The sequence below is a fragment of the Vitis riparia genome, chromosome 18, assembly GCF_004353265.1.
Source record: "Vitis riparia cultivar Riparia Gloire de Montpellier isolate 1030 chromosome 18, EGFV_Vit.rip_1.0, whole genome shotgun sequence".
Lineage (NCBI taxonomy): Eukaryota > Viridiplantae > Streptophyta > Magnoliopsida > Vitales > Vitaceae > Vitis > Vitis riparia.
Genome location: NC_048448.1, coordinates 31,216,688 through 31,288,776, shown reverse-complemented (window position 1 = coordinate 31,288,776; position 72,089 = coordinate 31,216,688). Strand labels below are relative to the sequence as shown.

Here is a 72,089-nt window from a genome sequence, read left to right as displayed (position 1 = left end):
TGGAGCAACCTAGATATAAAGTTAGGATGGTAGCAAAAGGTTTCACTCAAAGGGAAGAGATGGATTTTAATGAAATATTTTCACCTGTTGTAAAACAAACTTCAATAAGGGTCTTGTTTTCTTTGATGGTTGTTCAAGACTTAGAATTAGAGAAAATGGATGTTAAAACAACTTTTTTACATGGGGATTTGGAGGAGACAATTTACATGAGGCAACCTGAGGGTTTTGAGAGTAAAGATCAAAATCAGGTATGTCTTATCAAGAAATCAGTATACGGGTTAAAATAATCTCCTAGGCAATGGAATAAAAAGTTTGATGCTTTTATAACTAGGATTGACTTTGTCAAGAGTAAATATGACAATTGTGTGTATGTAAGAGAAAAATTCGCTGGCATTTAGATTTACCTTTTGTTGTATGCTAATGATATTCTAATAGCTGGAAAAGACAAAATGGAAATTGCAAGGCTTAAGTCTGAGCTAGGTGGTGAGTTTGGAATGAAAGATATGGGGGCTGCAAATAAGATCTTAGCAATTGAAATTTTGAAAAATAGAAAGGAAAGAAACTTGGTGTTGTCTTAGAAGAAATGTTTACAGAAAGTGTTGTTTAGATTTGGCTTAAACAACTTAAAAGCAGTAGCTACTCCATCGGGTGCTCATTTTAATCTCTCAAAGGCTTAAGCTCCATCAAGTAAAGAAGAAAAAGAGTTAATGACAAGGGTACCTTATGCTAATATCATTGGGAGCATAATGTATGCAATGATCTGTACAAGACCAGATCTTGCATATGTTGTTAGTATTGTTAGCAGGTATATGGCAAATCTTGGTAAGGATCATTGGCATGCATTGAAGTGGATAATGAGGTACATATTTGGTTTTTTGGACATAGGATTAGTGTATGGCAATGTTCATGAAAGCAAGGAAGCAGTATCTGGTTATGTAGATACTGATTTTGCAGGGTGCATTGACTAAAAAAGGTCTTTATCTGGTTATATATTCACAATTTATGGTGGAGTTGTTAGCTGGAAAGCTTGTTTGCAAAATATGGTTGCTTTGTCTACAACTCAAGTTGAATACATCTCAATTGCAGAGGTTTCAAGGAAGCATTGTGGTTGAAGGGTTTAACTGATGAGTTAGGTATAGACAACTTGAATTTGACTATATATTGTGATAGCTAAAGTGCTATTCATCTCATGAAGAATCCAACTTTTCATGAGAGGTCAAAACATATAGATGTCAAATATCACTTCATTAGGGAGGTAATTGAATAGGGTACAATTAAGGTTGAGAAAATTCCCACTGAAGATAATGCAACGGATGTCTTGACAAAAGTTTTACCAATTACCAAGTTAAGCATTGCTTGAACTTAGTAGGAGCTAGGAGTTGCTAAGCCTTTTTTTTTTTTTTTTGGGTTACTGATGCATACACGGTGGGTTGTAGAGCAAATATGAACCAAGGTGGAGATTGTGATGATTGGTTTAAGATATGTATTGAGTGACACACAAGCCAAAGCTAGTTGTTTCTTTAGAAGTTGTTATATTAGTTAGTTTATATGTTGCATATATAAAGGGGAATAAAGGAGACTATTGTAACAGAATAGGACTAGACTTCAAGAAAGGTTTTAGGGTGTGTTTGAGAGAAAACAGAGAAGATTTTCTTGGTGAGGTTTTTTTAGGAAATCAAACATGAATAAAGAGAGAAGAGATTTGTGAGAAGCTTGTACTCAAAGTTCATCAACAAGATTAACTCTGCATATTTTGGCACAACATAATTCTTGTGAACTACCTTAAGAGAAGGTTTAGTGTGTATTGTATGACTAAATTTCCCTCAAAGAATTTTTGCTTTGTGTAGTTAAGCTTGTTGAATTTGACAAAACAAATAGTTAATGAATTCTAAAGCATTTCTGACTTGCATACTTGATTAAATTTGTATATATTAATTGAAACCATAATTGGTTGAAGTTTTAAGGAGTTTTGGGAAGTTCACGTATTTCATGCTCTGCATTTTTCCTTAATTTTTATCATTTAGAAATTAGATGTTAAAGAAAATGGTCATTGGGTTCCAACAAATGGTAAGTGGGTAACAGTAAACATAGACCATCTATATGATGATTAAGAACCCATGCTTTGATGTGGATACTCATATATTTGATTTTTTTTTTCTTAAGGTAGATTATTACACTTGCACTAGTACATAGGAATGAAAGTAAATGACAAAATTTGGATAGTGGATACTCATATATTTGATGTTTTTTCTTAAAGTAGATTATTATACTTGAATTGGTAGATATGAAAGTAAATGATAAAATTTGGATAGTGGATAGTTATATATTTGACCCTCTCTTCTTGATCTTGATTCTTATACTTCAATTGGTAGATATGGGAGTAAATGATAAAATTTGGATGGTGAAAATATTTCATTGCATAAATGAAAAAAAAAAAAAAACAAATGATTAAATAGGTAAAATGAATATAGATGAGTATATGACTAAATTTGATTGTTGCTTAGTTCCCTATATACTTGACTATCTTTTCTTAATTTAGATTCTTATACTTTTAATTGGTAGATATGAGAGAAAATGACAAAATTTGGATGGTGGATATGTTTTACCACATAAATGGATATAAAACAAATGATTAAATCTAGAAAATCAATATACATGAGTATATCACTAGATTTGATTATTACTTAATTCCTTGCAAATTGATAATGATGTTATAAAACCCATCAAGAATTGATATTAGATTTTCTCTCATATTAGATTTGTGAACCCTAATCATTTTTTGAAGGTTGCAACGAGAGGACACATGATTTTGCCAAGCCATTGTCTTGAGGTACAAGGTTTTTTTGATAGTTTATATTTGTTATTATTTGCTAGGTTGAAATTTTTGTTCAACATTTTCAAATTAAGTTTAATGCACTTGGATTTTTAGTCAATATTTTAATGTTCTTTACTGATGCATTGATATTAAACAAGTCCTTTTAAATTCTCAAGTAACAAAGTTTTAAAAAGCCTTTAAGTTTTAAGAATGAGATTCATGCCTAAATAGGCATGGGGTCACAAGAAAGGGCATCAAGAGTACTACAATCACTGAATCAAATTCAATTGAAATCTTGCAATTTTTATTTTATTTTAATTTTTTTTTCTGAATTCAAATCCAAAAGTATGATTCCTACACATTTACATCAAGCTTGATTCCAATTAGAAATTAGAAATTAGAAATTTAAATATGTGGTTTATATGAGTGTCACAATTTATTGTTTAAGATGTATATTGAAAACCATAAATTCGAAATCCAAGTTTGATTGATATGATAGTGTGGATTTCTTATTTATGATCCATATTAAAGTTATAGATTGTAACCAATATATGTATTGATCGAAACCTTTTCTAAAGTAGGTTTAATCGAACTTCAAAACTAACCATGCATTCCTTTATGTGCATTTTATATAAGTTTTTCTTCCTTCAAAAGTAAATGAGTATGATTTTTTGGACTTCTACCATCATCAAATGGTTAAAAGAATGGTATTCTATTTCCCACAATTTTATTGATTCAATTTTGTTCCCTAGGCCTTTGTTTCTATATCAAAGCATTTGTTTGCCATATTGCTGCTTCTAAGAATTTTCATATAGCTCAATGAATAACCATATGGTAATTATTTTTCTTTGTTTCACTATGCTAGTATATTTTGCTAGGCTTTTGCCTTACTCTTTCTTTATTTATTTATGATTTTTTTAAGACACATGAAACTTAAATGGAGGATTAAGAAAAATAAAATGTTCATTGTATTTTTCTTCGTCATTTATTTATTACATAGTCCTATCATGACATAACTTGTAATTTTATTTATGGATTCCCTAAATTATCTTAATAGTAAAGTCATAGATATCATTGGCTAAAAAATTGAACCTAATTATTTTATATGATGAATTATTGTGTACAAACATTTATCTCAAATAATTTGTTTTTTACTGTCGGGGCATTAGAAGGAACCCCAAGGAAAGAGTTGTACATCTCTTGAAACTGAGGTGCCTAACAAAAAGGGATTTTCTAGGTCAAATCAATGATTTAGCATAAAACAAGGATGATTATCATTCTTTCTCATGGTCTTATATGTCACTTTTATATCATTTATATGTTTATTTTATATACACTAGATCTCTTTAAAAGGGTTTTGTGTTTTTGAACTCCAAAAAATAAATAAATTATATCTTGCATTTTGATCGAAAAATATTAGGTTGTTTAGAATATACCTTTCATAGTTATGTTGAATCCTTGAGTTCTAATATGCTAGAGAGTGGTGGACAAGGATCTCCTCTAGTGGTCTCTCTCAAGATTATGTCTTGAAGTAAGCATTCACTTCATTGGTTCTCTCTCTCTCTCTTTTTCTCTCTCTCTCTCTACACACACTCATGGGAGTCAAGATTGTTGTCTCCATGGTTTATGAGCTTCCAAAAGCCTTTGGTCCTTTTCAAAGAGAACCAAACAATCATATATATATATATATATATATATGTACACACACATACAACAAATTAATCTCCATCATCATTATCTATAGGAATATAGATCTAAATCATATAGAAATGATCAATTGGAAAGATATTAATGGCATATCTGTGGACCTGCAGTTTTTATGTGCGCCCCTACTCGATCGGCGAGACTCGCTTTTATTTGGTGAAAAATTTGGTTTTGGATAAGTTGGAGTCGCCACTTATTTTATTTTTATTTTAAAGGGAAAATAAAACAAGAAAGAAAACCCTAAAAAAAGTGACTTCATAGTTTTTAAAAAGTGTGTCTTTGAAAAACCCGAGTCAGGTTCGGGGATTAGGTTACCTATTAGGAAGGTACCTTTAAAAGGTAGCACCCCTCTAAGCTTTAAAGAGATCTCTACTGACTAAGTTGAGGGAAATATGATAGTTAATTTAGTTGAATATGGATACCTAGGTAGACAAGGTAATTTCAAAAAAAAAAAAAAACATGTCAAACAAGAAAGCCAATCATAATCACAAAAAAGATTTAGGGTGTGTACCTGGGCTGCTTCTTAAGCGCTATCACAAGACATCAATGGTTAGTTTGGAAATATAGAACACAACATATGTTTTATCCTATCAAATTAAACATACATCTAAGCACCTAAAGATCACATCAAGCATAAATGAAATTCACAACAACATGCATGTTCATAAAATTTCAAAAAAATTGATAGAAAGCGTACCTGGAAAGCATGCATAATTTATGATTCCTCCAAAAATGCTAGAGTTATTAGGACAAGTATGAATTATATAACATATTCATTATGTCTAATACACAGTACCAAAGCCAAAATTGAGCCAAAGTAAGTCAAATGACTCCAAAAATAAATAACCAATTCAAGCAATGTACAAGATCATAAGCATGCAATTAGAAAAGGGAGCATAAAAAAAACAATTTCTAAAAAATGGCCTGGAGTGGAATTTAATCACAAAAAAATTCAGGAAGCAACTCCTACACATCTAGAACAAGATACCAAAATCCAAACACTCATTCGAATGACAAATTGCAGCCAAGACACCTAAAAGTTCCAGAAGATCTAGATTAGGTAAAAAAATAGCAACATGCATAAACCTTTTTAAAAATATTAAGACATCACATAAATTCATATAAAAAATCACATACATCTTTCAAAATGTCTATATTACATAAAAAATGAATCTGAGGTACGATAGTATTCAAAAATATTTTTTAAAACACTCCAATTAATCAGATGTCCAGATTCCATCATGCACAGTAGGTACGATTTTGAAAAATCATATCTCCCTCAAGAATGCATATTTTTTTTTTATATATATTTTATGTGTCTAATATCAATTTCAAGAAGCCTAAAATTAAGAAAAAAATTTGAATCAAATTTAAAAAGTCATCTGTTATTTTATTTTTATAGAAAGACCTCAGGTATCAAGAATTGGGTGAAAGCAGAGCCCCCCTAAAGACTCATTTATATTTTCTGTTTCAGAATTGTTTTCTAACTCAAACGAAACTTTAAATTCAAGTTCAAGGAGTGAGGAAAGTCATACAAGCTTTGGAATTTTTCAAAAATACTCTAAAGTTGATGTACCGAATTTTAACACTAAAGAATCCGTGGGCATGAAAACTGGTAGCAAGGAAAAAAAAGTTTTTTGAAAATTTTTGCACCACTAGAATTGTCCTCCCAAAATGGCTATGCTGCTCCCAAAACTCCTGTGGAGTGCGTGATAATATTCCCCCTCCACGTTCTACTAGTGGTTTCAATAAAAAAAAAAAAGATGCATAGTTAAATCAAACTTCAATGATCTAATTGTATACATGGAAGTCTAAAAAAAAATCATTTCTCTCAAAGTCACAACCCTTCAATTCCTCACAAAGTTGTGTCATAGTCCGAAAGCTTTTGGAAACACATTACCAATATCCCAAAATTCTGAATTCTGTTTTCTCCGATAACTTCAAGAACGCTTCCTCAAAATCACCAGCTTGTCCCTCAATAGCGTTCATCCCCCACAAAAAAAAAAAAAAAAAAACTGCTAAATCGTTTTCTGAAAATACCCAAAAAGCCTCACCAAAATCTGGTCTTGTATTGACCTTCCTTTTCCAAAAAAATGGTGTCTCTCTCTCGATCCTCTATTCCCTTAAAACGACAGCCTAATGATGAAAAAAAAAAAATCAGCAGCAGCCTAGTGATCAAACAAATCAGCAGCAACCCAATGATAAAAAAAATCAGCAGCAACCCGATGATCCTTTCTCAATGGTGTTCCCATCTTCTATTCTTTCCTCTCTCTTTCTTAATCTCAAAATGGAAGCCTAGTGATGAAAAAAATCAATAGCAGCCTAGTGATCCTGAAAAATCAGCAACAGCCCGGTGATCCCTTCTCAATGGTGCTCCCATCTTTTCTTCTTTCCTCTCTCTTTCTTAATCTCAAACGACAACCTAGTGATGAAAAAATCAGCAGCAGCCCGGTGATCCTAAAAAATTAGCAGTAACCCGGTGATCCTGAAAAATCAGCAGCAGTTCGGTGATCCATTCTCAATGGTACTCCCTTTTTCTCTTCTTTCTTTTTTCTTTCTTAATCTCAACGACAACCTAGTGATGAAAAAATCAGCAGTAGCTCGGTGATCCCTTTTCAATGGTACCCTCATCTTCTCTTCTTTCCTCTCTCTTTCTTAATCTAAAAAAGGCAGCCTAGTGATGAAAAAAATCAGCAGTAGCCCTGTGATCCTGAAAAATCAGCAACAGCCCGGTGATCCTGAAAAATTAGCAGCAGCCCGGTGATCCTAAAAAATCAACAGCAACCAGGTGATCCCTTCTCAATGGTGCTCTTCTTTTCTCTTCTTTCATTTCTCTTTCTTAATCTCAAAACGACAACCTAGTGATGAAAAAAATCAGCAATAGCCCTGTGATCCCTTCTCAATGGTGCTCCTCTCTTCTCTTCTTTTGTCTCTCTTTCTTAATCTCAAAATGGCAGCCTAGTGATGAAAAAAATCAGCAGCAGCCCGGTGATCAAACAAATCAACAGCAACCCGATGATAAAAAAAAGTAGCAACAACCCAGTGATCCCTTCTCAATGGTGCTCTCCTCTTCTCTTCTTTCCTTTCTCTTTCTTAATCTCAAAATGACAGCCTAGTGATGAAAAAAATCAACAGCAGCCCGATGATCCCTTCTCAATGGTGCTCCCATCTTCTATTCTTTCGTCTCTCTTTCTTAATCTCAAAATGGCAGCCTAGTGCTGAAAAAAATTAGTAACAACCCGGTGATCCTAAAAAATCAGCAGCAACCCGGTGATCCCTTTTCAATGGTGCTCCACCCTTTTTTTTTCCTCTCTCTTTCTTAATATGTTCTCTATCACTTTCTTTCCTTTTCTGCACCCCGGTGATGTAAAAAAATGGCAGAAAAGATTTCCTTCTCCTCCTCCCATCACCCTCCAATTTACCTTTTTTCCTTTTTGCCTTCCATTTTTTCCATTTTTTTTTATATTTAAATCTCTTATCAATCCCCCCATTCAACTCATCTCTCTAGCCACGGTAATGGAAGGAACAACAACCACCTCTACTTATTTCCTTTCTTTCTTTTTAATTTTTTTTTTTTTGCAATCACTTATTCTTGAACTCAGACTTCATCCCGTCCACATACACAATAAACCTCTCATTTTTACATTCCATGCAACTTTGTAACTTACCATTTCAAGTGGGCCCTCTTTCCTCTTTTTTATTTTTTTTCAAACACAATAAATATCTCATTTTCACATTCCATGCAGCTTTGTAACTTACCATTTCAAGTGGGCCCTCTTTCCTCTTTTTATTTTTTTTAAACATGGACTAAATATCTCTCCAATCACAACTCCAATTTTCCTTTCCTAAAGAAGCCAAACTCTCCACTGATAAATCTCCTTGCAAAATTCCAAAGCTAATAGGTTAAAAATAAAATAAAAAACGTGTATTAGAAAATGAGTAAAATTTATTGGATTGACAAATATATATATATATATATATATATATATATATATATATATATATATATCAATTATTAGATCAACTAAAAGTATTTGATGAAATTATTACATTGAAGTAAATAAAAATATTTTACGAAATTATTTGATTGAATAAAAGTGTTTTATGAAATGATAAAAAAAAAATACACAAAGTAATATACAAAATGGATAAATAGATAATAATAAAAAGAAAAGTCATACGAACCATGCAAAAACATGAGCCATGAAGCCATGCAACCATGCATTCATGCAAAAAAATCTAAATGGGCCTAGGGTGCCTAAATGGGCCTACCCTAAATGGGCCTAGGACACCTAAATGAGCTTAAGGTGGTGGTAAGAGTATATAAGTGAGCCTAAGTCTAAATTAAGGCCGCCAAGAGTCACAACGGGGTTAGATAGATCCCTCAACCAAAGTCCCCAAGGTGACTTCGAAAATATAGACTACACGAGTAGTAATGGGCCACCAGGGAATTGCTGTAAAATATGGAACAAATACCTAATAGGACATGTGCTAGGAGGACAAAATGGAGGGTCTACAATATCCTTGAGCATCCATACATCCATACATCCACAATCCAAGAAGGTGCATCATATTCTTTTTCTTCACCATTATCTACAATTAAGTACCAAGGATGAGATATGAATCTAAACTTTCTCAATCTTCAAATCCAAGAAGAGGATTCACTCATTTCAAATCCAACTCTTACTTCTCCAAAAGAGTACACAAGCACAAAAAATTCTTGAGCGCTATATGATGAAACTCCTCGTTGTCGACATAGGAGTATAGTCACCAATGGAATAAAAGATGCTAACATGCATCTAATATGAAATGTTCTACATTACTCGTAATTTTTGTTTGTAAATAAATTAATCTTTAAATTATCTATGTTCTCAATTTTGTAAGTTTGAAGAACCTTGCAATATTTCAATAGTTTATATCATGTGTAGATGAATTATTTGGTGTTACATGTTTCTAGTAACTATATATATCAGTGAGCCATGAGAAGAAAGGATAGTTTTTGTGATTGTTGATAAACTGATATTGCTAGTGTTCTTTTGGGGAGTTGATTACTTTCTCCTCTGATTAAGCATGTGAATTGGTCACATAAAGAAATTTACTAATTAATGGTGCTAAATGGTTTTGTCCTTGTTGAACTGCATCCCAACACTGTATTTCCCCTTGTCTTTCATTTTCTTTCTATTGAATTCTATACCAGGCCTAGATCTATTTTGAAGTTTTGACATGGGTCACTAACTAAGAGGAAACATATGAATTCACGCTAAGCATATGTGATCATATGAAAAATTATGGTGATGGGAATAATATTTGAGTTTCCATAAGTTTGACAAAGATTATATATGTTTGTTTCTAGAACTTTCCATATTAGTGTAAGGTTTTCCATAGAAGTGTAACACTTTGGAGCAATTTAGCTAGTAATAAAAAAATTCTACATACAATTGAAGTTGTAAGAATGTTATAGAAATTATTTTAGGGGTCATGTGTTCATAGGTGAGCGAATTGGTGATGATTGACTAAGATTGATTCACGAGATGTTCATTTAATACAAAAAGATCTTAGTAGAAATGAAGTACATTTGAACTTGTCATAATCTCATTTACACCCTTGTGGGCTTTAGGGTAATGGGCTTAGACCCATATTGAATTGCCCATGGGTTGGATGACCCATTTAAACCACCCATCTGAGGATTCATCCTTTGCAGGAGAATGAATGTCTGGATGTTTAGCTCCACTGGAGAAGTAGATGTGAACAAGAACTAACAGAGGAGATGATGAATTAGAATTAGCCTCAATTAATCCCTGGTAGCATCATCCCCACTCATCCTTAAAGCTGTGCTTATATCATAGCACCTTGCCAAAAGAGCAGCTATCGTATTCCCTGCAGAAGACCAGATAATTTCCGGTGGGGATAGCAGAGGAGAATAAACTTGAATCAGGAAAAAGAACTGATGTAGATATATCTTCCAGTGTGGGGTGGGGGTAAACTTCAGCATAGACCATCAGCAGACCAACTGTAGGGAAAATGAAAAATGCCGAACGATTGGCTGTGCAAGAGAAATGAATGGATGAACAAAAATAAGTGGAAACAATTCAAACCTTATCTGATAAACAGGCCTAACACAGCTTTTGAAAAATTTTCCCATCATGGCATTTCATAACTTGACAGACTTGTCACTTGCCACCCATTGCCTATAAGGAGAAAAGCAAACAGAGTTTACAAGCTGTAAGAAAAGCAGCAAATTGAAGGCTGAACTTAGGTTTGGAAGAAAGAAATTAATTTGCATCAATAGGGAACATAAAAATCCCACTAAAAAGCAAGTATTCAATTACTACTTTAGGTGCTAAAACATGTGCCTCTAATTGGCCAAGCATTTTGAATTCCAATAGGCATGCTGCAAAACAATATATAGAACTATCTTGCTTTGTGAAAATCATCAAGTGTGTATGGTGCTAAAACTAAGCTTGAACTCTAATAATTTCCAACTCACAAGAAGCCAGGAGTTGGAATCATCATATCCAGTGATAGACATGATTTTTCAGACTGGCTGCATTTCTATTTCATAGTCATGCCTTCTTTATGTTGCTTGGAGTCATTGATAGGTAAGAATTCTCTGTCACAATATGCAACCATATGAATAATCTTTGAAAAATAAAGAACATACTTCAACAGACTTATAGACCTTAGAAGGGTTTTTGGAGAGACTTGATGAGAGAGACATTAAACATAAAGATAGAATTGCATTATAAATAGATATATATGGAGAGATGGTAATAGAGATGCTTATAATGAATTCTAGCAGATTGAAAAGGAAGACAGCAAGCCATTTCCTAGTCGAATTGTCTACAAAAAGAAGTCCAGTAAGATAAATACCAAGTGGTCAAGGCAATAGGAAAAAATTGCCATAATTTATATGAGAAATTTAAAGTTGGTATTGAGCAGTGAAAAAGAATTATGTGTTGAAAATGTGCTTACTTTATTAAATGCAAAGATGGTCAGTATTGAATGGTGTCTCCTTCTAAGTTCTGCAAAAACCCTTGCGGTTTATTTCAACATATGGGATGTGGGAAATCATGGGCCAATCTTCTCCTTTCTCCTTTATGCACCTTTGACTTAGGAGTGGACAATCTCTGATATATAGCTGTGAAACTGTGTCAGAAAGTCCTTCTCTTGGCAAAAATGACTGCAGCTTAGGACACCCTGAAATCCATAGATGCTGAAGGGAGGTGAGTGTGTGGAGAGCCAGGGAGGTAAGGGATTCAAGATTCTTGAATCTTTCAATGGAAAGATAGGTGAGAGTTGAAGGAAGAAGAAACGGATCCGGATCATTAGAAAAGGAGACCACTTCAGAAATATGCCAGCAATGGAGAATGATTTGAGAGAGGTGAGTCTGCTAAGGCCCCACTTAGATAGGGAAGTCTGGATATTCCCACAGTCAGCTATCTCAAGAGACGTAAGAGAAGTCAGGTTTCGCATTTGATGCGGCAGGGACTTGAGATTCATGCATCTTTTGATCTGAAGTCTTCTGAGGTTGTAGAGGCAGTCTGGTAAGCTTTTTAAGTTTGAATTCACATTGACGTCCAAACATTCAAGTGAATTATCATCGTGAAACATCTTCTCTATCATCAACTCCAGTTTGCTGCAACTCCAAATCTGAAGTAGCTTAAGGGTGGGCGGGAAGCAACCTCTCGGGAATGACTTGAGAGATGAACATCTCCAGATTTGCAAGACTTGAAGGCCACTAGTATTGTGCTGGGGCTGGAATCATGTTTCATCACTCCATCTGGTAGAGACTCGAGGTTTTCGCAGTAACATATATGCAGTTCCTTAAGAGTAGTTGGTAACTCTCCTTCTGGAAAACATCTGAGAGATGGACAGAAGCTGATCTCTAAATATTCTAGGAGACACAAGCTGCTATTCTTGTTACAATTCCTCATCATCCCATCAGGAAGAGACTTTAGGTCTTCACAATCTCTGATGATAAGCCGCCTAAGCATTGAGAGGAAATCTATTTTTGGAAATGATACCAGCTTTGGACAAGCCCAGATGCTTAACTCTTCAAGAGATGTTAGGTTCTGCAATCCATTAGGAAGCTTCTCCAGGTTATCACACTTCCCTATTTCCAGATACTGAAGACTGTGAGGCAGCCCTTGTTCTTCATCATCTTCCAAGGATACAAGTTGTGGACAATCCATAATCTCCAATAAGTTTTTTGATCCATCCGACAAATATGTCAGTTCACCACATTCTGAAATTCTCAGGACTTCAAGTGCTGGTAAGAAGGCCATGAGCCCTTGATGTAATCTGTTGAACCCTGAAATTCCATAAATTGTAAAGCGGGTGAGTGAGATGGGGTCAATCCCACTTCTCACCACCAAGTCATTACATTCTTGTAGATCTAATTTACGAAGAGATGGAAGACTTGGAAGTGGAATTCCCAACTGTGGGCATTTCCAAATATTAAGCTTTATTATGGAAGGTAGAGGAGTGGGTAATTTCTTGATCAATTGAGGACAATTCCGAATTGTAAGTTGTTGAACATGAGGATATGACTCTAATGAAGAACTGTGCTCCCAATTCACCCACTTTGGCATATTCACAAAAGATAAAGACTCCAAGGATGGGAAAGCTATGATGGAAAGAGAAGGCCCCCCAAGGAACTCAACACCCACTTTTTTCACTTCTTCCATTCCTTCAATCCGTAAGTTTTTGAGCAATGGTAATTGTCCAAGGCATGGTAGCGATGTGCATTTTCTACAATTAATGAGTGTTACATCCAACATTTTACAAAATGAGGAATCCCCTATCCAACATGGTAATTTTAGTCCACCATATTCCATAATGCTAAGTTTTTTTAGATTCAAATGGGGTTGTAGAGAGTTAAGGACATCCATTTCATGCATTTTGTTTCGCGAATCATCAAGCTTGGCACTCCATTTCACTGTCAACCATTCAAGTTTGTGTTTGAGATGTAGATTGGCATTCTTTGCATCTTGAATATTCATCACATTTTCCACGTTTGAAATGCAAAGTTCTCCTTGAAGATGTGGCATATTCCTCAACTCCTTTATTTCCAAATTGTTGTTTTTTCCCACCATAAAATTAGACAATACTTGCAAACTTTTGAGTTTACCAACTTGCGTAGGCATTTCTTCTAATCGACCTGTATCACTAACATCAAGATGTCGAAGGTTAATTAGGTTCCAATGGTAATCGGCAACCTAGTAAGATTCTTGCACCCTGATAATAATAATGTTTGTAAGAAATAGAGGTCACAAACTGACTCAGGTAACGATTTGATTTTTGTGTTAGACAAGTTGAGATACCTTAAATGCTTCAAGTCACCAATTGAATTGGGTATCTCACTTATTGAATAACCACTTAAAGCCAACACCCTCAGGGTTACTAGTTTTGGCACCAATTCATGAAGCATCTTATTGCTTAAATAATGGGGCAAAAACGGTGATGAACAAACTGTAATGCTATAAAGGTGCGCAAATGTCCAACCTTATGAAAGAATTCAAACTTGTTGAAGACATCAAAGTAGCAACGAATGAATGATGAATAGCGAATCTTTTTAGAAATAGAGCATTGTAGGTCAATCCCCAACCTATCCTCTAAATGAAAGCATATTTCTTCGGCTACAAATTGAGCTAGATCATGAATGAAGTCATGCATCACGAATTGTGATATATTTCTATTTGATGGTTGAAAAAATGACATTGACAACATTTCACAAAAATAATCATGACCTAAATCTTCCATTTCTTGCTTATTGTCTTGAGAACATTGAATCAAACCTTCAGCCATCCATAAGAGAATCAACTCTTTTTCCATAAATTCGTAGTTCTTTGGGAATATTGCACAATAAGCAAAACACCTCTTCAAATGTGAAGGGAGATGATTGTAGCTCAATCTCAACGCAGGGATAATACTGCCACACTTCTCACCTTGTAAATTCCATACTTTACTGTTCAATATATTTTCCCATTCTTCCTCTTCTAGTTTAGTTCGTAAAAGCCCACCAAGTGCTTTTGCTGCCACGGCAAGCCCGCACACTTTTCTACAATTTTCTTGCCAATCAATACTAAACTTGGATGGAGGTTAATACTCCTATTCTCAAAAGCATGTTTCTCAAACACCAGCCAACAATCTTCATAAGATAAATGCTTTAACTCATACAAATTCTTTCTCCTCCCATCATAGTTGCAACCCCTTTGCAGCGAGTTGTAACTATGATTTTGCTCCCTTTTCCTCCAGTCCAAAAGGGAGATCTCAAGCAGTTCCAATCACCATAATCCTCATTCCACAAATCATCTAAAACTATTAAAAACCTTTTTCCTCTCAATGTTTCACTCAAAGCCCTTTGAATTTGATTAAAATCCTGCAGGTTACTGCTGTGGGAAGTGACAGTCTCGAGAATTGTCTTTGTTATTCTCACCATATCGTACTGATTTGATACACAAACCCAAGCTTTGAGACTAAATTTTTTTGCTGTTTCCTCATCGTTGTACACCATCAGGGCAAGTGTGGTCTTCCCAACTCCACCCATGCCAACAATGGAGATCACTGAAACATTGGTTTCAGTGGGTTCTTCTTCCCTGAGAATCATTTCAGTGATCATCCTTTTATCTCCATCCCTGCCAAAAACCCAAGGCTCGTACGCCATTGATGTTGTGGTAGAGCTTTGCCAAGCAGAAGTGGTTGCTGCAGCTGCCATTTTTTCCAAACCAAGCTCAGATTTCGAGCTGAGATCTCTTCTAACCGGCAAGTGATTTCCCTGGCCTTGGACCTCACGTTCGCACGCCGCCTGATTTCGGTTAGACTACAAATAGAGATGAGCTTGCGTACCTGGCTTGTGCTGGCTTGATCAGACTCCGCCGCCTTCAGCTGTTGTCCCAAAGCATCGTAGGCGAACTCGTCCAGGACGTCCTCCATATCATAAGACAAATCCCTCAGATCGCTCAGCCATTCTTTCACAGACTGGTCTGCGATCTGCTTCTCCTCGACGTCGTTGAGCTCTCTCCGAATATTCGACAATTCTTTCTCCCATGTCTTGAGGTCAGTATGAACCCACATTTTTTTGGCAAACCTCCACAAATCTGACGAGGCCAACTTCTCAAACAGCAGGCCGATGGCAGCAGAAAGAAAAGCCTCTCCAACAACCTCCATTTTTTCTTCACTGGAAAAAGCTGAAGCAAATCAAAGGGATACTTTTCTTTAATTATTTCGCAAATGGGTCATGTTGAATAATTTCTGGCAAATTTGTCTACTTCCTCCGCCAAGTGGGATTTCATCTCCAGCTACTTGCAAGAGGCGAATCTTGAATTTATGAGGAACTTTGTCCACTTTTGCCAAGTTGGTTTCAATCTTGAATTATTTAGCAATTGGGTTCCTTAGCCAAATGGAACATAGCGTATGTCAATTTCTCAAACATGTCATCATCGGTCTGAAATATTTCATTTGCACACGGCAAGTCTTAGATAGGTACACAAGATAAATAAATAAATAAGTGATAAATCCCTTAATTTTGAAAATTAAAAATAGATATTATATTGATTACATTAAATGATTAATTGTGATGATTAATAAAAAGGATACGGTTATCTCTAAAAAAAAAATCAAGATAATATTAAAATAAAATTTTAGAGGTTTGAAAGTTGAACATTGAAGAAAATTTCTAGAGCTTTTCAAAAGATTCAAACGAGTTGAAGAAGATTTATTGAAGAAAATTTGATAATTTATCAAAGAGTTGAAAAAGATTTAAAGTTTAGGAAAAAAGATAAAATATTTGACTTTTTTATTTAATTAAAAATAATATATTGATATCAATCAATATAATATTTTTGAATATTATATTCAATGGATATGAAATTCTAAAACAGTAGCCATAACATACGTTATATTATATTTAATTTGTAAAATAAAAAATAAAATAGAATACATAATACTATATTTTTTTTAAATACAAATTATATTATATTCCAATATTTGTTATTAAAAAATATGAAATTTCTCTTGATTAAAATATTTAAAATTTATAAAGAAATTTTTTTATATTATGCTATTCAATATATAGAAAGAATTTTTTATATTAAATAATAAATATATTAGTAATATTTTACAATATATTTTCTAAGTGACAAGATAATTGTCTTATTTCATTATCATTTAAATATGAGATTTAATAGATTATCCTCTCTTATCTTATTTTATATTATACCGAACAATTAAAAACAGTCCTAGGTTTGTCTTTGAGATAAAATAAGTAGAGCAAGTGTGGTGTGGGAGAGAAGAACGAGAATGATGTTTTAAGTAGTTTTAAAAGTGTGCGTAAATGTTCTTTAATAAATTTTTAAGGAACGAATTATTTTAAAAAATCTTTCTATCAAAGACTTGGTAACATTTTTTTTGAGGTATTAAACATCTATTAGTAATGGGTATTGCCCATGTATTATTACTCTTTTTGTAGATTTTGAAAATCAGTCTTAATTTTTTTCTAATATTTTAAAAATCTTCCATGGTATCAATGAAAAAGCCTAGAGGGAAATAAGCTAACAAAAATAAATTATAAGCTTTGATTTAATAATATTTTCCCCAATATTTTAGCAATTTTATTTTCCTTTTATATAGAGAATGATAAATATAAGCATCTAGCAATTTTTTAAAAAAAAAATTGGACTTTTTTTTTTTGGCTCTATTTTGGCATCCACTAAAACTTAATTTCCAAAATTAAAATGAAAGGTAATTTAACCTTCATCAGAATTTAATGTGTTGGACTGTTGGTAATATTTTCCTAGGTAAATTTGAGCAAATCAATGAAATTTGCTTGTCAAGACATATAATTTAAGTAATATTTTCTTAATTTACACAAAGGTTAGAATTTTCAAATTCGAGATTGGATCTTTGTTAAACTCCTCGTGAAAAGGATCCCTATAATATCAAAGTAATGCTGGGTTCTAATTGAATAAAAAAATTAAAATATTAAACTTTTTTACTAAATGATTGATACAACAGGTATAATTAAAATAAACTTATTTTAATTTTTTTTATTCAATAAAAAATAACTTTGATATCAATAAAATGACAAAAATAAACTTATTATTAATAAATTTAATTTAATTATATTGATTAATATATCTATTTATAACCAAGTCTATTCGGTCAAAAAAATAAACATAACCTTACATAATTAAAATTTTTACAAAAAATAAAATGCTTTACACTGACATAAAGCTTGACCAATGGAAGATGAAGTAAGGTCACGAAAAGACATTACAATCCAGATGCCAATGGGTTCAACCAAATATGAAACATGAGCGAGGTGGTTGGTTCGACTCGTAATACATGCTTGACGAAAAGTCCTTCTAAAGATAGGTGATTGTCATTTTTCTCAAAAATCAATGTTTTCCCGATAATTCTATCAATTTTGATCTCCTTCTATTATAACTTGATCTTATTTGTAATTCGATTTTTTATTCCTTTATATTTTGATCTTATTTTTATTTCTACCAGAATATTTTCCGGTATAAAAAGCCAAAAACCAACCAGCCTGTCTTGATTGATATTGATGGAAACATAGATAATTTATTTGAGACGATGATCAAATGTCAAGTAAAATAACCATCAATAATGTTTATGATTGATTTTGGGCCGGCACATCCCACTCTTTCATCCCTAGCAGATCCGAACGGTCAAGCAGTACCCTGCATCCACCCTTCTGATTAACATCGGTTCGATTCCACTCCACCAAGTAGGGTTGGCCGATTGCCATACAAACTGAAAGCTGCAAGAAACACAAGGTATAGACTAATAAAGACTGGGCAAAAGAGATCTCAAGAGAAAAGGTACCAATACCATGTCATATGTGTTATGAAAACCCCACAAGAAACGGTCAGTCGCCGGTGTAACTGGCTCACACAGAGGTCAGAAGTGGGAGGTCGATTTCCGCACCCCCATGGTTTGAAGAAGCAAAAAAGAACTTCCAGGTTTAGGGATTCAACGTGGAGATCTGTGTCTCTGGTAGCTTCCCGGCCTCTATTTCAAGAAGCAACTAAACCACAAATACTATGATTTCATAGATAGTTTTTTATTCTCTTCAGTAAAAGAAACAAAGCAAGAAAAGAAAGAAAGTAAGAAAAAACCTTGCAGTTATGGTGGATCCATCAACATAGCAGAAAAAACCTTGCAGAACTGAGCTGCCCCTTTGGCTTTACTTTCAAGAACTTAATGTTCTTAGCAAATTCGTCCAAGCACCATCATGAATAAGCCTAGTTTTGAAGAAAACCGTAGGCCTGTTTGAGCTTTAGATGGTGCTTGGATGAACTTGTGAAGATCATCAAAATTCTTCTGCATCAACCACAACCACAACCTCAACCTCCCCTCTCTTCTCCTCAGTTCAAGAAGATGCCCCTTGAATGAGGATGGGTGGTGACTGGTGGAGGGTAGGCACCATTTAATAAGTGCTTAAAAGCCACTTTAGTGCTGGCAGGCTGCAATTTTTTCTCTTTTTCTTTGGCTTTTTCTTTATTCCAAGGTCCTTATCCTTTTATCAACTGCTGTGGGATTCCCCTAGCTTTAAATTGGTACGACGTCATTACAGGTTGTAAATCAGACAGGCGGGTGTGGGCTTTCAGGGTGGCCGTCCATTTATATTTATATATATCTTGAAAGTCTACAACGTGATGCTGTACTTCTGAAACTCTACCACGTGACGCTGTACTGCTGAAACTCTAACACGTCCATTTATATTTATATTTATATAGTGATTTGGTCCACGTGCAAGGCACGTGAACGCTAGCGAATAGTGTGTTTTCTTTTACATTTATATTGATTTTAATTATTTGATAAAAATTATAAGAAAATAATCTTTGAATATATTTTGTTTTATAACAATTATATTTACCTATTTTTACATTATAGTTATGGTTCAAATTTAAATTAAGACAAAAGTATTTTTTAAGTTTTGTATGATTTTATTTTTTAAAAAAGGTTTGACTTTTATTTGATTTCCAAAAATGGTTTTCTATTATTTAAAAAGGAAAATAATTTGTTTGTTTTCTACTTGCAAAAAAATCAAATCAATATAATAGTTGCAATCCCCTATTACTATTCCTTAAAGTCACACCCATCTCCATCTTTTGCATTTACCAAATTTACGAGAATTTTGTTCTTATGCTTTCGTATCCACTTATTCTTGATAGTTGATATGGGATAAATTTTTGTGTTTTGAAGGAGTAAGACTTTTCTTTTTTAGTGTTTACCTTATGAAGAAGTATTTCTCTTATTTGATTCTTTTTTTCCTTTTTTTTTTGAAAACTTTCTTAGATTTGTTGTTAATATGAAAGAGATTTTTATGATTTGAAGTTAATCCTAAAAAACAAAACAAAACAAAGCAAATTGTGGGTTGTTGTTCTTGCTTTTTTGGTAAAGAAAAATGGTAAATTATTTGAACAAGTTATGTTAAGAGAAGTAAGGAGAAGTTATTGTCCTTAGGAAGGGTTACTTGGGGATTAAATAATAAAGATGGAAGCAAGGCTTGGACAAGTGGCATAATGGCAAAGAGCTAATCATGATTATTATTATTTTTTTAAAATGACATGTGACAACCAACTATGCCATATGATTTTTTTTTTTTTTGGTCCATGATACCTTCATTTTTTTAATATGTTGGTTTCATGAAATTTTTTTAATTAAATTTTTTTTTTCATAATTTCATCTTTTCATATTTATTGATTTTCTTTTCATATTTATTGATTTTAATTATTTATAAACATTTTGAATATAAAATAATAATATATAATAAATAATTAATGAGAACAAATTTAATATAAAAATAAATATATAAAAACAAATTTAGAGATTTAGGACATAATATTTTTTATATTCCTACGAAAAAAATATTTATTTATTTATTTATTTTATAAATCTTGTTATATTATCATGTTATTTTATTAATTATATTTTAATTTTTTTTACATTTTCAAGTGAAATTCAAAGTTGATAATTATGATTTTAGCTTTTTACTTATAAACCTAACTTGCCTAAGATTTTAATTTTTTTCTTGGTTAAAATATTTAATATTTTTAATTTAAAAAGATAAAATCTTGGTTGTGATTTTAACATTTTGCTTTGTTAAAAATTTAATTTTTTTATTTATATAAAATAAAAAATAAAATATATTTTTCATTAATAAATGTATTTAATTCTTTATATTATTTTCTCTTAATTTTGTTGACAATTAAAATTTTTGTAAATTGAAGTTGTGCACCCATTAGTACAATTTTTGAAAAAGAGGGTACCACACTTTTTTTTAATGAAAAAAGGACATGTTATAGAATTACTTTTTAAAAGTTATTAAAAAATCTTTTATATATGTCTTGTCTTACTTTTTTTACACCTATACCGCATTTCTTTGCTAAGAATTGATGAAATTTTAAACGATATAGGATCACATGTATACATTAAAGTATGCATTAAATGACAATAAATGAAATGCTTACCTTGATTAATGTCATGAAAAACCATTTTCGTGCTCCATTGGTGTTCAAGAATATGCTCAATCCGTGATGGTATGAAAATTCAGGTTCAATGAGCTCTTCCCTTTCTACACCCAAGACTCAGTCCATGTGTGCTCTCAAGACGAGTGTGCAATGCGTGCCCTTTTTTCAGCCTAAGAAGAAGAAACCTTCCTTTGCACTTATATATATATATATAAATAAATATATTAATATATATTACACTTACACACATTATTTGGACCACTTGACTTAATGAGCCAGTAAAGTGAATTAGGGTGAGTCCATAAAAAATCAAGTAATAATATGTGTCCAATCCCATTATGGACCACAATGCAAAAACAAAATAACATTGATTTATGACATTATCACATTGATTATGTAAGTCTACACATAAAAAATTCCAACAATTCTCTCACTTGGACTACATAATCAAACATCACAACATATACATAATCATAAATCAATGTCCCATAGAATCTCATCAAAACAAATAATAAAAAACAATCATACATGCTTCATTGCTTAATTCACTAGGAAATATACAATAATAACAATCCTTCCAACAATAGCATAATATTACAATACCAAAAATGGCTCCCACTAACTAAATGCAACCTAGGCTCCCAACAACCCTATTTGAGATACATGTTCATGAAACACAACTATGAGTATGCCTTTTGTTAGTGGATCTGCCAACATACCTTTTGTTGATATGTGCTCAATATCAATAAGAGACTCTACCACTTTCTTCTTAACAAAATAAAACTTTACATCAATATGCTTGGAGCGAGAAGTACTCCTAGTGTTCTTAGAGAAAGCAACAACTGCAGACTTATCACAAAATAATTTCAGTGGTCTAGAAATGAAGTCAACAACTCCCAAAACTAAAATAAAATTCAAAATCCATATAGCATGACAACATGCCTCATAACATGCCACATACTATGCCTCCATAGTTGAGGATGCTGTAAGTGTCTACTTGACATTTTTCCAAGATACAACTCCTCTTGCCATCACAAAATATAGTCCGTAGTGGATTTCTTATCATCTATGCAGCCAGCAAAATCAACATCACAAAACCCAACTACATCAAGTATGTTGGTGAGCTGATATGTCAACATTAGTTTTGAGTTTGATTTTGATGGGGATGTTTTTTTTGGTGGTGGTTAGTGAGAGACAGCTCAATGGGAATGATGAGTTGATTTAGTAATTTTTTTTCATATATATATATATATATATATATATTGATTTTTCATTTGATATAATTGTCGAGGGTTTGTTCATAAGTTGATTAATTTGGGTCTAGTGCTCAACATTACATAAATTTGATTTAATATTTATTAAATTAAATATGATAGAATGAAAATTGAGTCCGAAGTCACCCTCTTGCTTCTTTTAAATGAGACATTCCCCTTAAAGAGAAAAACTTTTCTTCACATTTTGCTCTTCTCTTTGTTAATGATAACGATAATGATAATGATCATTCAAATATTTAAGAAAACTCAAGTCAGTGAGTTGCATTTCCGTCAAACCAGTGAGCTGTGTTTCCTTTAAACCAGTGAGCTGCATTTCCGAGTTTATTTCCAACGGCTCTATCCTATATTTGAATGTTTGTAATCTATGTTTAGACGTTTATCTCTTGTAACAACCTTAGATTTTTTGAGGTTTGATCTGATCCGAATGTAATTACTCTGTTATAAATATACGTATATACTTTGTATCTGAAAAAAAATAAGTTTTTTTTCAGAACAGTTTTGGTTTCTTTCATGGTATCAGAGCATCTATAAGCTCACGCTTTACTCGATCCTATGGTTGTTTCATCTAATGCTTCTGCTACCTTTAACCTTCCAGCACTAGTTATTTCCATCAAGCTTGATGGTACTAAATTCCTTGCCTGGAGTGCCCAATTAATTCCACTTTTTTCGGAGCTATGGCTTGATGGGGATTGTTGATGGTTCCAATCCTTACCCTCCTCAATATTCTAGTGATGAGCTTTGCGACCGAGGTGTTTTTAACTTTACCTATGTAGTTTGGCAGTATAAGGATCAAATCGTGCTTGGTTGGATTGTCTCATCCCTTTCTCCTTCAATTGTTTCCACTATTTATGGTCTGGAAACATCTCGGCTTGCTTGGCAGGCCCTCAATTCGCATTTTGCTGCACCTTCCACTTCTCGAATTTCTCTCATCAAGAGAAAACTTCAGTCTCTTCAGCAAGGCCATAAACAGTCATGGATAATTATGAGATGAGATCCTTCCGAATGGGATAAGAGAATTCCTACTATTATTATTTATTTTATTAGTCTCTTTCGTTCTCTTAATTCTTAATTGAAAAAATAATTGGAAAATAAAACAACAAGTACAAAAATGAGTAATAACCCCCAGTAGTTGGCAAACCTGTTGAGGATTCTGACTTGATTTTATCTGTGCTCAATGGACTCAACTCCTCATATCATTCCTTTGTCACAACATACATGCTGCTTGCAAAGGAAAAATCCATGTTTTTTTCTAACTTTCATGCTGAGCTGCTCAATTATGATCTCATGTAGAAATTTCACAATCACACCATTCAACTCAAGATTGGTTCCTATACTCTTTAATCCCATAAAAATAGTTCTAAACCAGGAACACACAGTAACAATATCAATCAGTCTCACTCTTTAGGTACGTCCAAATTTCTTGGCTCAGTTCCATCTTCTTCACCATTTTGGCAACCTCTACCCCACTTGCCATCTTCATCTTCTCCACCTGTGTCCCATGATTCTTGGTCTCGATCACTTTGTCAAATCTGCAAAAGAGAAAATCACCAGGCATTAGATTGTTACAATCGAATGAACTATGCCTTTCAAGGGAGGCATCTTCCAACAGAGTTGGCTGCTATGGTTGCTGAGACCAATACCACCTACCTGAATCAACACCAATGGTACCCTGATAGTGGTGCGAATATTCATGTTACCTCTAATGCGGCTAATTTGGCAATTTCTCAGCCTTATGAAGGCATTGATACCATGGGCTTAGGTAATGGGGCATGTTTGATAATCTCACGTATTGGCAATGCTACTATTAAAACTCCTTCCTCTACTCTTGCTTTAAATGATGTTGCTTATTGTCCTCAAGCCTCTACCCATCTTCTTTCCATTAATAAATTTTGTAAGGACAATAATGTGTTATTTGAACTTACTAGTTCTAATTTTTTTATGAAGGACCTCAAGACGGGGGACACGCTCATGATAGGGCCCAGTGATAAAGGATTGTACCCGATCAACCTACAACAGCTATCATAATCTAAATTTCATGCTTTTTCCATGACTGTTGGGGTTAAGGCCTCTATCGCTACTTGGCATTGTCGTTTAGGACATCCTTTGTCGTCTACTTTGCATAATGTTCTTCATAATTATTCTCTACCCGTTAGTGGTTCTTTCAATAAAAAGTCTATTTGTGTGTCGTGTCAACTAGGTAAGTCTAAGTAGTTACCATTTTCTGCTTCCTCAAGAGAATCAACCGCTCCTCTAAAGTTAATTCATTCCGATGTATGGTCCACTTCCACTCCATCTTTGAGTGGTTGTCTCTACTATGTTATTTTTATTGATGACTTTACTCGCTTTTGTTGGCTATATCCCATTTCTAATAAATCCGATGTTTATGCTACGCTTGTCAAATTCAAAATTTCAGTAGAAAAGCAATTTAATTATCTCATTAAGCAACTATAAAGTGACAATGGTGGTGAATACCGCTCCACCATTTTAAAACAATTTTTGAGTGATAATGAGATTTTTCATCAGCTCTCTTGTCTGCATACCTCTCAATAAAACGGCCTTGCCGAGAGGAAACATAGTCATATAGTCGAAATGGGACTCACTCTCCTTGCGCAATCTGGATTACCTAAGAAATTTTGGGTCGATGCTTTCTTAACATCCATATTTATCATTAATCGGTTGCCCATAAAAGTTCTCAATTTTTATTCACCCTTTGAATGTCTATTTCATCTTCCTCCAGATTTGAGTTATTTTCGTTCCTTTGGGTGTCAATACTTTCCGTGTCTTCAACCTTACATGCTTAATAAACTTTGTTACTGTAGCACACCATGCATTTTCAGTGGTTATTGTTTTAATTAGAAGGGGTTTCGTTGCTATGATTCTTCTTCCCGACGTGTGTATATTTCCAGCAATGTGATATTTGATGAGGCTATGTTCCGTGCTCCTGTACAATCTCCTCTCATGGACTCTGGCAGCAGTGTTCCCTCGACAAGTAATTCTCTATCCTTCCTTCCTTCTCCTCATTCACACATTTTCCCTTCATCTTCTCCTTCCTCTTCAGTTTCACCACCTCACACTACTCCCATAATTCCCACTGACCATGATTCTCTATTCCACTAGACACTCCATCAGACATCAACTCTCCTGTTTCCTCTTTTCCTAGCAACATCCTTGAGCCCTCATCTTTTGCTCCAACCAGTTCAACCTCTTCCTATCACGTTGTCACTAGATCACAAACTGGTCATCTTAGGCTTCACACATACCCTGATTTTCATCTCTATTACTCAACACGTCATCCCCTTCGAGCTTTGCATGTAGGTGTTATTATTTCCGAGCCCTGTTCCTATGCTCAAGCTGCTGTTATACTTGAATGGAATTTAGCTATGGATTGTGAATTCCAAGCTTTGTTGAAGAATGAAACCTGGACTTTATATCCTCGTCCACCCGACAAAAATGTTGTTTCGAGTAAATGGGTTTTTAAATCCAAACGCCTAGTTGCAGTTGGTTATCTCCAACGTAGTGGTATTGATTTCTTTGACACATTCAACCCAGTTATTAAACCGTCCATAGTTCACATGGTACTCGCCCTTGCTGTCTCATTTAATTGGGACATTCAACAACTAGATGTGTTTAATGCCTTCCTTCATGGAATTTTGGATGAGGAAGTTTATATGACTCAACCTAAAGGTTTTGAAGATCCTACCAATCCACAGTTTGTGTGTAAGTTGCATAAATCTATTTACGGATTAAAACAAGCCCCTCGGGCTTGGTTTAATCGCTTATCCACTGCCCTTTTATCTCTCGGATTTGTAAGCTCTCAAGTTGATCCTTCTTTGTTCACCTATCACCGTGACTCTAATCATGCGTTCCTACTAGTTTACGTAGACGACATTCTCGTGACATCTAATGTTCGGTCATTTATTGATGAGCTGATCTCTAATCTTCAGCTGGATTTTGCTATGAAGGACCTTGGGTAGTTATCATACTTCCGGGGTATTGAAGCTACCCGTGATTCTTCCGGTCTACATCTTCGGCAAACAAAATATAGTATTGATCTCTTAGATCGTGCCAACCTCATTGGCATATGTCCTTATCGTGCCCTATGTGTTTCAGGTACTAAGCTATCCAAATTTGATGGAGATTCCCCGCTTGATCCTTCTGAATATCGTCACACAGTCGGTGCCTTACAATATATAACTCTCACTCGCCCAAATATCGCTTACTCCGTGAATCAACTTTGCCAACATAAGCAAGCCCCAACTACAACTCATTGGACAGGAGCCAAGCGTGTCCTACGTTATCTGAAAAATACTCTGCACTTTGGCCTTTTTTACAAACATGGTTCTTTCGCCATTAACGCATACTGTGACTCGGATTGGGCTGGTGACCCTAATGACAGACGTTCAACGTGTGGCTATGGCATGTTTGTTGGTCCCAATCTTATCTCTTGGTCGGCAAAGAAACAACCAGTGGTCTCTAAATCAAGCACTGATGCCGAATATAGATGTCTGGCTTTAGTTACCACTGAAGTATATTGGTTGTGTATGCTGTTATGTTAACTGAAATTTTTTCTTGATTCTCCTCTTGTTATTTGGTGTGATAACATTAGTGCTTTTGCACTTGCCTCTAATCCTATTTTTCATGCCCGTTCTAAGCATATTGAAGTGGACTATCATTTCATTTAGAAGAACCCTTGGACTAACACCAATTATGGGGTTAAGGTCAAACAAATAGGAGCCAAATAAACTCCCATGTAATACAAAGATGCATAGGATTGTTGTGGTGCACATGATTGCACATGTAGAGTGCAGTGTAGTGCATTGGATGGTTGTAGTTCTAAAACTTTTTAGAAAAGTAATACAATAAAGGTAATATAGTATAATAATAGTAACAGTACGAAAAAATATTTGTTTAAATAAAAGATATAGGTTTTCAAAAGATTTACTTTAAGCAAATAAGTAAAAGTGGAAGATCCTTAGTGTAGATTTTGGAAAAAAAAGTTTTATATAAATTAAAAATTTAGAAAATAATTTAATTAAATTGAAATTAATAAATAATAATAATAATAAATATTACAAATAATAATATTAACATGGACATTAAATTTATAATTTTATAGAAATATCTAATAGCAATAGTTTTTATTTATTTTATTTATTTTATATTATGTTAGGTGAGGATTAATTTTTTAGGGATTATAAAATTCTTATTAGGTTAGTATATATTATTAATGTTTGGGATGAAATGCGTGTTGTTGAGGTCGTTGAAAAATGAAATTTTCTTATCAAACAAGTAAATGGAGGCATTGCTCTCCCAAATCGGAGCAAGTAGGACTTGGATAACATATTTCATGGATCCAGTCAACATATGAATTCATATAGATGAAGAGACAAAAAATTTAAAGAAAACTTCAAAGTTAAGAAGGAAAAGTCAGAGCAACGTGAAAAGTTGAGATTCTTCAAATATGTATTTATCAAAATCAGTACGTGGAAGCATCATTCTCAAGTAGAAAATTCGGGTAGAACACCTCACCCACCTTGGATAGCGCTTTCTAGACACGTGGAACCTATTTCTTGAAAAATGGCCTTTGGAAACTATTTTCACAATATTCTAGCTTTTCCCATCTGTTTTACTTATTCAATAAGTGGTATCCCATATTTTTATATATTGAATTTCAATGATATTATCTTATTCTTTTTTTTTGGTAAATGTGGGGTGCTCAAAAAATAAAATAAAATTCTTGATCACTGTCATCGTGATTAGACTTGTCCAATCAATATATATAACTTTTAATATGTTGTTGATCCTAATCCAATTTAATCTTTTTTTTTTTAAGTTTGAGACCAGTTCAAAGTCTTTAGAATAGAATCAAGTTTGGGTTATGTAGATAATAAAATATTATATAATATAATTATAATTTTGATATTTTTCTTTAAACAATTTAAAAATTATATAAAATAAATATTACAAAGGTTATCAAGTATAAGTTAAGTTCAAGCTACTTAAATTTACTTAAGTGTCATTTATAATAAATTAAGTTCAAATTGAAAAGCTTTAACATGAACTTAATTTAAATATTAAAAATAATCATATAAGTTTGTCTAAAACTTAGGTAGGATCATAATTGAGTCAGACCATTTTATATGAATTAGAGTTTTACTTAATACCTATCAAAGTGATAAACATGGTAATAAAATTGGTAGTGTAAGTATAATATTGTTTGGATATACTTTATATATATATATATATATATATATATATTTAAAACAAAAATAAAAAATTGCAATAATTTTGACATAAAATGATTTCTAAAAATGGTTTAAAAAAATGAATTATCAAAAAACAAAAATTAATATCTTATTGGCGCTGTGAATTTTAATATAGATTCAAATGGTAAAATAATAATAATAATAATAAAACGCACAAAAAAAAAAAAACATAAAATTCAAAAAAGTTATAAATTATGGTGAAAGTCTGACTTTTATATTGAATTGAGAAGAATATATTTTCATTTAGGTAACACTCTTCACTCATATGAACCCCACCTGAATTAGACTTTTTCCAACCATCTGATCCAATTTTCAACAAGCCTTTTTCAACCATGTGGACCCTTACTCCTTTTCATGAGACATGCATGCTGAAAGCTTTATTAATTAAGAAGGACAAATGTGTGCTTCAACACAATAATGTAGTAATTTTCAATTTCAAATGCTACAGGGTTTGAATGCCCCCACTTTCAACAAGTTAGGTGCTGATAACAATTTAATGCCATTATTCATTAGCTCTTCAGTTCTCACGGTCCAGCCAAATGGTGATTCTTTTAGGATAAGGTCCACACAAGACACTGAATTCAGCCCTCAGGTTCATTAGTTTTCTTGTTCATTCTTCGAAAGGTTTTGCTTCTTCCATTTCTCTAATGGCTCCTTCTTCTTCTTCTTCTTCTTCTTCTTCTTCTTCCACCCATCAATGGAAGTATGATGTCTTCCTTAGTTTCAGAGGCGAAGACACCCGTAAAAGCTTCACTGATCATCTTCACACGGCGCTTTGTCAAAAAGGAATCAACACTTTCATGGATGACCAACTTAGGAGAGGAGAACAAATATCTCCAGCGCTCCTTAACGCCATTGAAGAATCGAGGTTTTCCATCATCATTTTCTCTGACAACTATGCTTCTTCCAGTTGGTGTCTGGACGAGCTAGTAAAGATACTTGACTGCATCAAAGTTATGGGACATAGAGCACTACCAGTCTTCTATAACGTGAATCCCTCTCATGTAAAAAAACAAACAGGGAGTTTTGCAGAAGCATTTGCAAAGCATGAACAAGAAAACAGGGAGAAGATGGAGAAAGTGGTCAAGTGGAGAGAAGCTTTAACTGAAGTGGCCACAATTTCTGGATGGGATTCACGGGATAGGTAATTCTTTCTAACTAGATGTGCTTCTTCTTTTCTATTAACTGGATAAGCTCTGCTTCATCATGTGACATGTCAGAGGTATGTATTAATTAAGAGGTGACTATGTACACATTGATCCAAATGAAGATTGATCTCAACCCACGTATTAAGCTGAGATCGATCTAATTGCCCCTTGATATAAAAAATTATAGTAGTTAGGCATAAATAAAATTCGGTACCTTGCCATATGGTCCTTGATCTCACTAGTTTTCAACCCCTGACGGTCATAACCATTAAGTTTCTGCAGGACAGAGTACTGAGCGTGGCTCTTAATTATGGTATCTCAGATTATTTTTTTCTATTCAACAAAAGGTTTATAATAAGTTATAAAAAAAAGTGGAAAAATAAACAATTGTTTTCAATAAAAAGCTAAAAAAACAAACGATCTCTACGTACCCTCACATTTAATATATTTTTCTTTGTCCATTTATGGATTTTTATTATTATTTTATTAATTATGTGTCATTGTTCTCAAATTGAATTTGACAGACATGAATCCAAACTTATTGAGGAAATTGTTAGAGATATTTGGAATAAATTGGTTGGCACATCTCCAAGCTACATGAAGGGCCTAGTTGGGATGGAGTCCCACCTAGAGGCCATGGATTCCTTATTATGTATTGGATCACTTGATGTTCGGATGGTAGGAATTTGGGGCATGGCTGGCGTAGGGAAGACTACCATTGCTAAAGTTATTTATGAGCGAATCTACACTCAATTTGAAGGTTGTTGCTTTCTTTCAAATGTTAGAGAAGAGTCATACAAACATGGTCTACCTTATTTACAAATGGAACTCCTTTCACAAATTTTAAAGGAAAGGAATCCAAATGCAGGACTTTTTAATAAAGGAATCAATTTTATGAAGGATGTGCTCCACTCTAGGAAGGTCCTTATTATCCTTGATGATGTGGATCAACGACAACAATTGGAAGATTTAGCAGGAGACAATAATTGGTTTGGTTCGGGAAGTCGAATTATCATAACAACTAGAGATCGACATTTGCTAACTTGTCAAGAAGTGGATGCAATATACGAAGTTAAGGAATTAGACAATGATGAAGCTCTTAAGCTATTTTGTCTGTATGCCTTTAGACACAAGCATGGTACAGAAGATTTTAGGCAGCTATGTGGCCATGCACTAGATTATACTAGTGGCCTCCCGTTAGCCCTTAAAGTCTTGGGTTCTTCTCTATACACAAAAGGCATACATGAATGGAAGAGTGAATTGGACAAACTCAAACAATTCCCCAACAAAGAAGTTCAAAATGTGCTCAAAACAAGTTTTGAAGGGTTAGATGACAATGAACAAAATATATTTCTTGATATTGCATTCTTTTATAAAGGGCATGATAAAGATTTTGTTGGAGACATACTAGATAGTTGTGGTTTCTTCTTTGGCATTGGGATAAGAAATCTTGAAGATAAGTCACTGATAACTATTTCGGAGAATAAGTTGTGCATGCATGATTTATTACAAGAAATGGGTTGGGAAATTGTTAGACAAAAATCTGAAGTACCTGGCGAGCGTAGCAGGTTAAGAGTTCATGAGGATATCAATCATGTACTAACAACAAATACGGTAAGGCTAAAATACATCAACTCTCTTTTTTCATAAGTTTTAGATGGAAGCCTAAGTTTAAAGAATACTATCCAATCTCATTCAAGAACTCACAGTTTTGTACAATTTTACTTTCATTACGAAAGTTACTATCCTAAAATATTTCTTGTGTTAAAAATTCATTCCTCCAAGTTTTCAACAACACTTAAAAAAGTGAAAAATAAATAAAAAATAAAAAGGGAAAAAATGTAATTAATTTGCTATATTCTAGACTTTCTTCTTTCTTTTTTTTATTACTATTATTTTTTTAATTTTTCTATTTTAACTTGAAACTCATACTTTGCTCTTGGTTAATGTTAGGGGACTGAAGCAGTTGAAGGCATATTCCTTGATTTGTCTGCATCAAAAGAGTTAAACTTTAGTATTGACGCCTTTGCAAAGATGAAGAGATTAAGATTGCTCAAAATCTGTAATGTGCAAATAGATAGAAGCTTGGGATATTTGTCAGAAAAAGAGTTAATCGCCTATACTCATGATGTTTGGACAGAGAGGAATTATTTGTACACTCAAAATAAATTGCACCTATATGAAGATTCCAAATTTCTATCCAACAACTTAAGAGATCTCTATTGGCATGGATACCCTTTGAAGTCCTTTCCATCAAATTTTCATCCAGAGAAGCTTGTTGAGCTAAACATGTGCTTTAGTCGACTTAAACAACTGTGGGAAGGGAAAAAGGTATGATTATAATTTATATGCATTTTTTTTCTTTAAATGGATTATAAACCCCATTAAAGTGGAATTTTTTTCGCTTTCTTTGACAGGGATTTGAGAAGTTGAAATCCATCAAACTTAGCCACTCTCAACATCTAACCAAATCTCCAGACTTCTCTGGAGCGCCAAACCTTAGGATATTAATTCTCAAAGGTTGTACAAGTTTGGTCGAGGTTCACCCATCTATTGGAGCTCTCAAGAAGCTTATTTTCCTGAATTTAGAAGGCTGCAAAAAACTCAAGAGTTTCTCAAGCAGCATCCATATGGAGTCTCTCCAAATTCTTACTCTCTCTGGCTGCTCAAAACTGAAGAAGTTTCCAGAGGTCCAAGGGAATATGCAACATCTACCAAATCTTTCTTTAGAAGGGACTGCTATAAAAGGATTGCCCTTGTCCATTGAAAATCTCACTGGACTTGCTTTATTAAATCTGAAAGAGTGCAAAAGCCTTGAGTCATTACCCAGAAGCATTTTTAAGTTGAAGTCCCTGAAAACTCTCATTCTTTCAAACTGCACAAGACTTAAGAAGCTTCCAGAGATCCAGGAAAACATGGAGAGTTTGATGGAGCTTTTTCTAGATGGGAGTGGTATAACAGAACTGCCTTCCTCAATTGGGTGCCTAAATGGGCTTGTTTTGTTGAATCTGAAGAATTGTAAAAAACTTGCAAGTCTTCCGCAAAGCTTTTGTGAGTTGACATCTCTTAGGACTCTTACTCTCTGTGGTTGCTCAGAGCTGAAGGAATTGCCAGATGACTTGGGGAGCCTACAATGTTTAGCAGAGCTGAATGCAGATGGAAGTGGTATACAAGAGGTTCCACCCTCTATTACTCTTTTGACAAACCTTCAAAAATTATCATTAACAGGATGTAAAGGAGGGGAATCCAAGTCAAGGAATATGGTCTTCTCTTTCCACTCATCACCAACAGAAGAATTGCGACTGCCTTCTTTCTCGGGTTTATACTCCTTGAGAGTGTTAATTCTACAACGTTGCAACCTATCGGAAGGAGCATTGCCCAGTGATCTTGGGTCCTTACCCTCATTGGAAAGGTTAGATCTGAGCAGGAACAGTTTCATTACCATACCTGCTAGCCTCAGTGGACTTTCTCGGCTGCGAAGTCTCACATTAGAATACTGCAAGAGTCTTCAATCATTGCCAAAGCTTCCATCAAGTGTTGAAAGTTTAAATGCCCATAGTTGCACATCCCTGGAAACCTTCTCATGTTTATCAAGTGCATACACATCCAAGAAGTTCGGGGATCTCAGATTTAATTTCACTAATTGCTTTAGGCTAGGAGAGAATCAAGGCAGTGACATTGTGGGAGCTATATTAGAGGGAATCCAGCTTATGTCATCAATACCAAAATTTCTGGTGCCAGATTGGGTATGTTTTTCTACTTTGGGATTGTATAGGACAAGTATTTGCTTAAAAAAAAAAAATCTTAAAAATAAATTTAATCCCAGAAAATAATTTTAAAACTTTGAATACTTATTCTACACTATTTTCTCACATGCGAGCAATGATTTCCATGATGCAGAGGATCCCTACTCCAGACAATGAACATAATGCTTTGGTTCCTGGATGTAGAATTCCAGAGTGGTTCAGGCATCAGAGTGTAGGGTGTTCTGTAAATATAGAGCTGCCTCCACATTGGTATAATACCAAGTTGATGGGATTGGCTTTTTGTGCTGCTCTCAATTTCAAGGGTGCTATGGATGGGTACCCCGGTACAGAACCGTCACCCTTTGGTTTAGTTTGTTATCTGAATGATTGTTATGTGGAGACTGGCCTGCACTCATTGTATACTCCACCTGAAGGATCCAGATTTATTGAGTCAGATCACACGTTGTTTGAGTATAAATCTCTTGCTCGACTAGAGATCTGCCTCGGTAATTGGTTCAGAAAGCTAAGCGACAATGTGGTTGCTTCATTTGCATTGACGGGCTCAGATGGTGAGGTGAAAAAGTGTGGGATTCGTCTAGTATACGAGGAAGATGAGAAAGATGGCGGATGCAGCTTTCCTTTCGGCACCACGTGGCCGGGAGATGGAGATGGAGATGACTCTAACTACAAAAAAGGTCTTCTGATGGACCCTTCGGCTCCTGCAAAATTGGATTCCCTCTATATGGACCCTTCGGCTCCTCCAAAATTGGATTCCCTCTATCCCCTCCATCTCCTATGCTCCCCCTGTAAGCTTCGAAACCTTCTCATACTCTTGAAGCCTTTGGCAATCAAACATTGGATTTTGGAAATATTTTATTGACCACCAATTTTTTATTCTATTAATTTATTAAAATAAATTTATCATGATATTATAGCAACAATTGAGTGAAAAATACTTTGATTTCTCCAGATTGCAATGAAGAGTTTAAAGGTGGTTCGAGTTGAAGAAGCTCTCGTTCAATCTCTGTCATACCTCCTGATTTGAGGTAATCACTTCCTTTTAATCATGGACTGGTCTTCTTCGTGGATGAGGAAAAGCTTTTCTCTTAGAAAAAGCAATGGACCCCAACCCATTCTTGTCTTTCTCTCTTTTGTGTCTCCCACTTTTCCTTTTTCCATTTGACTTTTTTTATTTAAATTATGTTTAGCCCCGGACTCACTATTAAATGCTTTGTTGGTAAGCAACTTAATAAAATGATATGATATTTCATTGTTAAATTAAAATTGAGATTGAAATGCTAAGAAAAATATAACATAAATTTTTTAATACCATGTTAAAATAAATTCTAGAATATGGTGAAAGCTTAACTTATACATCCTGCATGGCAAAATATTTGTTAAAAAAATGCAAAATATTAATTTAGGTTGAAAATATTATTCACCTGAGCTGAGTAATCCATTTTTTAATGAAAAAATAAATAAAAATCAAAACCTTTTTTTTTTTAATATAGGAATTTGTTCCACCGTGCTTGTTATGTTGGATTGAAAAAATTATATTATAAAACTGAAAAAAGATAACAAATATTTTCAATTATTTATTAATTTTGTAATATTTTTTTATTTATAGGTTTTTAAAATTAACATCAAAATAAAATATTTAAATAAATAACATTAATTGGAACCATAAATTAACATCAAAATAAAAGATTTAAATAAAAGATTCTAGAAAATTTTCTTTATTTATTTTAGTGATAAAATAATAAGTAACAATAATAAGGGAAAATTACCAGATAGGTGGGCTAAATGTGATAATCACTGGGAAGGGTGATTTCTTTTGATAATTCTCATGGAGCCTGTAATTATTGACAATCAAAGTTTAAATCACAATTTTGGGTTAACCCTTACCATTATTATATATAATGATAATATAATTTGTTATTTAAACTTATTATTTAAAACAAAAATACTTCTAAAAATATTTTTAAAATGACATTTAATATGTTTTTTTCTTTGCATATTTTATTTTTATTCTAATTTTTAATTTTATTAAGAAAAAACAAGTTTCATAATTATACGATAAAAATGATGATTTTTCATATATATTTTTTAAAATTTAAAATTGATAAATTATGTTTTTGTATTAAATTAGAGGGAGGTAGACTATTTAATTTTCATATATAATTTTTTTTTCTTAATAAATTGAGTGGATGATGTTAATACATATGATATGTTGAATATTAATGAGGAATAAAAAATGATATCTAAAATTATTACTTTTATTATAAAACATAGATACAATAAAAATATGTTATAATTACAATATAAATACGTTTACATTACAATATATTATAATAAAATCTAATTGGAAAAATTTTGAACTTTTTTTTTATAAAAGTGATAATTTTGTATGATCATACCATATTTTATAATATACTTATATTATAAATCATTTCTAAAAGCAAATGAATTACTAATTTGACTTCACAAAATTTGTAGTTTTTTTTTTCTATATGTATATAAAGAAATTATTACATAATTTCAATGCATTGGATGAATGATGTTAATATACTAATAATGATGTGTTAATACCAAGGATGAAAATATCGGTAATCATGGATATATCGGTATTTCGCTTTTACGGATATATCGGAGATATATTGGATATATCGGAGATATATCGGTGGATATTTTGAAAAAAAATATCGGTAAACTTAAAATTATTAAAAACTCATGAAAATGTAAGGAAAACATCATAATAATATAATTAGAAGTATAATAGACATTTTAAAGTTATTTTATTGAAAATTTTGATATATGTATAATATGATTTATCATATTTGATAATAATATCGTATGCATCGATAAAAATATGAATTTTATAAGTGTACATTTATTATTAAATTACACCTAATATTATGATATTTGATTATAATATGTCTAATTTTAAAATATATATTAGTATTAAAATATGATCCATTTAATTCAATTGTATTAAACAATATAAAATAAATAATGATATATATATAATTTTTTAATATTTAATTAATTATTAATGATATTAAAAACATTATGAAGAAAATTATATAATTTTTATATTTTTGGTAATTAATTAAAAGACTTTGCATTTAATTATAAAATAATTATAATTAATTTGCTCTTTAAAATATTCTTATATTTTCTTTATATAATAAATTTAAGTAGATATATAGTTGTTGCATATTATGTATCAAAGGGCAACTCTGGTGGTAAGCGGGTGAACCCCAAACCAACACGCGATATATCGGAGAAAATATCGCCAAATCACTCGCTTTGTCAAAATGTGACATTTTCTTCTTGGTTAATACTAATGGGGTATGAATAGACATTAGCTCTTCAGTTCTCACGGTCCAGCCAAATGGTGATTCTTTTTGGATAAGGTCCACACAAGACACTGAATTCAGCCCTCAGGTTCATTAGTTTTCTTGTTCATTCTTCGAAAGGTTTTGCTTCTTTCATTTCTCTAATGGCTCCTTCTTCTTCTTCTTCTTCTTCTACTTCTTCTTCTTCTTCTTCCACCCATCAATGGAAGTATGATGTCTTCCTTAGTTTCAGAGGCGAAGACACCCGTAAAAGCTTCACTGATCATCTTCACACGGCGCTTTGTCAAAAAGGAATCAACACTTTCATGGATGACCAACTTCGGAGAGGAGAACAAATATCTCCAGCGCTCCTTAACGCCATTGAAGAATCGAGGTTTTCCATCATCATTTTCTCTGACAACTATGCTTCTTCCAGTTGGTGTCTGGACGAGCTAGTAAAGATACTTGACTGCATCAAAGTTATGGGACATACAGCACTACCAGTCTTCTATAACGTGAATCCCTCTCATGTAAAAAAACAAACAGGGAGTTTTGCAGAAGCATTTGCAAAGCATGAACAAGAAAACAGGGAGAAGATGGAGAAAGTGGTCAAGTGGAGAGAAGCTTTAACTGAAGTGGCCACAATTTCTGGATGGGATTCACGGGATAGGTAATTCTTTCTAACTAGATGTGCTTCTTCTTTTCTATTAACTGGATAAGCTCTGCTTCATCATGTGACATGTCAGAGGTATGTATTAATTAAGAGGTGACTATGTACACATTGATCCAAATGAAGATTGATCTCAACCCACGTATTAAGCTGAGATCGATCTAATTGCCCCTTTTTATAAAAAATTATAGTAGTTAGGCATCAATAAAATTCGGTACCTTGCCATATGGTCCTTGATCTCACTAGTTTTCAACCCCTGATGGTCATAACCATTAAGTTTCTGCAGGACAGAGTATTGAGCGTGGCTCTTAATTATGGTATCTCAGATTTTTTTTTTGCTATTCAACAAAAGGTTTATAATAAGTTATAAAAAAAGTGGAAAAATAAACAATTGTTTTCAATAAAAAGCTAAAAAAAACAAACGACCTCTACGTACTCTCACATTTAATATATTTTTCTCTGTCCGTTTATGGATTTTTATTATTATTTTATTAACTATGTGTCATTGTTCTCAAATTGAATTTGACAGGCATGAATCCAAACTTATTGAGGAAATTGTTAGAGATATTTGGAATAAATTGGTTGGCACATCTCCAAGCTACATGAAGGGCCTAGTTGGGATGGAGTCCCGCCTAAAGGCCATGGATTCCTTATTATGTATTGGATCACTTGATGTTCGGATGGTAGGAATTTGGGGCATGGCTGGCATAGGGAAGACTACCATTGCTAAAGTTATTTATGAGCGAATCTACACTCAATTTGAAGGTTGTTGCTTTCTTTCAAATGTTAGAGAAGAGTCATACAAACATGGTCTACCTTATTTACAAATGGAACTCCTTTCACAAATTTTAAAGGAAAGGAATCCAAATGCAGGACTTTTTAATAAAGGAATCAATTTTATGAAGGATGTGCTCCACTCTAGGAAGGTCCTTATTATCCTTGATGATGTGGATCAACGACAACAGTTGGAAGATTTAGCAGGAGACAATAATTGGTTTGGTTCGGGAAGTCGAATTATCATAACAACTAGAGATCGACATTTGCTAACTTGTCAAGAAGTGGATGCAATATACGAAGTTAAGGAATTAGACAATGATGAAGCTCTTAAGCTATTTTGTCTGTATGCCTTTAGACATAAGCATGGTACAGAAGATTTTAGGCAGCTATGTGGCCATGCACTAGATTATACTAGTGGCCTCCCGTTAGCCCTTAAAGTCTTGGGTTCTTCTCTATACACAAAAGGCATACGTGAATGGAAGAGTGAATTGGACAAACTCAAACAATTCCCCAACAAAGAAGTTCAAAATGTGCTCAAAATAAGTTTTGAAGGGTTAGATGACAATGAACAAAATATCTTTCTTGATATTGCATTCTTTTATAAAGGGCATGATAAAGATTTTGTTGGAGACATACTAGATAGTTGTGGTTTCTTCTTTGGCATTGGGATAAGAAATCTTGAAGATAAGTCACTGATAACTATTTTGGAGAATAAGTTGTGCATGCATGATTTATTACAAGAAATGGGTTGGGAAATTGTTAGACAAAAATCTGATGTACCTGGCGAGCGTAGCAGGTTAAGAGTTCATGAGGATATTAATCATGTACTAACAACAAATACGGTAAGGATAAAATACATCAACTCTCTTTTTTCATGTGTATAAGTTTTAGATGGAAGCCTAAGTTTAAAGAATACTATCCAATCTCATTCAAGAACTCACAGTTTTGTACAATTTTACTTCCATTACGAAAGTTACTATCCTAAAATATTTTCATTCCTCCAAGTTTCCAACAACACTTAAAAAAGTGAAAAATAAATAAAAAATAAAAAGGAAAAAAATGTAATTAATTTTCTATATTCTAGACTTTCTTCTTTCTTTTTTCTTTATTATTATTATTTTTTTAATTTTGCTATTTTAACTTGAAACTCATACTTTGCTCTTGGTTAATGTTAGGGGACTGAAGCAGTTGAAGGCATATTCCTTGATTTGTCTGCATCAAAAGAGTTAAACTTTAGTATTGACGCCTTTACAAAGATGAAGAGATTAAGATTGCTCATAATCTGTAATGTGCAAATAGATAGAAGCTTGGGATATTTGTCAAAAAAAGAGTTAATTGCCTATACTCATGATGTTTGGATAGAGAGGAATTATTTGTACACTCAAAATAAATTGCACCTATATGAAGATTCCAAATTTCTATCCAACAACTTAAGAGATCTCTATTGGCATGGATACCCTTTGAAGTCCTTTCCATCAAATTTTCATCCAGAGAAGCTTGTTGAGCTAAACATGTGCTTTAGTAGACTTAAACAACTGTGGGAAGGAAAAAAGGTAAGATTATAATTTATATACATTTTTTTTTCTTTAAATGGATTATAAAGTCCTTTAAAGTGGATTGTTTTCCCTTTTCTTTGATAGGGATTTGAGAAGTTGAAATCCATCAAACTTAGCCACTCTCAACATCTAACCAAAATACCAGACTTCTCTGGAGTGCCAAACCTTAGGAGACTAATTCTCAAAGGTTGTACAAGTTTGGTCGAGGTTCACCCATCTATTGGAGCTCTCAAGAAGCTTATTTTCCTGAATTTAGAAGGCTGCAAAAAACTCAAGAGTTTCTCAAGCAGCATCCATATGGAGTCCCTTCAAATTCTTACTCTCTCTGGCTGCTCAAAACTGAAGAAGTTTCCAGAGGTCCAAGGGAATATGGAACATCTACCAAATCTTTCTTTAGAAGGGACTGCTATAAAAGGATTGCCCTTGTCCATTGAAAATCTCACTGGACTTGCTTTGTTAAATCTGAAAGAGTGCAAAAGCCTTGAGTCACTACCCAGAAGCATTTTTAAGTTGAAGTCCCTGAAAACTCTCATTCTTTCAAACTGCACAAGACTCAAGAAGCTTCCAGAGATTCAGGAAAACATGGAGAGTTTGATGGAGCTTTTTCTAGATGGGAGTGGTATAATAGAACTGCCTTCCTCAATTGGGTGTCTAAATGGGCTTGTATTTTTTAATCTGAAGAATTGTAAAAAACTTGCAAGTCTTCCGCAAAGCTTTTGTGAGTTGACATCTCTTAGGACTCTTACTCTCTGTGGTTGCTCAGAGCTGAAGGAATTGCCAGATGACTTGGGGAGCCTACAATGTTTAGCAGAGCTGAATGCAGATGGAAGTGGTATACAAGAGGTTCCACCCTCTATTACTCTTTTGACAAACCTTCAAATATTATCATTAGCAGGATGTAAGGGAGGGGAATCCAAGTCAAGGAATATGATCTTCTCTTTCCACTCATCACCAACAGAAGAATTGCGACTGCCTTCTTTCTCGGGTTTATACTCCTTGAGAGTGTTAATTCTACAACGTTGCAACCTATCGGAAGGAGCATTGCCCAGTGATCTTGGGTCCATACCCTCATTGGAAAGGTTAGATCTGAGCAGGAACAGTTTCATTACCATACCTGCTAGCCTCAGTGGACTTTCTCGGCTGCGAAGTCTCACATTAGAATACTGCAAGAGTCTTCAATCATTGCCAGAGCTTCCATCAAGTGTTGAAAGTTTAAATGCCCATAGTTGCACATCCCTGGAAACCTTCACATGTTCATCAAGTGCATACACATCCAAGAAGTTCGGGGATCTCAGATTTAATTTCACTAATTGCTTTAGACTAGGAGAGAATCAAGGCAGTGACATTGTGGGAGCTATATTAGAGGGAATCCAGCTTATGTCATCAATACCAAAATTTCTGTTGCCAGATCGGGTATGTTTTTCTACTTTGGGATTGTATAGGACAAAAAATATTTGCTTAAAAAAAAAAATCTTAAAAATAAATGTAATCCTAGAAAATAATTTTAAAACTTTGAATACTTATTCTACACTATTTTCTCACATGCAAGCAATGATTTCCATGATGCAGGGGATCCCTACTCCACACAATGAATATAATGCTTTGGTTCCTGGAAGTAGAATTCCAGAGTGGTTCAGGCATCAGAGTGTAGGGTGTTCTGTAAATATAGAACTGCCTCAACATTGGTATAATACCAAGTTGATGGGATTGGCTTTTTGTGCTGCTCTCAATTTCAAGGGTGCTATGGATGGGTACTCCGGTACAGAACCGTCATCCTTTGGTTTAGTTTGTTATCTGAATGATTGTTTTGTGGAGACTGGCCTGCACTCATTGTATACTCCACCTGAAGGATCCAAATTTATTGAGTCAGATCACACGTTGTTTGAGTATATATCTCTTGCTCGACTAGAGATCTGCCTCGGTAATTGGTTCAGAAAGCTAAGCGACAATGTGGTTGCTTCATTTGCATTGACGGGCTCAGATGGTGAGGTGAAAAAGTGTGGGATTCGTCTAGTATACGAGGAAGACGAGAAAGATGGCGGATGCAGCTTTCCTTTCGGCACCACGTGGCCGGGAGATGGAGATGGAGATGACTCTAACTACAAAAAAGGTCTTCTGATGGACCCTTCAGCTCCTCCAAAATTGGATTCCCTCTATACGGACCCTTCGGCTCCTCCAAAATTGGATTCCCTCTATCCCCTCCATCTCCTATGCTCCCCCTGTAAGCTTCGAAACCTTCTCATACTCTTGAAGCCTTTGGCAATCAAACATTGGATTTTGGAAATATTTTATTGACCACCAATTTTTTATTCTATTAATTTATTAAATTAAATTTATCATGATATTATAGCAACAAGTGAGTGAAAAATACTTTGATTTCTCCAGATTTCAATAAAAAGTTTAAAGATGGTTCCAGTTGAAGAAGCGCTCGTTCAATCTCTATCATACCTCATCATTTGAGGTAATCACTTTCTTTTAATATACTTTGGGATCTTTCTAGTACTTCATTCAGTTGCCAAACAAAAATTACACAATGGAATGAATTTTAGCAATAATTAGATAATAGAATGAATTTTTGAATTTTTATTTTTATAAACAAATTTTAATTGACTCAATTTTAATTTAATTGTAGTTTTCTTTGTTTCCTTGCCTCTAGGAAAGGGTTAATAATGATTTTGAATTTGGTAAATAATAGATAATTTAATTTCATTCTGGCAATCCATCGTAGGTTAATATTTTTTTCAACTACTTTATATGATTAAATTCATATTTGTATTGAATGACATAATTTGCACTTTTTCTTGCAATACATAGGGGAGATAACCAATGAAAAAAATTAAAGAAATATATGGGAAAAATTTAGGATAAGATGTAATAAGATTAAAATAGCTTTTATTTGGTATAAGGAGACAAATTTCCATTATTTCAGTATGGTAACAAAAGTACCCATATTTGAATATTTTTATTTATTTAAAAGATATTGCATGCATTTTAATCTCAAAATCTTTTAAAATAACATAAACATAGTATAATATTTTATTGTTTAATTGTAATAAAAAAAGCAATTTTTTTTTAAATATAATAATTTTTCATTTCCTTTCCGTTAACATAAAACAATTAAGCATTAACCTTGTTAGCTTTTGAAGAAAATAAAAAACAAATAAATAAATAAGTAGCAACATTAGCAATGTACCTTATCAATATTATAAAAAAAATAAAAAGATAAAAAAAAACCCTTCTATACTATTATGAAACAAACCAATTAAAAGAAAATAAAATACTATATATATAAGGAAAATTTGAAAATTTTCATTTATATAAACTTAGAAAAATAAAACACATACAACAAAAGTTATGTGGTTTTGATGTGTAGTTTGAAAATTAAAATGATATTTAAATATAATGAAGTTTTTTTAAATGATTATATTGAGAACTTTATAAAAAAAGTATCCATACGTGAATAATTTATTATTTACTTATGTGGTATTTGATATTTACTTATGTGAATAATTAGAAACCTTGTTTCTAAGATGTTCTTTATGCATCCTCCTCAATTGGGAGGAGGCCAGACTGAATGATAATATTCCTAACCCTATATCTCTTCTTTTTATTGGCTACTATGTGTTCTCACTGTGACAACATGAGTATGGGATTTGGCTTCATCTCGTCAAGTTATATTTAATTGCAAAGAACAAATCCAAATCTAAGTGCTGCTATGTTTGTCTATTTTTCTTTGTCCCTCTATTGCTTTAAAAAATGATCATGCAATTGTTCTCAATTTGAATTTTGCAGAGATGAATCTGAGGTTATTGAAGAAATTGTTACCAAGATATTGAATGAACCAATTGATGCATCCATAAGCAGCATGGATGATCTAGTTGGGCGTATAGAGGATATGGTTTCATCGTTATGTATTGGTTCTGATGATGTTTGGATTGTAGGAATTTGGAGCATGGCCGGCATAGGTAAGACCACCGTCGCCAAAGTTGTTTACAATCGAATCCACAATAAATATGAAGATTGTTACTTTCTTAAAATTGATAGAGAAGACTCACAAAGGCATGATCTAACTTATTTAAAAGAAAAACTCCTTTCACAAATTTTAGGGGGGAAAACAAAAAATTTTGATACTAGAATCAATTTTATAAAAGCAAGACTCCACTCAAGGAGGGTCCTTATCGTTCTTGATGATGTGCATAACCAGCAGCAGTTGCAAGCTTTAGCAGGAGATCATGATTGGTTTGGTTGAGGTAGTCAAATTATCATAACTACTAGGGATAAAGGTTTGTGAAATAGAGTGGATGCAATACATGATGTTGAGGAATTAGCGTATGATGAAGCTCATAAGCTCTTTGGTTGGTATGCCTTTAAACATAATCCCGTAACAGAAGATTATATGCAGCTATGCAACCATGCTGTAGATCATATTAAAGGCCTTCCATTAGCCCTTACAGTGTTGGGCTTTCTTATGCAACAAGAACATAGATGAATGGAAAAGTGCATTAGATAAAACTTAAAAGAATTCCACATGAAGATGTTCATACAAAGGTAAAAATAAGTTTTGATGGATTAGATCATACTCAAAAGGAAATATTACTTGATATTGCATGCTTCTTTAAAGGGGAAGACAGAAGTTTTGTTGAAGAAATACTGGAAAGTAGTGATTTCTTTCTGATTATTGACATAAGAGTTTTTATAGATAAGTCTCTCATAACTGTTTCAAATAATAAGTTGTGCATGCATGATTTACTATAAGAGATGGGTTGGGAAATTGTTGGGCAAGGAGATGTTAAATACCCCGGCAATCCCAACAGGTTGTGGGAAAATGATGAAGTCAATAATGTACTAACAACAAATATGGTAAGACACCTAAATACCATTTTACTTACATGACAATAGTTGCTACCTTAAAAGATGCATTTTCTTGTGTTTAAAGTTGAAACTTAATTTCTCTAACAACACTTACTAAAAGAAAAAAGTCAGGTGGTTTGTGGACTTTTTTTTCTCTTTTAAACTGTTCAGATTTCATTTTTATTTTTTTATTTTTTTCATTTACTCTACTCTTGGTGAATTTTAGGGGATTGAAGCAGTTGAAGGCATAGTCTTTGACTTGTCTGTATCAAAAGAGCTAAACCTCGGCATTGATGCCTTTGCAAAAATGAGCAATTTAAGATTGCTCAGATTTTCTAATTTTCAATTCCCTGGAAGCTTTGAATATTTATCTAGGAATGAGATAATTACTAGTACTCATGATGCTCGGAGATGGAGTGACTACGAGATGTATAACTCTCTATACAATGATGGAAATTGCATCTATCCAGAGATTTTAAATTTCCATCCAACAATTTAAGATCTCTTTATTGGCATGGATATCCTTTGAAGTCCCTTCCATCAAATTTTCATCTAAACAAGCTTGTTGAGCTAAACTTGTGCTCTAGTCAGCTTGAACAACTATGGGAAGGGAACAAGGTATTATTATTATTTTTATATTTTTTTTTTACTTTAAATCAATTATAAAGTTCATCAATTTGATTTGTTGTAGCCTTTATTTTTAGTCTTTTTCTTTGACAGCGATTGGAGAAGTTGAAATTCATCAAACTCAGCCACTCTCAATATCTAACCAAAATTCCGGACTTCTCGGGAGCCCCAAACCTTAGGAGAGTAATTAACAAAGGTTGTATAAGTTTGGTAGAGGTTCACCCATCCATTGGAGCTCTCAAGCAGCCTATTTTTCCTGAATTTAAAAGGCTGAAAGAAACTCAAGAGCTTCCCAAGCAGCATCCATATGGAGTCTCTTCAAATTCTTACTTTCTTCGGCTACTTAAAACTCAATAAGTTTCCAGAGGTCCAAGGAAATATGGAACATCTAGCAGAGCTTTCTTTAGAAGGGACTCTTATTAAAGGATTGCCCTCATCCATTGAAAATCTCACCGGACTTGCTTTATTAAATCTGAAAGAGTGCAAACGCCTTCAGTCATTTCCCAGAAGCATTTTTAAGTTGCAGTCCCTGAAAACTCTCGTTCTTTCAAACTGCACAAGACTTAAGAAGCTTCCGGATATGCTGGAAAATATGGAGAGTTTGAAGGAGCTTTTTCTAGATGGGAGTAGTGTCACGGATACGTTACCTTAATTAGCTCCCTTGTGTCAAGGATACTTTACCACAAATTTTATTTATTCTTTCTATTTTTATGTACTTATATTCTGACTCGTGCCTAGTTACTTGACAGCAAGCCTATTCACACTCCTATGGTTGTCTATCAGCATCTAACTAGCGATGATCCTGCCTTCTCGGACCCCACTCTTTATCGATTCCTAGTTGGTGCCCTTCAGTATTTAACCATTACTCGCCCTGACATTGCTCATGTTGTCAACTTTGTTAGTCAGTTTCTGCATGCCCCTACTGTGGCTCACTTTCTTGCGGTCAAGCGCATCTTACGTTATGTTAAGGGCACATTTCACTTTGATCTTACTTTTCGCCCTTCTACTGGTCCTGGTGCCCTAGTTGCTTACTCTGACGCTGATTGGGTCGGTTGTCCCAATACTCGTCGTTCCACCTCTGGCTACTCTATTTATCTTGGCAATAATCTGGTTTCTTGGAGTGCTAAAAAGCAACCCACTGTCTCTTGTTCTAGCTGTGAATCTGAGTATCGTGTCATTGCCACTACTGCAGCTGAACTTCTTTGGCTCACCCATCTACTTCATGATCTTAAGGTTCCCATTTCACCGAAGCCTATTCTCCTGTGTGACAACAAAAGTGCGATCTTCTTAAGCTCCAACCCCGTTTCCTACAAACGGGCCAAGCATGTTCACTTAGACTATCATTTTCTTCGGGAACTTGTTGCTGGTAAACTTCACACTCAATATGTGCCCTCTCATCTACAAGTTTCCGACCTCTTCACCAAAAGTGTTTCTCGCCCTCTCTTTGACTTCTTTGGTACCAAGCTTCATGTTTGTTCAAATCCGACGCTCAGCTTCTGGGGGGGTGTCACGGATACATTACCTTAATTAGCTCCCTTGTGTCAAGGATACGTTACCACAAATTATTTATTCTTTCTATTTTTATGTACTTTGTAAATGGAAATATAGAGAAGAAACACTCACCAAGATAATTTGTGGTGGTTCTGTTGAAAACATTCACAAGTAGTATAAGAGAAGTGCCATCATCAATTGAACGTCTAAATGAACTTGTTTTGTTGGATTTGAGCAATTGTAAAAAACTTGCAAGTCTTCCGCAAAGTATATGTGAGCTGGCATCTCTTCGGACTCTTACCCTCTATGGTTGATCAGAACTGAAGGAATTGCCAGATGACTTGGGGAGCTTACAATGTTTAGTAGAGCTAAATGCAGATGGAAGTGGCATACAAGAGGTACCTCATTCTATTACTCTTCTAACAAACCTTTAAAAATTATCATTTGCAAGATGTAAGGGAGGGAAATCTAAGTCAAGGAATCTGGTCTTCTCTTTCCACTCATCACCAACAGAAGGATTGCGACTGCCTTCTTTCTCAGGTTTATACTCCTTGAGAAATTTGAATTTGAGTGGCTGCAACCTATTGGAAGGAGCATTGCCTAGTGATTTGAGCTCTCTATCTTCATTAGAATATTTAGATCTGAGCGGAAACAATTTCATTACCATGCCTGCTAGCCTCAGTGGACTTCCTCGGCTCCATACGCTGGCATTGACTTACTGCAGGAGTCTTCAATCATTGCTAGAGCTTCCATCAAGCATTGCAAGACTAGATGCGAATCATTGTACATCCCTGAAAACCTTTTCATGTCCACCAAGTGCATATGGGTTGAGGAATTCAAGACGACTCATTTTTGAATTTTCTAATTGCTTCCAACTAGTGAAGAATGAGCAGAGTGACATTTTGGAAGCTATCCTACTTGGAATTCGGCTTGTTGCATCAGCACCGAAATATCTGCATCCAGATCAGGTTTCTCTCTTTTTCTGTGTGTGAATATTTTTTGCTTACGCCAAGTGTCAATCAATTGGAGCAATCCCACAAAATATTCCTTTACATGCCAACAACGTTTTCATCATCATACAGGTTTTTCGTAGTCCATGTAATGGTTGTGATGCTATTGTTCTTGGAAGTAGCATTCTAGAGTGGTTCGCCCATCAGAGTGTAGGGTCTTTAGTAACAGTAGAGCTGCTTTGACATTGGTCTAATACCAAGTTGAAGGGATTGGTTGTTTATGCTCTTGTCGACGTAGAGCCCGAAGTCTCTCCCACTGTAATGTTCCCGGGTTTTGTATATTTTCTTCTGGGAGATGGTTGTGGGGGTCTTATCCCACGTGTCCACCCACAAATGCTTCCACATGTCTGTCCATGCAGCATAATTCCAGCTAGGCCACGTGTCATTCGAAAACATCCTATCCGGACCATTTGCACTGCTGAGCGCGCCGCACCTCCTTGATAGCCTCAAGTCTTCTCTAGTATATGAGACCATGCCTAACTAACATCATATTGACTTATGGGACTTTTCCCATCCTCACGTCTACTTCAGTAGATAAGCATGCTCAGTCTCAGGCCTTCAACAAAGGTGAAGGGACGACAAGCTATGTCATGACGTGCCATTTGACACAGTCCCGACCGCCCTACGGGTGTGATAATTGCCCTATCACTACTGTGCAATCATCACTGCAAAGGCCAACCCATCACTGCGGAACTTGGCTCCACATTTAAATATTATAAAAACCCTACTATAAGAAAAAAAATGGCAGGACACTATGAGTTCTCTCTCTCTCTCTCTAAAGGACTCTAGTCTGACTTGAGCTTCGGAGGGTGTGTCCGGACAACCCATTTAGACATCTTTGTGTAGGGAAGCAAGAAATCTAGATTCCGGCATTTGAACGGGAGCTTTCACTGCCACCTCAAAAGGAGGAATTTATTCTTAGTTGACCTAGTATCAACAATGGTGGTGTATATGTCAGGGAAATGGCTTCCATGCATTTTTCAACGAAAGTTGACCACATCTGGCTAGGGTATCGATCACTTGTTGCACTATATTGTTGGAATGAAAATGAGTTTAGAAAGCATAACAACACTTTGAAGATTTCATTTGTTAGATGTTTGATCAACTACAAGGCTAGGGAAGAGGTGAAAAAGTGTGGGGTTCGTTTAGTATATGAGGAAGATGAGAACGATGGGGAATGCAGCTTTCCTTATGCCACCATTTTGCCGCAATGAGACAAATCAGAAGACCTCTAATTGCCTAAAACCCACCATCACCTCCATCTCTTGTGCTCCCTATGTAAGCAGCTTCTTTTTGCTTCCTTAATCAATATTTCTAGTGAATATAATATTCTTTATTTAGTTTACTCAACCAAATTAAAGTCTTTAGTTCATTTTAAGTTCAATCACTTCATTTAATCAATTTAGTGAAAAATATTTTAATTTATTCAGATTTCAATGAAAAGTTTAAAGGTGGTTCCTGCTGAAGAAGCCTGATGGAGCTCTCTACTATACTCCCTCATTTGAGGTAATGATCAATTCTTTTTAACATGTTTTTAGTTCTTTTTAGTACTTCATTCAGTTGCCTAAAAAATATTATATAATGCATTGGATTTTTTAGAATTTCATTTCATTTTTATAATCCAATTTTAATTGACTCAATTTTAATTTATTTGCAATTTTCTTGATTTCCTTGGCTCATAAAAAGGATTAATAATTAATTTGAATATGGTAAATAATAGATAATTTTATTTCATTTTGGTGATCGTTGTAGATTATTATATTTTTTTCAATTATTTTATGTGATTAAATTCATATTTGTATTAAACAACTAGTAATTTGGGCCTTTATGTGCGCTAAATAAAACTTTGAAAGAAATTAAAGAATTATTTAAAAGTTGAACAAAGTTTAGTTTTAATAGATGAAATATGTCAAAGTATAACAATAGAGCTAAAAACACACAAAAAAAAAAATACAAAAAGAGAAATAACTAATGAAAAAAAAAATAAAGAAACCACAAACAATACATAAGAGAAATAACTAATGTTTTTTTATGCCTTCTTATACACATAAGACCATTTTATATGAAAATGTCTAATTGTTGTATCTCATAAATGGGATGTATCACAATGGATAAGAGTATTTTAATGGATTTTAGTAGGCTACTAATGAAAAGGTTTTCTATAGTTGAAACGAAGTTTCAAATTATAATTTTTAGCTACAAACTAGCCACATAAAACTCAAACTTTCTATCTACTCTTTTATTCTTATTATAGACTAACTTATCCCCATAGGTTTTATCCCTTCAGGTGCTTCAACAAGAACCCAAACTATGTTAGAATATAAAGATTCTAATTTTACCTTCATAGCTCCTTACCTAAAATGAGCACAAACACCACTCACTTCTCATCATAATCTATAGGATATAAACCTCTCACTATGATGAGGTATTGGTGTATTAAAAATCATAAGAATTGTATGTCTCTAATCCTCTAGATCCATAGCAACCTATGTCTTCTAATGTATCCTCCATTCTACATCATTCTTTGTCTTATTCCTTATCATATAGTCTTCATAATGAATATGACATTTGTAACAATAACATCTTCTAATAATCTTGACTATAAAGGTAATGACCCTTGAAATTCTCTTAAATATCTCATAAACCAATATACCTTTTAGGAAAAAGAAGTATTATACCGTCTTTTAAGATATATCTCCAAAAGAATATGGGAAATAATAAGAAATCAATCATTGATTTCATTATGCCTATTAAAGTTTGATATCTTCTTTCCACCTCTGCATTTAGTAATGGAGTCCCTAGTGCACATAATTGGAAAATAATCACATGCTCCTATGAAAGTAATCAAACATACTAGACATACTACTTCAATCTAATCAAAGTGACAAATATGTTTACCTAATAGGTTATCTGATCTCACCTTAAATTTAATGAATGTATCAAAGGCATCAAATTCCCTATGCAAAAATCCAAACCTAGAGTAATCTTTATTAAAAATGATGAAATACTCATACTTACCATGCATAAACAGAAAAAGGATCATACACGTCAATAAGCACTAACTCTAAATGTTTCTTAACTGTAGTCCTCTTAGTCATTTTACCATCTATATAGGATTCGTAGACTAGAAGATCTTTTGAAATCAAAGAGTCTAGACTTGACTGGTCTTTGGATCCTATTTAGATTAATATGACTTGAGTCTATATATCAAATGCTTGATTAGTTTTAGGTTCAATCCTGAGATTTGACTATTCTTATTACTTGGCAAAGTGATAATAGAATACATATAAAGTGATAATTTAATATTTTCCTTCTTTTTATGTTTATTCTCTCTTCCTTTTGTTTTCATATCTTTTTTATTTTTCTATTACAATCTTGTCATGTGCCTTTATTTATTTATTAATTTTTGTGTTACTTCCATCAATTTTCCCTTTGGTTTTAATTAACTAAGACACTACATCTCTCTCTCTCTCTCTCTCTCTCTCTCTCTATATATATATATAACTTCATTTAAAAGTCTGAAAAAAGGTTTTTCAAAAAAATTTAAAAATTTTAACATCTTTTAAATTTTTTTTCTGTTCTTTCAAATTAATTTTTTTACCTAATATTTGCCTCATAAAGAAGGGAAAAAAATATTTTTTTTAAAAAAATTACTTTGTAAAAGAAAATTTAAAATTTTTAACATCTTTTAATATTTCTCCAAGATTAACAAATTAGTATAAAATTACCAAGCATGAAACTTTCAGTGATACTCAATATTACCATCATTTGGATCATTATCTTCCCACTTAAGAGCAGTATTATTGCACCTAATAGTTAGTATATTTCACCTATTTGGATGAAGTTCACATTTTAGTTAACATGATACTAAAATAAATTTTAGAATATGGTGAAAGCTTTAAAGCTGAAGAAAAAAGGTGACAAATATTTTCATTGTATATCCCTTATTATTTACTGGTCTTAATTGTATTTTTAATGTTTAATTTGTAAGAATTAATATCAAGATGAAAAAAAAATTAAATAAATAAATAAATTTCTAAGAATTGGGATCAATGCTACTGTAAATAAGTAAATAATTTTTTTATGTCATTCCTATCTTTCTGTCTCGTGTCTCCCAGTTTCCGTTTTCCTATTTACTATTTCACCTTGTTTTCATCTTACAGATAAAAGAATTCTATCGCGTGAAAAAGACAAAATAAAATTTTGATGTTTGTTAGTTTATTTATTTATTTATTTGTGGTTTTCATGTGAAGCCGTATACATCTCGCCTTAGTTTGGTCTTCATCCACACCCTTTGCCAATCTCTCAAGTTACAATTCTCAGAGTCAAGCTACCAGTCTTCCAAGCCTTCTTCTTCGAATTTTGCAATGGCTTCTTCTTCAACCAGCAGTCTCACACTACCTTCATCCTCTTCCACTCATCAATGGAAGTATGATGCCTTCCTTAGTTTCAGAGGTGAAGATACCCGCAAAAACTTTACTGCCCATCTCCACGCGGCCCTTTGTCAGAAGGGAATCAACACCTTTAAAGATAACCTACTCCTGAGAGGCGAAAAAATATCTGCAGGACTCCTACAAGCAATTGAAGAATCGAGGTTTTCCATCATCATTTTTTCCGAAAACTATGCTTCTTCAAGTTGGTGTTTGGATGAACTTACAAAGATTCTTGAGTGTGTCGAAGAGGGGGGACATACAGCTCTACCGGTTTTCTATAACGTGGATCCCTCCCATGTAAGAAAACAAAAAGGGTGTTTTGCGGACGCATTTGCAGAGCATGAACAAGTATACAGGGGGAAGATGGAGAAAGTGGTCAAGTGGAGAAAAGCTTTAACTGAAGTAGCTACAATTTCTGGATGGGATTCACGAGACAGGTAATTCTTTCTATCATAAAATGCAGTCCACCATTATAAAAGGCATTCAATAGGTTTCCTAGTATTCCTAACCTTCTTTCTAAGATGTTCTTTATGCATCCTGCTCAATTGGGAGTAGGCTAGACTCAATAATAGTAGTCCTAACTGTTGGGCTTTGTGGAGCCTAGTTTTGTTTGATCCAATTTGACGACCCGACCCGAATAATATTGCATGGCCTTTTAATGGGAGATTTATTGAGGCCTGTTGGGCCGTTTAGCCCATTGTGGAACCACCCTTTCTGATTAGGGTTTTTTAGTGGTGGTGGGGTTGTCGTGTTATATATATAGAGAGAATATTGTAGCCGCCATGTTGTACTCTGAATTCTTCCCTGATAATAGTAATATCCCTGCAACTCCGTGGACGTAGGCAAATTGCCGAACCACGTAAATACTGTCTTGTGCGTGTGATTATCTTTTCTTTGGCGTGTGTTTTCTTTAATTTTGTTTCTCACGGGTTGGGAATTCAGTTTAATTCCCTACAACTGGTATCAGAGCCTAGGGTTAGGTTTGAGTGGGAGCAATGGCAGAGGAAGCAGGAAAGGCGTCTGGACTAGAAAAGTTTGATGGCACAGACTTTGCGTATTGGAGGATGCAGATTGAAGATTATCTCTATGGGAGGAAATTGCATCTGCCTCTTTTGGGGACAAAACCTGAGAGTATGAAGGCTGAGGAATGGGCGCTTCTTGACAGACAGGTTCTAGGAGTTATTAGGTTAACTCTGTCTAGGTCTGTTGCACATAATGTTGTAAAGGAGAAGACCACAGCAGATTTGATGAAGGCTTTGTCCGGTATGTATGAAAAGCCGTCCGCAAACAATAAGGTGCATCTGATGAAGAAGTTGTTCAATTTGAAGATGACAGAGAATGCATCAGTAGCACAACATCTGAATGAATTTAATACAATCACAAATCAATTGTCGTCTGTAGAAATTGATTTGATGATGAGATTCGTGCTCTGATCGTCTTGGCTTCTTTGCCAAACAGTTGGGAGGCAATGAGGATGGCAGTAAGCAATTCTACGGGAAAGGAAAAGCTCAAGTACAATGATATACGAGATTTAATTCTGGCTGAGGAGATTCGCCGAAGAGATGCAGGTGAAACCTCAGGATCTGGTTCTGCCCTAAACCTTGAGACAAGAGGCAAAGGTAATGACAGATATTCAAATCGGGGTAGATCAAATTCCAGAAATTCTAATCGGAACAGAAGCAAATCTAGATCAGGCCAACAAGTACAATGCTGGAATTGTGGGAAAACAGGTCACTTTAAAAGGCAATGCAAAAGCCCTAAGAAGAAGAATGAAGATGATTCTGCTAATGTTGTAACAGAAGAGGTACATGATGCATTACTTCTTGCAGTAGACAGTCCACTTGATGATTGGGTTTTGGATTCAGGAGCTTCGTTTCATACCACTCCACACCGAGAAATCATACAGAATTATGTTGCAGGTGATTTTGGTAAGGTGTATTTGGCTGATGGTTCAGCCTTGGATGTTGTGGGTCTGGGAGACGTCCGGATATCGTTGCCCAATGGGTCTGTTTGGTTACTGGAGAAGGTTCGACATATTCCTGACCTAATGAGGAATCTAATTTCTGTTGGACAACTTGATGATGAAGGACATGCAATACTATTTGTTGGTGGTACTTGGAAGGTTACAAAGGGAGCTAGGGTATTGGCTCGTGGAAAGAAGACTGGTACTTTGTATATGACCTCATGTCCAAGAGACACAATTGCAGTTGCTGATGCAAGTACTGATACAAGCCTATGGCATCGTAGACTTGGTCACATGAGTGAGAAAGGGATGAAGATGCTGTTGTCAAAAGGAAAACTACCAGAATTGAAATCCATTGATTTTGACATGTGTGAAAGTTGCATCTTAGGAAAACAAAAAAAGGTAAGCTTCTTGAAAACTGGCAGGACACCGAAGGCTGAAAAATTGGAACTAGTACACACTGATTTGTGGGGGCCTTCTCCGGTTGCATCCCTAGGAGGTTCAAGGTACTACATCACTTTTATTGATGACTCAAGTAGAAAGGTATGGGTTTATTTTCTGAAAAATAAATCTGATGTATTTGAAACTTTTAAGAAGTGGAAGGCCATGGTTGAGACAGAAACAGGTTTGAAAGTAAAATGTTTGAGGTCAGATAATGGAGGAGAGTACATAGATGGAGGGTTCAATGAGTATTGTGCTGCACAGGGAATTAGGATGGAGAAGACCATTCCTGGGACACCACAGCAGAATGGTGTGGCTGAGCGCATGAACAGAACTCTCAATGAGCGTGCTAGAAGTATGAGGTTGCATGCTGGACTACCAAAAACTTTTTGGGCTGATGCTGTTAGCACTGCAGCTTACCTGATAAACCGAGGACCATCAGTTCCCATGGAGTTCAGACTTCCTGAGGAGGTTTGGAGCGGTAAAGAGGTGAAGTATTCACATTTAAAAGTTTTTGGTTGTGTTTCTTATGTTCATATTGATTCTGATGCTCGTAGCAAACTTGATGCAAAGTCAAAAATATGTTTTTTCATTGGCTATGGTGATGAGAAATTTGGTTATAGGTTTTGGGATGAACAAAACAGGAAAATCATCAGAAGTAGAAATGTGATATTTAATGAACAGGTTATGTACAAGGACAGGTCAACTGTAGTGTCAGATGTTACAGAGATAGATCAAAAGAAATCTAAATTTGTCAACTTAGATGAATTGACTGAAAGTACTGTCCAGAAGGGGGGTGAAGAAGATAAGGAGAATGTAAATTCACAGGTAGATCTGAGTACACCTGTAGTTGAAGTTCGCAGATCTTCCAGGAACATTAGACCTCCGCAGCGTTATTCACCTGTTTTAAATTATCTCCTGTTGACTGATGGCGGTGAGCCAGAGTGTTATGATGAAGCCTTGCAAGATGAGAATTCAAGCAAGTGGGAGTTAGCCATGAAGGATGAGATGGATTCCTTGTTAGGGAATCAGACATGGGAATTGACTGAATTGCCAGTAGGAAAGAAGGCTTTGCACAACAAGTGGGCATACAGAATAAAGAATGAGCATGATGGTAGTAAACGTTACAAGCCAGATTAGTTGTTAAAGGGTTCCAGCAGAAGGAGGGCATTGACTACACAGAGATATTTTCTCCAGTTGTGAAAATGTCAACAATCAGACTTGTACTAGGAATGGTGGCTGCAGAAAACTTACATCTTGAGCAGTTAGATGTGAAGACAGCATTCCTTCATGGTGACTTGGAGGAAGACCTTTACATGATTCAGCCAAAAGGGTTCATTGTTCAGGGACAAGAGAATCTAGTCTGCAAACTGAGAAAAAGCTTGTATGGCCTTAAACAAGCTCCTAGACAGTGGTACAAGAAGTTTGACAGTTTTATGCATAGAATTGGGTTCAAGAGATGTGAAGCTGATCACTGTTGCTATGTTAAGTCTTTTGACAATTCTTACATCATATTACTGTTGTATGTGGATGATATGCTTATTGCAGGGTCTGACATTGAGAAGATTAATAATCTGAAGAAGCAATTGTCCAAACAATTTGCAATGAAGGATTTGGGAGCTGCAAAGCAAATCCTTGGTATGAGAATCATTAGAGATAAGGCTAATGGTACATTGAAGCTTTCACAATCAGAGTATGTAAAGAAAGTTCTCAGCAGGTTCAACATGAATGAAGCTAAACCAGTGAGCACACCCTTGGGGAGCCATTTCAAACTAAGCAAAGAACAGTCACCGAAGACAGAAAAGAAAGGGACCATATGAGCAAGGTGCCCTATGCCTCAGCTATTGGTAGCTTGATGTATGCTATGGTGTGTACAAGGCCAGACATTGCACATGCAGTAGGAGTTGTGAGCAGATTCATGAGTAGGCCTGGAAAGCAGCATTGGGAGGCAGTCAAGTGGATTCTAAGATACCTGAAGGGTTCATTAGATACATGTCTTTGCTTCACAGGTGCAAGTTTGAAATTGCAGGGTTATGTAGATGCTAATTTTGCTGGTGATATTGATAGTAGAAAGAGTACTACTGGGTTTGTTTTTACTCTAGGTGGTACAGCTATATCATGGGTTTCAAATCTACAGAAGATTGTTACTTTGTCTACTACAGAAGCTGAGTATGTTGCAGCAACTGAAGCTGGAAAGGAGATGATTTGGCTACATGGTTTCTTAGATGAATTGGGTAAGAAGCAGGAGATGGGCATTCTACACAGTGACAGTCAGAGTGCAATTTTTCTTGCCAAAAATTCGGCTTTTCATTCAAAGTCGAAACATATACAAACAAAATACCACTTTATCCGTTATCTTGTTGAGGATAAACTGGTAATACTTGAGAAGATTTGTGGATCTAAGAACCCTGCAGACATGTTGACTAAGGGTGTCACTATTGAGAAGTTGAAGCTGTGCGCAGCTTCAATCGGTCTTCTAGCTTGAGGACAGGAGGATGAGTTGTAGGGATGAGGGATTGTTTCTTGGAGGATAGCGGTTTGATGTTGGTGATTGGACTAGTCTCCAAGTGGGAGATTTGTTGGGCTTTGTGGAGCCTAGTTTTGTTTGATCTAATTTGACGACCCGACCCGAATAATATTGCATGGCCTTTTAATGGGAGATTTATTGAGGCCTGTTGGGCTGTTTAGCCCATTGTGGAACCACCCTTTCTGATTAGGGTTTTTTAGTGTGGTGGGGTTGTCGTGTTATATATATAGAGAGAATATTGTAGCCGCCATATTGTACTCTGAATTCTTCCCTGATAATAGTGATATCCCTGCAACTCCGTGGACGTAGGCAAATTGCCGAACCACGTAAATACTGTCTTGTGCGTGTGATTATCTTTTCTTTGCCGTGTGTTTTCTTTAATTTTGTTTCTCACGGGTTGGGAATTCAGTTTAATTCCCTACACTAACCCCATATCTCTTCTTTTATTGGCTACTATGTGTTCTCACCGTGACAAAATGAGTATGGGATTAACAATGTGATCAATTTTAGCTTCATCTTGTCAGGTTAGATTTAGTTTGCCCTCTCTTTTCAGTTGCAAAGAACAAATCTAAGTGCTGCTATGTTTGTCTATTTTTCTTTGTCCCTTAATGGCTTTAAAAAATGACCATGTGATTGTTCTCAATTTGAATTTCACAGAGATGAATCTAAGACAAATTTTTATTTAATTTTGCAAAATAAGAATGAGGATAGAAATAGGGTTCGAGATTAATCACAACACCATATGAATTTTATAAAAAAAAATTAATTTTTTATTGAAATTTAATAAAAAGATGTGATTATTTGAATAAGAATGATTTATTTATTTTATTCTCGTATCTAATAAACAATTGAATGAAAAATAAATGGATTTGGCATTTTCAGTCCCTGTTGCCAAACATGGTCTGAAGTTTCCTGTTACCAATCAGTAATCAGTAGCTTACAGCTGGTGAGCAAGCCTTGATCATTTTACTTTTCCACTTGGGGACCCAAATTTTCACAGCTAAGTCAGTGTCTAAGTCGAAATTGAGGTGGTCCTCTTTATGGTGGGGGCATGGTGAAGGTGGAGACGTGTCAAAAATTTTTAAAAATTTAATATAAAAGGAAGTTTAATGAAGGAAAATTCTTGGAAGCTTCATGGGTGGAAGAAGCTTTTGACCATTGACCGATTTGGATATATATATATTTTTTTTAAATACACACCTGTGGCTGCAGCTTAGTATATGGGGAAGTTACGAGAAAAATGATTTCACAAAACTCCAAAAGCTAAAGGAGTTTTTCCCATGTTCTAGTGCTAGACTGACTTATAGTATTCCTACCCCATATCTCTTCTTTTATTGGCTGCTATATGTTCTCGCCATAACAACATGAATATGGGATTAACAATTATTTGATCAATTTTAGCTTCATCTTGTCAACTTACATATAGTTTGCCCTCTCTTTTCAGTCATAAAGAACAAAGCAAAGTACTGCTATATATGTTTATCTCATTTTTCTTTGTCCCTTTTTGGCTTAAAAAATGACCATGCGATTTTTTTCAATTTGAAATTTGCAGAGATGAATCCGAGGTTATTGAGGAAATTGTTACCAGGATTTTGAATGAGCCGATTGATGCATTCTCAAGCAACATGGATGCTCTAGTTGGAATGGACTCTCGTATGGAGGACCTGCTTTCACTGTTATGTATTGGGTCTGATGATGTTCGATTTGTTGGAATTTGGGGCATGGCTGGCATAGGTAAGACTACCATTGCTGAAGCTATTTATGACCAAATCTACACTAAATTTGATGGTTGCTGCTTTCTTAAAGATGTTAGAAAAGACTCACAAAGACAGGGTCTAACTTATTTTCAAGAAACACTCCTTTCATGAGTTTTAGGGGGAATCAACAATCTCAATAGAGGAATCAATTTTATAAAAGCAAGACTCCACTCTAAGAAGGTCCTAATTGTTCTTGACAATGTGGTGCACCGGCAAGAGTTGGAGGCTTTAGTAGGAAGTCATGATTGGTTTGGTCCAGGAAGTCGAATCATCATAACTACTAGAGAAAAGCGTTTGCTAATTGAGCAAGAAATGGATGCAATATATGAAGTTGAGAAATTAGAGTATGATGAAGCTCTTAAGCTCTTTTGTCAATATGCCTTTAGATATAAGCATCCTACTGAAGATTTTATGCAATTGTGCCACCATGCAGTAGATTATACTGGAAGTCTTCCCTTAGCCCTTAAAGTCTTGGGTTCTTGTCTATATAGAAAAAGCATACATGAATGGAAGAGTGAATTGGACAAACTCAATCAATTCCCAAATAAGGAAGTTCTAAATGTGCTCAAAACAAGTTTTGATGGATTAGATGATAATGAAAAGAATATGTTTCTTGATATTGCATTTTTCTATAAAGGGGAGGACAAAGATTTTGTTATAGAAGTACTAGACAATTTCTTCCCTGTGAGTGAAATAGGAAATCTTGTCGATAAATCACTCATAACTATTTCAGATAATAAGTTGTACATACATGATTTACTACAAGAAATGGGTTGGGAAATTGTTCAACAAGAATCTATTAAAGACCCTGGCAAACGCAGCAGATTGCAGGTTCATGAGGACATCCATGATGTATTAACAACAAATAAGGTAAGATCCCAATGCATCAACTTTCTTTTTTGGCGTGTGTACAAGCTCTAGTTGAAGACTAAGTTCGAAGAATACTATTCCATCTATTTTGAAAACTCATAAATCTTTACAATTTTACTAACAAATAAGAGTTGCCACCTTAAAAATTGAAAAAAAAAAAATGTAGAGGCAAAAAAGGTCATTAAGTTGTTTTCTGGACTTTCTTTTTTCTTGTTTTCTTCCCAATTTTTTCATTCTTACTTCTGTCTCATGCTCTGGTCTTGGTTAACTTTAGGGGACTGAAGCAGTTGAAGGCATGGTCTTTGACTTGTCTGCATCAAAAGAGCTAAACCTCAGTGTTGATGCCTTTGCAAAGATGAACAAATTAAGATTGCTCAGATTCTATAATTGTCAATTTTATGGAAGCTCTGAATACTTATCCGAGAAAGAGTTAATTGCTAGTACTCATGATGCTCGGAGATGGATGGGCTATGATAACTCTCCATACAATGATAGTAAATTGCATCTATCTAGAGATTTTAAATTTCCATCCAACAACTTAAGATCTCTCCATTGGCATGGATACCCTTTGAAGTCCCTTCCATCAAATTTTCATCCAGAGAAGCTTGTTGAGCTAAACATGTGCTATAGTCTGCTTAAACAACTATGGGAAGGAAAGAAGGTATGATTATAATTATAATTTATATTCATTGTTTTTTCTTTAAAATAATTATAAAGTTCATGAAAGTGGATTTGTTCTTTCTCTCTCTCTCTCTCTCTCTCTCTCTCTCTCTCTCTTTGACAGGCATTCGAGAAGTTGAAGTTCATCAAACTCAGCCACTCTCAACATCTAACCAAAACTCCAGATTTCTCTGCGGCCCCAAAACTTAGGAGAATAATTCTGAATGGTTGTACAAGTTTGGTCAAGCTTCACCCATCCATTGGGGCTCTCAAGGAGCTTATTTTCCTGAATTTAGAAGGCTGCTCAAAACTTGAGAAGTTCCCAGAGGTCGTCCAAGGAAACCTGGAAGATCTATCAGGCATCTCCTTAGAAGGGACTGCTATAAGAGAACTGCCTTCATCAATTGGACGTCTAAATAGGCTAGTTTTGTTGAATCTGAGGAATTGTGAAAAACTCGCAAGTCTTCCGCAAAGCATTTGTGAACTGATATCTCTTCAGACTCTAACTCTCTCTGGTTGCTCAAAACTAAAGAAATTGCCAGATGACCTGGGGAGACTGCAATGTTTAGTAGAGCTCAATGTAGATGGAACTGGTATAAAAGAGGTAACCTCCTCTATTAATCTTTTGACAAACCTTCAAGCATTATCCTTAGCAGGATGCAAAGGAGGGGGATCTAAGTCAAGGAATCTGATCTCTTTCCGCTCATCACCAGCAGCACCATTGCAACTGCCTTTTCTTTCAGGTTTATACTCCTTGAAAAGTTTGAATTTAAGTGACTGCAACCTATTGGAAGGAGCACTACCCAGTGATCTAAGCTCCTTATCTTCATTGGAAAATTTATATCTGGACAAGAACAGTTTCATTACCTTGCCTGCTAGCCTCAGTCGACTTTCTCGGCTCAGAAGTCTCACATTAGAACACTGCAAGAGTCTTCGATCATTGCCAGAGCTTCCATCAAGTATTGAATATTTAAATGCCCATAGTTGCACATCCCTGGAAACGCTTTCATGTTCATCAAGTACATACACATCGAAGTTGGGGGATCTCAGATTTAATTTTACTAATTGCTTTAGACTAGGAGAGAATCAAGGCAGTGACATTGTGGAAACCATACTTGAGGGAACTCAGCTTGCGTCATCAATGGCAAAACTTCTGGAGCCAGATGAGGTATGTTTTTGTACTTTGGGATTGTGTAGAACAAAAGTATTGCTTAAAATTAAAAGAAATTACAAACAAATGTAATCCCACAAAATAATCCTTAAAACTTTCAATAGTTATTGTACACTATTTTCTCACATGCATTCCAACAATGATTTTCATAATACAGAGGGGGCTATTACAACATGGATATCAAGCTCTTGTTCCTGGAAGTAGAATTCCAAAGTGGTTCACCCATCAGAGTGTAGGGTCTAAGGTAATTGTAGAGCTGCCTCCACATTGGTATAATACCAAGTGGATGGGATTGGCTGCTTGTGTTGTTTTCAACTTCAAGGGTGCTGTCGATGGGTACCGTGGTACATTCCCTTTAGCTTGTTTTCTCAATGGTCGTTATGCTACGCTATCCGACAACAATTCCTTGTGGACTTCATCGATTATTGAGTCAGATCACACGTGGTTTGCGTATATATCTCGTGCTGAACTAGAGGCCCGGTACCCTCCTTGGACAGGAGAGCTCAGTGACTATATGCTGGCTTCATTTCTATTCCTTGTCCCAGAAGGCGCGGTCACTTCAGACGGCGAGGTCACTTCACACAGCGAGGTGAAAAAGTGTGGGGTTCGTCTAGTATATGAGGAAGACGGGAAAGATGATGGATGCAGCTTTCCGTTCAGTACCATGTGGCCGGGAGATGGAGATGGAGGCATCTTCTGATGGATGAATCAAATCCTTCGGCTCCTCTAAAATTGGATTCCTGCTTTCGCCTCCATGTCCTATCCCTTGGTAAGCTGCTTCCTAACCTTCTCTTACTCCTTCAAACCTTTAGCAATCAAACAGTGGATTTTGGAAATATGTAATTGACCAACTATTTTTTTTTCTATTAATTATTTTATAAAAATAAATATATTATGATATTATAGCAACAATTTAGTGAAAAATACTCTAATTTCTCTATATTTCAATGAAAAGCTTAAAGGTGGTTTGAGTTGCAGAAACTCTCGTTCAAGAAGGTTGATCACTCTCGTTTGAGGTAGTCAATTCCATTCTACTACTTCAATGAATTTTCTTCGAAAAATACGTAATGTATTGAATTTTTTTTATTTTTTTTATAATCAAATTTTATTTGACTCAATTTAAATTTATTTGTAATTTTCTTTGTTCCTTTGGCTATAAACAAGGACTAATAATGATTTTAAATTTGGCAAATAACAGATAATTTTATTTCATTAATCATTGTAGATTAATATTTTTCAATTATTTTATGTGATTAAATTCATATTTGTATTAAAATAGTAAAAACATAGTATAATATTTTATTGTTGAATTGTATAAAAAAACAAAGAAAAAAAAAAGTTGAAACAGAATAATTCAAACACTTGAATTCAAATCAAGAGCTTATGGTAGTGGTTGTGGAATTGCTATAACCACCCAACTAGGGATACCCTTTCAAACCAAGGTGTTCCTTCATGCCATCTATAGCCAACAACTATCTTCATATTCCCTCCATGTTGTGTCAAGGCTACATACTATAATCAAGGTACCTCTTCTAAATAGGTGTCAAGTAACTTCTCTCAAGATGCCTCTTGCCAATGGGTGTCATTTTAATTGCCCTTTGTAATTCAACCAAATGACCCATTCTCTAAGTGGATTAGGCTAAGATAGTGTTTGGTTCATGTTTGCAAGTTGACCCATGCTATTCTAGTGCATTGCCCTTAGTGATTGTAAGTGAGGCCCGCATCAAGCACCTAGTGGGTGTGTCAACTGATCCAATCCATATCTTGCCTTGGTCAACGGAGCGTGTCCAACCCTCTCTGATGCCTTAGTGCATACTGATGCTCATCTTTGTGCCATGTCTAGGCTCCCATGACACCAAGGTGTTTTTGTCCATGTCTAAGGAATCAATCATTTTCAAGGCCCTCCCATGCCTTGCCTGAGTCATCCATGCACCACTATGTCTACATCAGTTGGATCACTACCGTGGTTTCTCGTGCCATTCCCAAGTCTTTCTTGGTTGTATTGATAAACCATAGCATTGTGCCTATGGCTTGTCATCTATGTGCATAAGGCATTGTGTCCCTGTGCTAAGCATGCATCTAAGACCTCCCTCCTTGCTACAACTACACCATGCTTATGTCCAAGACCCTTCTTGGTGCAACTAATGCCATGGCATTGTGCCCTTATGTAACTCATTAGCCATTTGTCTTAAGCATCCTTGTTGTTGCAATGGTGTCATGTCATGTCTAAGGTCTTTCTTGGTTTGCAGTAGCATGTCATGGCATTGAACTCATGGCTTATCGATCTGCCTCAATGCACAAGGTGAGTGCCCTCGTGCCAGCACCAAGGAGGAAGAGGCTTGCACCACGCCTTATGCCATTGTGGCTATAGGTTGCACATCACACATGTCGTGGAGCCATTTGTTCATGCTAGCTGCTCATCTGAGTGTCATGGCCTTTCCCAAGGCCATGCCTCGATGCCCCCTTGAACATATGGCCAAGCCTTGCCTAGGTGCCCATTTTGAGTCACTTGTTCCCCCCTCCCTTAAAGAGCATTTAAAACCTTTTTAGAGATTTTTGGAGGTGACATCACATATGCTTGATGAGACATAATGGATTTATTAAATATTGCAAAAATCCAAAAATAATAATTCCACCCCCAAACCTCCTCTTACATGCTCACTTTCAAAGGAAAGATACAAGCATGCCACAATTTCAACCTTTTTTTTACCAACTTAGCCTAAGCTATCTATTGTTGTGCGTCATGCGCATGAGGGTGTGGGGACAAGTGTGCGTGGGTGCAGCACCATGAGCGCTCAAGGGCATAAGATGTTGTGCATAGGTGTTTGGGACCATACACGAGATGCGTGAGTGTGCGCATAGCGTGCAAGGTGCACAAGCTTGCACAACTTTTGCCAACCCCTAGTGTTACCTTCCTCAACACTTATATTTTTGTGATGTTTTCCAAACCTCCAATAGCTTGCCATTTTCCTATGTGTTCCCATGGATGCAAGGTCCATCCTCATGAGACCCTTTTTTTTTCTGAAAAAAATTAAGGTTAAGGGCCAAAGGGCTAACAGTTGGCTCCTAGCTTTTCGTAAAGGTGGATCTCAAATAATCTCATTTTCTTATTCATATGTGATAAGATTCTTGATCCTCATTATAAGAACAAGTATAGAATATCATTGACATTATGTTTGGCTTGCAAAGATTAGATGATTGGTGATAAGATCAACAATGGTCCCGCTTTGCATTAAGTCGAATTTGGACTTACCATGAACCTAGCTCGAATAGAGGCTTGCTTTTCTAATTAGTGGGACTATTTTGAACCTTTCTTTATTATGTTCATCCAATCATCTACTTTCTTTACTTTTTCATATTGTGTTCACCTATAGAGCTAAATGTGGAATTAACATATTCCATTTTATCTTTGTTTTTGTTTTCTCTTATATGTTATACATTGTGCTATTATTTGCACAATCCTTGCATAGCGTCTTAGTAATGAGTTTTTTAAAATTACCCAACACTCTTTACTAGTCATGATCTACTTCATCCAAATCATTACTCATCACATCCTTGTTCGCCACAATAAAATTCATCCAAAATTCTCTTTATTTATTTTTTTTTTCTTGATAAGAAAATTTTTGCTATGTAATCTTGTGCAATTGATGATTCTCATGAGGTTAACTTTCACTCATTCCATTTTCCTTCGTATTTCTTATTTTTTTATATTTATAGTGAAAGGATGGATTATGCCTATGCTTATCTTCTTTTGCTACTACTCCTTTTTCTCTTAATAAGAAATTTACACATAGCTGATGATCACCATTAGGGTAATATTCCTCTCATTAACTTTCACCCTTTTCCTTTTCATGACTTTGATTTAATATGATTTCTCTTTTGCTGTCTCATTAATATTGGAAGTTACGGAAATATCAATGATTTGATTTTATGGAAATAATAGGTAATATAAAAAATATCACATCGAAATTTAAAAAAAAAATATTGGTAGAATAAAAATTAATGAAAACTAATAAAAATATTAAATAAAATTTAAAAATAAACAATAATATATATATTAAAGATGTTCTATTAAATATATATATATGATAAAATTTGTTACCATAAATCATAATATGTAGTAATTGAAAATACATTTAATACTAAAATGATGACCTATTTTTTTAGTTTGAATGTGTTTAAGAATATTAAGAAAGCAATGTTATATTTATGATAAATTTTTTACTTAAAAATGTCTATAATTTTATTTACAAGTCTAGTTTTCGGACAGATCCTTTAAACTAACGCGTCCCATTAGGCAAGATATGGTAGAAGAGAGCCCAAACTCATTATGACCCTTCAATTCAATCATCTTCCAGCTGCAACTTTTGCGAAGCCCTCCAGACCAGCCCACATGAATCAAATCCCAATTCACATATCCTTTGCCCTACTCTTTACACCTCATCTCTTTCTCCCATAAGCCAAATCATGGAGCAAGTCATTGATTACTTCATTAGATTAGATTGTATTACGTTCATAGCCGAATCATGAAATTTGATTATGTTAAAGCAAAGTCTACTTCAACTGACTTGTTGCTTTTATAGCATAATTTGACACCCTCAGCTTCTTGACACCTTAATGTTGTGTGAATTGAGTAATGTTCAATATCAAATATTACTTGGGCTACTCTATAAATAAAATGATTGCAGTAAGGTGGAAGAACATAGGATTGATTGAATGAAATATGTTTCTTTATAAATTATATTTGAAAAATGATTCATAGAAATTTTTTTTTTCTAAATGTTATGTTTGGTTTCAAAAAGTATCAAGGAAAAAAAATTAAAAAAAAAATGAATTTATCATATTTGGTTTCATCATAAATTTTTTTAAAGAAAATTAAATATAATTAAAATTAATTAAAAATTTATGTATTTTAAAATTAGTTAATCTTTATATAATAAAGAAAATTAAGTAAAATGAGTTTGAAAAAACATATAAAAAATAATTTATTAATTTTGTATCTATTTTTTATTTTTTTTTATTTTTTCTTTTCTTCCATTTTGTCTCTCTTTTTTTTTTTCTCATATTTTTCCTCAAATTTTTTGGAACCAAACATAACGAATATTAATATTGCGGGAACTCTAGGAACCATTTTATATAAGCCTAAAATTTTGTATAGGAGGGAGGAGTAAAACTTGTGGTGTGAGGGAGACTTTTGATATGAGTTTGTGGAAAGACATTAGGGAAGGTTGAAAAGAGTTTTAGCCTCAAGACAACTTTTCGAGGTACTAATGGTAGACAAACAAAATTTTAGTGGGACAATCGGGTGGAGGAGAACTATTTGAAAGAAGTATTTCTTGTGCTATTTCATTTAGCCTCTCATAAAAACTAGTTGCAAACCTATGGGATCGGACGAGGAAACAAAGGTTAATGTCTGGTGCAATTCAAAAGATCTTCTCATTATTGGAAATGGAGGGGGTTTCCTAATTTTTGGAGCTTATTCATGAAGTGAAAGTGCAAGAAGTAAGAAAATACCTTAGTTCGGAGAGAGGATAGAAAAGAAAATAAGTGACACATAAAAACATATTTTTTTAATTAAAATCAAATTGTCCAATAAATGAAAATAAAAATCAATTTTGTAAGTAAATACATAATTTTAAAAATAAAAATAAAAAGCGAACGCTATCACGTGGACAAAAGTCCACAACCCAACACATCATTTTCATTAAATACAACATCTAATGACAATATATTACATTAAAAATAATATTCTAAAAATGTAGATATTCTATTTTATCCAAAGCCCAATTGGTTTACAAGCTAGGCTCAAAACATGGATGAAAATTTTCATTAATTTTGATGAAATTTTGTTGAAATATCGTTTTTCAGGGATTGTGAAAACGAAATAAGGGGCAAAATATCGAATGACCAATTTTTCCAAAAAAAAAAAAGGAAAAAATCATTATATTTCAACGAAAAATTACTGAAATTTCGACAATCGACGATAAATCGGTGAAAAAAAAAAATCATTGGAGACAACAATTCATCGCCAAATTTTTGGGGCAAGGCGGTCAAATGTAAAAATTATAAATTTTGGCTTGGGGCACAGGGACTCAAACCTAAGCCAAAACCAACATTCACAACCTTACTACTAGACTAACTTACCTTACATTATATACTATGCACTAGAAAAATATGTACTATCACGATAATAAAAACAAAATATTTTGATTTTGTTTTAAAAAAGTGGAGGATGAAAACTCCTATCTTCATTGAGCTCAACATGAACCATCTTAATTAACAAATCTATCATGTAGTTAATTGACAGCTATCTCAAAATAATTCAAATCAATAATCAAATATAAAATAAATAGTATAAATTTCCAATTCAAAACTAATTAAAATATTTGAATAATAAATTCAATTATTATCTTAAATAATTAATAAAAAGTTTTAGAAATCATAATTGAATCCAATCTTAAGTTAACAATTCTAAATAATCAATTCTAAGGTGTGTCTAATAAAAGCATCATTCCTATCTTCATCCTTCCGCATCTATATCACTTGTACATGAAAAATGGAATAATAGATAAGAGTGAGTTTGATAGCTTAGTAAACAAAAATAGTTCAATACAAGTGATCAAGCATAGTATGGAATTAAATTTTGTGAGATATCTCATTTTTACATTAATCAATTAGTAATTAAACTCATTTAATTTAATAATTAAAAAAATCAAGCACTTTTAATCTAAAGATTGAATCACTTAATAGACTTTGCATAATAATTAGTCATATTGAAGAAACTCTATAATAGTTTGAGACCCCTTCGTTAGATTTTTAATTTGATTCTTTACCTACTTGATGCGCCCTCGAGATGGCTTGGCATATGTGTTTGCCAGGATCAACCAAGCTTCTGCTGATGTTTTGGCTCTAGCAATGAACAAGATAATTGTGGGAGAAAGAGATTCAACTAAAGCATTAAGGATCAGTTGGTCTTGTCTAATCCAAGTATTGTGAGCAGGATTTGGTACAATGGTGTTGTTTTGAGTGATAGTGGAGGATGGACAAGGTTTGGATCCATCTATATATCCTAAGAGGTCATAGCCAACAAAGAGAGTGTGGAATTGAAGTTTCCAGGAGATGTAATTGGTTGTGGTGAGTTTGAGTGGGGCTTGGGCAGAGATATTGATGGATATGAGAGATGTGTTTGGTTCATTTGTGTTTTAAATAATAGGTAGAGAGTTGGAATTATTGGTTGTTGTCATGGTACTGGTGGCTGGAGAAGAGAGCAGCAACAATTAAATGCTCTGATACCATATAACAATGAGAGAAATAAAGGAACAGAGGAAAGGGAATATGCCACGCACAGCTTCTCATTAAAATAGCATATATAAATATAAGAGATTGTAACAGATTGGAAACATATCCCTAAAGATAAATGTAAGCTGTAACTTAAAATACAAATTCAAAAATTAAACAAACTAAAGCAATTACAACAATTTATGAGAAGGAATCGGGAGATATCTCTAATATGACAGTCCAGCCAAATCGTGATTCTTTTTAGGTGAGGAGAAGTAAAAAAGTCCCACACAAGACACAGAATTCAGCCCTTGGATTCATTTGTTTTCTTCTTCATTCTTGGGGTTTTTCTTCTTCCGTTTTTCCAATGACTTCTTCTTCTACCAGTTTCTCAGTGGCGTCTTCTTCTTCTTCCCATCAATGGAAGTATGATGTCTTCCTTGGTTTCAGAGGCGAAGACACCTGCAAAAGCTTCACTAATCATCTTCGCACGACTCTTCTTCAAAGAGGAATCAAAACCTTCATGGATGACCAACTTAGGAGGGGAGAACAAATATTTCCCGCACTCCTAAAGGCAATTGAAGAGTCAAGGTTCTCCATCATCGTTTTCTCTAAGAACTATGCTTCTTCAAGTTGGTGACTGGATGAACTAGCAAAGATTGTCAACTGCTTCAACGTTATGGGACATGTAGCTCTACCTGTTTTCTATAACGTGGACCCCTCTCATGTAAGAAAACAAGCAGGGAGTTTTGCAGAAGCATTTAAGCAGCATGAACAAGTTTCAGGGAGAAGATGGAGAAAGTGGTCAAGTGGAGAGAAGCTTTGACTGAAGCAGCAAAAATTTCTGGATGGGATTCAAGAGATAGGTAATTCTTTCTAACTACATTCTTTTGCTTTCTATTTTTGCTTCTTTTTTTCTTTTTCTTTTAACTCAAGCACAGCTTCATCACATCAGAATTGCGGTACTTCATATCAGTGGGGGTGTTAGAAATTTTGGCCAGGGACAAGGTAAAATATTGGTTAATTATAATAAATACAGACAAATTTTCAAATTTTTAGGAATGGGTCATCGCATATCCTTCTATTCAATTAAATAAATAGTATCATTTAATAAAATAAACAATTATTGGCATTATAAAATAAGAGAAGATTTTATAATCTATCAAATTAAATCACAAAAAAACCAAATAGTTTTAGATTTTAATAAAAGTTTTAAAATATAATAAGAAATGTGATTAAAGACATTTTAAATCATTTTTAGAAATATTTTGCTATAAAACTTTTTAGAAAAATACAATAATTTTTCCTTGATTTTTTTTTAAATTATTAAATATAAATCACTTGATAATAATAATTTTTTTATTTTAAAATCATTTATGATATAATTATAATGTTGTCATTAAAACTTAGATAACCAGGTACAAATTAATAAATATTTTATTAAACCTAAAAAGATAAACAATTACAAAAATCTCAAAATTAAAAAAAAATAACCCACTAATAAAAAAAGATATTTGATAAAATATCATATATTTAAATGGATTGAAATTTTACCAACCATTAAACAATATATAATTTAAATAATTATATAGTTATTCATAAATTAATAAATATTTGATTAAACCTAAAAGACTAAAAAATTTTAAAATCTCAAAATCAAATAAAAGATAACCCACCACTAAAAAATATTTAATAAAATATCAAATACAAAATTATAATATATATATATATATATATATATATATATATATATATATATATAATTTTACACTTTAGAGGGGTGGAAATTTGCATTTTTAAATCTTTAACTTTCCAACCCTCCACCCCCACCCCCCAAGCCTATGTTCTGCTTGAGATTGTAGGCCTCATTTCTTGTTGCATGTATTTCCACATGTACCTCCTGAGAGTCTATTTCATTCCATGAAATAGAAGGAAAATGGGATTAACAATGTGATCAATTTCAGCTTGACCACGTTAAGTTGTATTTACTATGTATTTTGGTTTTTTCGTTGCAAAGAGCAAATTGTAAGTACTATTATATTGAATCTATTTTTCTTTGTCCCTTTGTGGCCGGATTTTTATATTTTTTATTTATTGTCTCATTGCTTTAAATTTGAATTTGGCAGGCATGAATCCAAGCTTATTGAGGAAATTGTAAGAGATATTTCAAATAAATTGGTTGGCTCATCCTCAAGCTACATGAAGGGCCTAGTCGGGATGGGGCCCCGCATAGAGGCAATGAATTCATTATTATGTATAGGATCAATTGATGTTCGAATGGTAGGAATATGGGGCATGGCAGGTATAGGTAAAACTACCATCACTAGGGCCGTTTATGAGCGAATCCATACTCAATTCTGAGGTTGTTGCTTTCTTTCAAATGTGCGAGAAAACTCAAAAAGGCATGATCTAGCTTATTTACAAGCAAAACTCCTTTCGCAAACTTTAAATGAAAGTAACCTAAATATAGGAATTTTCAAAAGAGGAATTGATTTTATAAAAGATAGCTTCATTCTAGGAAGGTGCTTATTGTTCTTGATGATATAGATCATCGACAATAATTGGAAGCTTTAGTAGGAAATCATGATCAGTTTGGTCCAGGAAGTCGAGTTATCATAACAACTAGAAACAAACATTTGTTGATTCATCAAGAAGTAGATGTAATATACAAAGCTGAGGAATTAGAGAATGATGAAGCTCTTGAACTCTTTTGTCAATATGCCTTTAAAGATAAGCATCCTATAGAAGATTTTATGCAGTTATGTGAGTATGCAATAGATTATTCTGGAGCCCTTCCCTTAGCCTTCAAAGTCTTCGATTCTTTTTTATATAAAAAGAGCATACATGAATAGAAGAGTGAATCCAACAAACTCAAACAATTCCCTAACAAGGAAGTCCAAGATGTGCTCAAAACAAGTTTTGATGGATTAGATGATAATGAACATGATGTATTTCTTGATGTAGCAGACTTAAAACCCCGAGGTTCTTTGAGAGGAAGAAATGCCTGAAAAGTTTGAGTAGAAGACAAAACATTCATAGCATGATATAACCATGGTTTGAATATACCAGTTTTTCCTCTGGTAATCATCGGGTGGCTGGAAGTGATCACACGAGGAGCGGAAGACACCGACGGTGGGAAAGTTGAGTCTGAAGCTATAGAATTTTAGAGGGGTTCCACAGAAATAGGACCTTGCAGATCAGGGGAAGGATTCGAGGA

At 34.2% G+C, this 72,089-nt stretch overlaps 2 protein-coding genes, 2 long non-coding RNA genes and 2 pseudogenes across 4 annotated transcripts; 3 read left to right on the top strand and 3 right to left on the bottom strand.

Moving 5' to 3' along the window:
• Positions 1–10,185: 10,185 nt before the first annotated feature.
• On the bottom strand, positions 10,186–11,860 carry LOC117906262. The gene is made up of 3 exons (XR_004649787.1): positions 11,492–11,860; positions 10,615–10,707; positions 10,186–10,396 (listed from the first exon to the last, which is right to left on the bottom strand). It is a non-coding gene; the product is annotated as an uncharacterized LOC117906262 (long non-coding RNA).
• Positions 11,861–14,668: 2,808 nt separating this feature from the next.
• LOC117906261 (putative disease resistance RPP13-like protein 1) lies at positions 14,669–15,265 on the bottom strand. Its single transcript, XM_034819240.1, has one exon. It carries the CDS (start codon positions 15,234–15,236, stop codon positions 14,688–14,690), a length of 549 nt encoding a protein of 182 aa, XP_034675131.1. The 5' UTR covers positions 15,237–15,265; the 3' UTR covers positions 14,669–14,687.
• A 2,417-nt stretch (positions 15,266–17,682) lies between these two features.
• Positions 17,683–18,961, bottom strand: LOC117906065. The gene is made up of 2 exons (XR_004649762.1): positions 18,374–18,961; positions 17,683–18,302 (listed from the first exon to the last, which is right to left on the bottom strand). It is a non-coding gene; the product is annotated as an uncharacterized LOC117906065 (long non-coding RNA).
• Positions 18,962–29,064: 10,103 nt separating this feature from the next.
• Positions 29,065–42,088, top strand: LOC117905711 (probable disease resistance protein At4g19520). Its single transcript, XM_034818595.1, has 10 exons — positions 29,065–29,702; positions 30,231–31,320; positions 31,660–32,037; positions 32,124–33,452; positions 33,607–34,330; positions 36,869–37,460; positions 37,990–39,079; positions 39,413–39,790; positions 39,878–41,206; positions 41,363–42,088. The coding sequence occupies exons 1-10, from the start codon at positions 29,206–29,208 to the stop codon at positions 42,086–42,088; spliced, it is 8,133 nt and encodes a 2,710-aa protein (XP_034674486.1). The 5' UTR covers positions 29,065–29,205.
• Positions 42,089–43,412: 1,324 nt separating this feature from the next.
• Positions 43,413–48,213, top strand: LOC117905709 (annotated as a pseudogene).
• A 996-nt stretch (positions 48,214–49,209) lies between these two features.
• On the top strand, positions 49,210–62,506 carry LOC117907068 (annotated as a pseudogene).
• Positions 62,507–72,089: the final 9,583 nt, after the last annotated feature.

What these genes read in the sequence shown, in the direction of transcription:
- LOC117906261 (XM_034819240.1), bottom strand. Translation starts at nt 15,236, where the DNA reads ATGGCAGCTGCAGCAACCACTTCTGCTTGGCAAAGCTCTACCACAACA.
- LOC117905711 (XM_034818595.1), top strand. Translation starts at nt 29,206, where the DNA reads ATGGCTCCTTCTTCTTCTTCTTCTTCTTCTTCTTCTTCTTCCACCCAT. An exon ending in GGATGGGATTCACGGGATAG is followed by an intron (nt 29,703 to 30,230) that starts GTAATTCTTTCT and finishes TGAATTTGACAG; the next exon opens with ACATGAATCCAAACTTATTG. An exon ending in AACTGTGGGAAGGAAAAAAG is followed by an intron (nt 39,791 to 39,877) that starts GTAAGATTATAA and finishes TTTCTTTGATAG; the next exon opens with GGATTTGAGAAGTTGAAATC.